Here is a 64497-nt window from a genome sequence, read left to right as displayed (position 1 = left end):
AGGCGATTCTCCAACAATCGCTGCAGAACCTGCCTGACATGCTGGACGTGGCTGGAAGGTTCCTTCGAGAAGATAAGAATGTCATCCAGGTAAACAAACACAAAGAGACCGATCATATCTCTCAGGACGTCATTCACCATACTCTGGAACACTGCTGGAGCATTGGTCAGTCCAAACGGCATCACCTGATACTCAAGTGACCCATCGGTGTATTGAAACCCGTCAACCACTCGTCCCCCCTCTCTGATCCGGACCAGGTGATACGCATTGCGTAGGTCTAGCTTAGTGAACACAGTAGCACCCTGTAAGGAGTCGAAGGCAGAGCTCATCAAGGGCAGGGGATACTTGTTCTTGACCGTGATATCATTCAACCCCCGATAATCAATACACGGTCGAAGAGAGCCATCCTTCTTACCCACAAAGAAGAATCCTGCCCCCCAGGGGTGATGATGAGGGACGAATGAGACCAGCCGCTAGGGACTCCTTGATGTAGGTCTCCAAAGCCTCACGTTCAGGTCGGGAGATGCTGTATAACCGTCCCTTGGGATAGACAGCTCCAGGGAACAGGTTTATGGCACAGTCATATGGTCGGTGGGGAGGGAGTGACAGAGCCCTCTGCTTACTGAACACTTCCCCCAAATCGTGATATGTCTCGGGAACCAGGGACAAATCTGGGGGTCTAGCCTCAATCACCTGACTGGGAACAGAATGGGAACAGGCAGTCTTGAGGCAGTTAGCATGACACTCAAGGCTCCAACTAGTTACCTTGCCAGTCACCCAATCGAACGTGGGATTGTGTTCCTTCAGCCAGGGGTATCCAAGGACCAGAGGAACATGGGAAGAAGGCAGAATGAAGAATGAGATCACCTCAGAATGATTCCCTGACAACAGCATCTTAACCGGTTCAGTCCTCATCGTGATACGTGCCAGACTACTGCCGTTCAGAGTGGTAGCTTCAATGGCTTCCGGTAATCGCTCCTTGGAAAGCCCCAGCTGTTCCACCACTCGGCATCAATAAAGCTTCCATCGGCACCTGAATCGACGAAAGCGTTAATCGCTAGACTCTGATTCCTGTTCATGAGGGTAGCCGGGAAAGCGGGGGTCTGACAGAGGTATTGAGAGGTTGAAACTGGCTCGCTAAAAGTCCTCCCAACTTTAGCGAGCCGAGCAGTTTAACGACCGCCGGGAACAAGTGGACCGGGCCCCATTGCTTCTCCCCTCCTTCTCTCTCGAACTCGGTTATCCACCCGAATAGACAAGGCTACCAAGCTGTCCAGGTCACTAGGCTCCGGATAGGAGATCAACTCATCCTTGAGCTGCTCCGACAGCCCCTGGTAAAAGGCCGCTTGCAGAGACTCCTCATTCCACCCACTCTCCACAGCCAAAGTCCTGAACTCGATCACGAAGTCGGCAACGCTGCAAGTTCCTTGGCGAAGCGAAAACAGGCGCCTAGCTGCGTCCATACCTCGGACGGAATGGTCAAATAGCTTCCTCATCTCGGCCGTGAACTCCTGGTATGAGGCCATGCAGGTGTCCTGTTGTTCCCAAACGGCTGAAGCCCACTCCAGAGCTCGACCACGCAGCAACTCAATGACAAAGGCTATCCTAGCCTTGTCTGTGGCATAAGAGTGGGGCTGTAGATCGAACACTAATCCACACTGCATAAGGAAAGAACGGCATCTTCCCAACTCCCCCTCATATTTATCAGGCGTCGGAACCTTGGGCTCACGGAAGGGCACAGCTCCAGAAGCGGCAGGCGAGATGGGTGAAACCGGTCGTGGATTCTCCACCGGCAAACTGAGCTGAGCCTGGATCTTCGTCAGACTGGTAGAAAAGTTCAGAACGGACAAAGCTATCTCCTGTAGCGCCGTGCTATGTTGTCCCAACATCTTCTCCTGATGGGTAATGGCATGGCGAACAGAGTCCAGGTCCGCTGGTTTCATTTCTGGCCGGATCGTTCTGTCACGGTTTACTAAGCCAGAACCCAGAAGCAGACCAGGACAAGGTGAGTTGAAACGAAGGTGAGTATTTATTTAACCGATTCAAAAAACGATGTAGAATAATCCAGGGGACAGAGCGGACGGCGGAGATGAGTTGGTGGAGGTGCAGTGGTAGATCCAAGAATGGCTCGGCAGCCACCGACAACCAGGCAGGGGTTGGGTGAAGGTTCCGGGAGATTGATGTTCATGGCTAACGATCCGGCAGGGAATGGATGTCAGGTCAGGGCTTAAGAAGGGTGATGATCAGGACCAGGTGTGCAGACCGCTGATGAGATGCAGGTGCGGTTAATCAGGAGATCTCCCGCCTAGCAACGTCGCCCGGCAACCAGGCCGGGAGCGTTCACGAACCCTCAGGAAACTGGAGATTCCGAGCAGAAAAATGGCAACACAGGCAGGAACCGACTCAGGATGCAGGGTTCATGACAAGTAGTATCTAACAATTCACAACGATACACAAATCTAAAAGTAAAAGAATGGAATTAAGAAATATATAAATATTAGGACGAGCAATGTCGGAGTGGCATTGACTAAAATACAGTAGAATAGAATACAGTATATACATATGAGATGAGTAAAGCAGTGTGTAAACATTATTAAAGTGACTAGTGTTTCATTATTAAAGTGGCCAGTGACTCCATGTCTATGTATATAGGGCAGCAGCCTCTAAGGTGCAGGGTTCAGCCTTCTGAGGTTGAAGAGGCGCTGTTGCTGGCAGCTATTGTGAGGGTTAACACGCTTCAATGTCTTACTCATTTTGGCCACGGAGAACGAGAGCCCACAGTCCTTGGGAGTGGGCCGCGTCGGTGGCACTGTGTTATCCTCAAAACGGGCGAAGGTGTTTAGCTTATCTGGGAGCAAGACATCGGTGTCCGCAACGTGGCTGGTTTTCCCTTTGTAATCCGTGATTGTCTGCCATTGAATTGCGACTCCACTTTGTCTCTGTACTGACGTTTTGCCTGTTTGATTGCCTTACAGAGGGAATAGCTACACTGTTTGTATTCAAACATATTCCCAGTCACCTTGCCATGGTTAAATACGGTGGTTTGCACTTTCAGTTTTTTGCGAATGCTGCCATCTATCCACGGTTTCTGGTTTGGGTAGGTTTTAATAGTCAACATGGGAACAACATCCCCTATACACTTCCTGATTAACTCAGTCACCGTGTCGGTGTAAACGTCAATATTATTCTCAGAGGCTACCCGGAACATATCCCAGTCCGCGTGATCAAAACAATTTTCAAGCATGGATTCCGATTGGTGAGACCAGTGTTGAATAGACCTAAACACGGGTACTTCCTGTTTGAGTTTCTGCCTATAGGAAGGGAGGAGCAAAATGGAGTCGTGATTTGATTTGCCGAAGGGAGGGCGGGGGAGGGCCTTGTAGGCATCTTGAAAAGGCGAGTAGCAGTGGTCTCGTGTTTTTCCTAAGCGAGTACTACAGTCAAGTGGGTTCGATCCCCGGGACCACCCATACGTAAAAATGTATGCACACATGACTGTAAGTCGCTTTGGATAAAAGCGTCTGCTAAATGGCATAATATCATAATATTAATGTGTTGATAGAACTTTGCCAAGCGTCACGTCTGGAGGAAACCTGGCACCATCCCTACGGTGAAGCATGGTGGTGGCAGCATCATGCTGTGGGGATGTTTTTCAGCGGCAGGGACTGGGAGACTAGTCAGGATCGAGGGAAAGATGATTGGAGCAAAGTACAGAGAGATCCTTGATGAAAACCTGCTCCAGAGTGCTCAGGACCTCAGAATGGGGTGAAGGTTCACCTTCCAACAGGACAACGACCCTAAGCACACAGCCAAGACAACGCAGGAGTGGCTTTGGGACAAGTCTCTGAATGTCCTTGAGTGGCCCAGCCAGAGCCCGGACTTGAACCCAATCTAAAATAGCTTTGTAGCGACGCTCCCCATCCAACCTGACAGAGCTTGAGAGGATCTGCAGAGAAGAATGGGAGAAACTCCCCAAATACAGATGTGCCAAGCTTGTAGCATCATACCCAAGAAGACTTGAGGCTGTAATCGCTGCCAAAGTTGTTTCAACAAAGTACAGAGTAAATGGTCTGAATATTTATGTAAATTTCATATTTCCATTTGTTATTTTTAATACATTTTCAAAAATGTCTAAAAACCTGTTTTTGCTTTGTCATTATGGGGTATTGTGTTTAGATTGATTAGGAAAAAAACAATTTAATCCATTTTAGAATAAGGCTGTAACATAAAAAAAATTGTAAAAAGCCAAGGGGTCTGAATACTTTCCGAATGCACTGTATACTGTATTATACACTCGGTGAGTCGAGTCCTAATGCCAATTGCAAAAACATTTATTTGTCTAATTACGTTGGTAACCAGTTTATAATAGCAATAAGGCACCTCTGGGATTTGTGGTATATGACCAATATACCACGGCTAAGGGCTGTTCTTATGCGTCGTGCATAAGAACAGCCCTTAGCCATGGTATATTGGCATAAACCACACCCCCTCGGGCCTTATTACTTAATTGTATTCTAGTCAAGGCCCATCCTATATAACTACTGCTGTACACACCTTTCTATTCATATACTGTCTACACACACCATCATATACATATATATTTATATTCCGGACTCTGACTAAGCTTGTTCTGATATTTCGTTATTTCTTTATTTTTAGGGATTTGTGTGTATTGTTTTGTATAGTTCGGTATTACTGCACTGTTGGAGCTAGAAACATAAGCATTTAGCTTCACCTGCGATAACATCTGCAAAATATGTGTACGCGACCAATAGAATGTGATTTGATGTTGGCACATTTACTATTGTTATTACAGTAAATAAGGGGCAGATGAGTTTTAACTGTTTGAGTTAACATAATCAGCAAGATTCTCCCACCCTTTGGGACAACGTGCTTGGCCCATGACGTTTGTCAGTGAGCTAATGCCGTGTTTCCCAACTCCAGTGCTCGAGTAGCCACAACAGTACACATTCAAATTTTAGCCCTGGACAAGCATACCTGATTCAACTCGTCAACTAATCATCAAGCCTTCGATTAGTTAAATCAGGTGTGTTTGTTGAGGGCTACAACAAAAATGTGTGCTGTTTGGGGTACTCGAGGACTGGAGTTGGGAAACGCTGAGCTAATGCATGGAGGCCTATGAAATGTTTGCTTCATTGGAACATAATAACCCAGCTCGCATTAGATTTATGCCTGATTACCTCACTCACCCCTTTACCCTATCATGGGCTGCCATCAATCCAACCCCATTTCCAGCAGAGAGGAAAGATAACTCTGGGATAATTGGTTTATGCACTGGGGTAATTTCTCTCTCTGACTGAAACTCAATTGGAGAATGCGATAACTCAGTGAGACAAATGCTCATGGCCGTATTTAATAAATCATGTCCGAGTAGGAGTGCTATACAGACAGCTGGGTACCTGATCCTAGATCAGCACTCCTACTCCGAGCGACATGGGGGAGGGGGAGGGGGAGGGGGAGGGGGAGAGAGAGATATGTCACAGACCCAGAACAACAAAGAGTCATTGTGCTGCTAGTGCATGATTCCACTGCCTGTCTTGAAGGGACTGAAAATTGTAAATTATACAGTGGAATTTTGGCCCACTCTTGCATGCAGAACTGCTTTAACTCAGCAACATTTGTGGGTTTTCAAGCATGAACTGCTGGTTTCAAGTCTCAATCTAAAACATGAGACTTTAAGTTTTATTGACTTTGGCCTGCACAATTTGATTTACTGAGATGATATTTTATAACATGAAAGTCTATCTCTAAATACACATGAAAAACATACATATAATGGATTGTAAATATTAATTTACAGTGAATTTGATGTTGGTTGTTGAATACTCTGTTCTGATGCAATATTTAATATTATGATGCCTATGTACCCGTTGCTTCTAGTGGTCAACTAGGAACAGTAACTTTTTTGTCCATTACCTTTTTGTGCAACTTTGTTTCTTTCAAGTGGAGCGGTCTGTCCACTCTCCATACACCACATCCGCGAGGAGACTGGTTTCCGCTAGTTACCACAGCCACAAAGTCAAATAAAAAAATTGCTTTATGGTTTTAATTTACGGTTAGGCATAAGGTTAGCAGTGTGGTTAATGTTAGGTTTAAAATCACGTTTTAAGAAGATACATTGTACAAATGGGCGGGGTTTATGACTTTGCGGCTGTCGTAACTAGCGACCACCGGGTAAATAAATTACTTTATAGAGCTCAATATATCTTGCACTGTTCATATAACGATTAGAATGAAGAAGATTTACTTTAACGCGAAATTTCTAAATATTTGAAAGTGGGGAGGGCATGTAGTTTCGATTTTGCTTTTATCGCATGGGGGATTGGCTGTTGTGTTGCATTGTATCTCTCACCCTTTGCTCTCCATATTGTGCAACATTTTGCTGAATTCAGAGGACTCGACCCATAAATTCGCAGTGAAGGTCTGAAGAGCCATGGAAATATCTTTCGCAGGCAAGCGGGCCATAGTCACCGGGGCAGGAAAAGGTAAGAAAACTACCACCATATTTAAAGAAACAGTGACAACGTCTGGTTTGCTGCAAAAATACAACCAAATGCACTTAGGATAAGTAAACCAAACTTGTACATGTTGTTTTGAGCTCAAACGAAGCAACATCCAATGTGTCCTGAAAGAACCACTGTCATGTTTGTGGGTGACCGAATAACCTAAACACGATCGAAATGTGTGTGTCAGGTTGGCCGTCACACTGAGCTCTCCAGTGAGTAATGGTCATTGTGTTTATGGATATTTTCACACAGGCATCGGCCGGGCCACAGCGCTTGCTCTGGCGCGCTGCGGGGCAGAGGTCGTGGCTGTCACACGCACGCGGGCTGACCTGGATAGCCTTCTTCTGGAGGTAACCCCCCCTGCACCACTCATAAACACCCCCCATACCCCTACAACAGTGGTGGTCGGTGCTGTTTAAGATTGGGGAGGAAGTGGTTTTTTTAATGAGCATGGCCTTATTTCTATTACAGCATACTGGATGTCTGTCATTCATATTTCATTCATCTAGCTAAATGTGATACTCAAATGTTCCCTATACCCATGATGAGGTTGCTACAACCTAGCCTAAGAATGAAAGTTTATAATGTAGGTGCACATGTCAAGAGACAAATTGGAGTAATCAAGGTAACAGACAGTGACACGTTCAATAACGCCTTCAATAACGCACACTCTTGCCTGCATCTAGCTGATCTTGACTTGGAAGAGTTCCAGTGTTGGATAGCCTTAGCCAGCTAGCTAACATAAATAGCATTCCTCTCTGTTTGAGCCGGGTGTTTGAGTAGACTAAATTAGCTAGCTGCATTAGCTAGCTAAGTAAGTGAAAGTGAAAAAAATATAACAAAATATAGCTAGCTCTCTCTCTGTTGCTTCTCCTTAATTTTTAAAGAAATGAATTTGTTCAAAACTTGTTCAACTATTGTCTTTCTCTCTCTTTGAGTCAACTACTCACCACATGTTATGCACTGCAGTGCTAGCTAGCTGTAGCTTATGCTTTCTGTACTAGATTCATCCTCTGATCCTTTGATTGGATGGACAACATGTCAGTTCATGCTGCAAGAGCTCTGATAGGTTGGAGGACATTACACAGTCGTCATAATTACCGTGTAAGTCTATGGAAGGAGGTGAGAACCATGAGCATCCTAGGTTTTGTATTTAAGATGGATCTTCCTCCTCTGAGGAGCCTCCAGTGCATTACGACCCTCATATCTCCCAAGCCCAGCCCCCCTCCACTGCTCAGGGTCCTGACCCCCCGTTGTTTGCTCTTTTGTCCCCTTATAGGACCTCTCCTCTCCACTAGCCATATACGCATATCATTAGAGGCTAGCTAGTTTTCCCCGCTGCTCTTTTCACCTCCATGTCCCATTGTTTCCGCTCCGTGACGAGAGATGATGGGAGATTCTTTGCGGTGATTCGTTGAGGTGCTTCTCTCTGTTGTCTTTTCTCTCTATGTGATTGGTTCTGGTGCTGGTTGTTCCCTGCAGTGTCCGTCCATCAGGCCAGTGTGTGTGGACCTTGGGGACTGGGGGGCCACAGAGGAGGCGCTACGTGAGGCCGGCGGTAATGTGGATCTGCTGGTGAATAACGCAGCCTATGCCATGCTGCAGCCCTTCCTAGAGGTCACCCCCGACCAGTTTGACATGTAAAGACGCACTCATCGCTGTTCTCTAAATCAGCAATTCTCAACTGGCGGGGGGGGGGTTTCGAATGAAAAAACAACAACACATTTTTATAATTTTTTTGGGGAAATGAAAAATACTCCAGTCTGAACTTAAACTACTAAAGCCAGGTAGAAAGTGTGTAGAAATGATAATGAATCTACATTTTAAAAACAATTTGTCCGAATTTTTGTATTTTCAATAGAGCTTTTAGCAGCGCTATTTAGCGTATTTGGTTGATTTTGTGGTCTCAAACCAGTAAACTTACTAACATTCTTCATCAAGAATATGGGCAAAATTGATTATTGACAATGGAAATGGTTGGAATGTTGATCCCTTGTCATATAAATTGCTACATTACTATCAATATTGCATTAAAAATAGCTTTTTGATGATTTTGTATCGCAATGTGAATATTGGGTTGCAACTGAGACAACCTGGGCCAATTTGGGTCCCGAGGCAAAACCAGTTGAGAACCACTACTTTAAATCATGTTGTGATTGTAATTCATATTTATAGAAGTGAAACACAAGTCACTCAAGACTCAGTATAAGGACTTTGTATTAGACCTACATATTAGACCTGTTCATTTAAACATGGTTTAAAAATAGCTTTCCAGATAACATGGTTTAAATAAACAAGGTATGTCTGTGTTACCTCCAGGTGGCTAGTTACACAGCAGAAATATTCCAAACATAGCTTTATATCTGGACATTAATAGGAATATCTCATAAATCCCATTAAGATGTATTGATTCCTTCCTATTACCAGATCCTTTAACATCAACGTGAAGGCTGCCCTCCATGTCTCTCAGGTAAGAAAAGGCTGTCAGAAATGGAATTGGCTCCCTGTAAGATAGTTATATGTTATACTTAACAGTTTCTCCATACTCACTGTGCGTTCTCTGTCTCTCTCTCTTTCTCTCTCTCTCTGTGTGTGTGTGTGTAGATCGTGGCCCGGGGTATGAAGGCCAGAGGAACAGGAGGCTCCATAGTGAACATCTCCAGCCAGGCGTCTCAGTGTGCCCTCCGAGACCACACTGTCTACTGTAAGTCACTGACACAGAGAGGGACCAGACAGCGTAACACATACAGTGGGGAGAACAAGTATTTTGCAGGTTTTCCTACTTACAAAGCATGTAGAGGTCTGTAATTTTTTATCATAGGTACACTTCAACTGTGAGAGACGGAATCTAAAACAAAAATCCAGAAAATCACATTGTATGATTTTTAAGTAATTAATTTGCATTTTATTGCATGACATAAGTATTTGATACATCAGAAAAGCAGAACTTAATATTTGGTACAGAAACCTTTGTTTGCAATTACAGAGATCATACGTTTCCTGTAGGTCTTGACCAGGTTTGCACACACAGCAGCAGGGATTTTGGCCCACTCCTCCATACAGACCTTCTCCAGGTCCTTCAGGTTTCGGGGCTGTCGCTGGGCAATACAGACTTTCAGCTCCCTCCAAAGATTTTCTATTGGGTTCAGGTCTGGAGACTGGCTAGGCCACTCCAGGACCTTGAGATGCTTCTTATGGAGCCACTCCTTAGTTGCCCTGGCTGTGTGTTTCGGGTCGTTGTCATGCTGGAAGAACCAGCCACGACCCATCTTCAATGCTCTTACTGAGGGAAGGAGGTTGTTGGCCAAGATCTTGCGATACATGGCCCCATCCATCCTCCCCTCAATACGGTGCAGTCGTCCTGTCCCCTTTGCAGAAAAGCATCCCCAAAGAATGATGTTTCCACCTCCATGCTTCACGGTTGGAATGGTGTTCTTGGGGTTGTACTCATCCTTCTTCTTCCTCCAAACACGGCGAGTGGAGTTTAGACCAAAAAGCTCTATTTTTGTCTCATCAGACCACAAGACCTTCTCCCATTCCTCCTCTGGATCATCCAGATGGTCATTGGCAAACTTCAGACGGGCCTGGACATGCGCTGGCTTGAGCAGGGGGACCTTGCGTGCGCTGCAGGATTTTAATCCGTGACGGCGTAGTGTGTTACTAATGGTTTTCTTTGAGACTGTGGTCCCAGCTCTCTTCAGGTCATTGACCAGGTCCTGCCGTGTAGTTCTGGGCTGATCCCTCACCTTCCTCATGATCATTGATGCCCCACGAGGTGAGATCTTGCATGGAGCCCCAGACGGAGGGTGATTGACCGTCATCTTGAACTTCTTCCATTTTCTAATAATTGTGCCAACAGTTGTTGCCTTCTCACCAAGCTGCTTGCCTATTGTCCTGTAGCCCATCCCAGCCTTGTGCAGGTCTACAATTTTATCCCTGATGTCCTTACACAGCTCTCTGGTCTTGGCCATTGTGGAGAGGTTGGAGTCTGTTTGATTGAGTGTGTGGACAGGTGTCTTTTATACAGGTAACGAGTTCAAACAGGTGCAGTTAATACTGGTAATGAGTGGAGAACAGGAGGGCTTCTTAAAGAAAAACTAACAGGTCTGTGAGAGCTGGAATTCTTACTGGTTGGTAGGTGATCAAATACTTACAGTGGGGAAAAAAAGTATTTAGTCAGCCACCAATTGTGCAAGTTCTCCCACTTAAAAAGATTTGAGAGGCCTGTAATTTTCATCATAGGTACACGTCAACTATGACAGACAAATTGAGGAAAAAAAATCCAGAAAATCACATTGTAGGATTTTTAATGAATTTATTTGCAAATTATGGTGGAAAATAAGTATTTGGTCACCTACAAACAAGCAAGATTTCTGGCTCTCACAGACCTGTAACAACTTCTTTAAGAGGCTCCTCTGTCCTCCACTCGTTACCTGTATTAATGGCACCTGTTTGAACTTGTTATCAGTATAAAAGACACCTGTCCACAACCTCAAACAGTCACACTCCAAACTCCACTATGGCCAAGACCAAAGAGCTGTCAAAGGACACCAGAAACAAAATTGTAGACCTGCACCAGGCTGGGAAGACTGAATCTGCAATAGGTAAGCAGCTTGGTTTGAAGAAATCAACTGTGGGAGCAATTATTAGGAAATGGAAGACATACAAGACCACTGATAATCTCCCTCGATCTGGGGCTCCACGCAAGATCTCACCCCGTGGGGTCAAAATGATCACAAGAACGGTGAGCAAAAATCCCAGAACCACACGGGGGGACCTAGTGAATGACCTGCAGAGAGCTGGGACCAAAGTAACAAAGCCTACCATCAGTAACACACTACGCCGCCAGGGACTCAAATCCTGCAGTGCCAGACGTGTCCCCCTGCTTAAGCCAGTACATGTCCAGGCCCGTCTGAAGTTTGCTAGAGTGCATTTGGATGATCCAGAAGAGCATTGGGAGAATGTCATATGGTCAGATGAAACCAAAATAGAACTTTTGGTAAAAACTCAACTCGTCGTGTTTGGAGGACAAAGAATGCTGAGTTGCATCCAAAGAACACCATACCTACTGTGAAGCATGGGGGTGGAAACATCATGCTTTGGGGCTGTTTTTCTGCAAAGGGACCAGGACGACTGATCCGTGTAAAGGAAAGAATGAATGGGGCCATGTATCGTGAGATTTTGAGTGAAAACCTCCTTCCATCAGCAAGGGCATTGAAGATGAAACGTGGCTGGGTCTTTCAGCATGACAATGATCCCAAACACACCGCCCGGGCAACGAACGAGTGGCTTCGTAAGAAGCATTTCAAGGTCCTGGAGTGGCCTAGCCAGTCTCCAGATCTCAACCCCATAGAAAATCTTTGGAGGGAGTTGAAAGTCCGTGTTGCCCAGCGACAGCCCCAAAACATCACTGCTCTAGAGGAGATCTGCATGGAGGAATGGGCCAAAATACCAGCAACAGTGTGTGAAAACCTTGTGAAGACTTACAGAAAACGTTTGACCTGTGTCATTGCCAACAAAGGGTATATAACAAAGTATTGAGAAACTTTTGTTATTGACCAAATACTTATTTTCCACCATAATTTGCAAATAAATAAATTAAAAATCCTACAATGTGATTTTCTGGATTTTATTTTCTCATTTTGTCTGTCATAGTTGACGTGTACCTATGATGAAAATTACAGGCCTCTCTCATCTTTTTAAGTGGGAGAACTTGCACAATTGGTGGCTGACTAAATACTTTTTTTCCCCACTGTATGTCATGCAATAAAATGCAAATTAATTACTTAAAAATCATACAATGTGATTTTCTGGATTTTTGTTTTAGATTCCGTCACTCACAGTTGAAGTGTACCTATGATAAAAATTACAGACCTCTACATGCTTTGTAAGTAGGAAAACCTGCAAAATCGGCAGTGTACCAAATACTTGTTCTCCCCACTGTACATCCCATCAAAACACACAGCAGCTATAGTGCCATTATATCAGTGAACTCATTAAATCTTGATATAGTTGATATTTGAATGGATACGGTCTTTCTGTGTGTGCAGGTTCCACTAAAGGAGCTCTGGACATGCTGACTAAGGTTATGGCCCTGGAGCTTGGACCCTATCAGGTAACTACAGGAGGACTGACCCAATAGCAGAGAGCACACATCAAGACACACATGGTTCTTCTGATGTCAAACCAGTACATTACATCTCTGTCTGCAACAGTTGTATTGTATTGTGGTGGCAGCATCATGTTATGGGTATTCTTGTCACCGGCAGGGACTGGGAAGTTTGTCAGGATCAAAAGAAACATGAAAGGAGCAAAGCCCCAATAAAAAGTTAGAGGAAACCCTGCCTCAGTCTTCTTTATACCTAACCCTGGGATAGTTTTATTTTTCATGCAGGACAATTACAAATGTTTTTATGCCAAAGATACCAGAATGGCTTTCCAATGGGTGTTGAGTGTTCCTGAATTGTCTAATCTCTATCCTGACTTAAATCTGTTTGAAAATCAGAGACAAGGTTTGAATATTACTGCCCATCAACCAAATTTACTGAGCTTGAGAAATTTTGACAAAAAACGATGGATATATGTTGCCCTAAGAGCAGTGGTGTGTCCAGGGGTGTCCCAGTGTGGCCACGGCCTCCCCTGAAATCTGATTGGCAACTCCACTCCCCCCCCCCAGAAATTCTGAGATCTGATAGGTCGTCTCTGAATATATTGATAATTCTGACCAAGACGCGCACCAACAGCAAGCCTCATCAATCTCACCGGAGAAAGCATCCAAGTGAGCAAAACTGTGCCCCTGAAGCTAGGACAGCAGAGTCCCCCCCCATCTTCAGAAAACATCGGAAGCCCTACCTCTTCAGAGTATCCCCCTTTCGTGAACTAACACTCACACTTGACTTTTCCCCCTACTAGCACTGACTTTGCTGATAGCTACTTTATTGAGGAAAAATGTACTTACTATGACTGAGATACACTGAGTGTACAAAACATTAGGAACACCTTCCTAATATTGAGTTGCACCCTCGTTTGCCCTCAGAAAAAGGTGTCGAAAGCATTCCACAGGGATGCTGGCCCATGTTGACTCCAAAGTTTCCCACGGTTGTGTCAAGTTGGCTGGATGTCTTTTGGGTGGTGGAGCATTCTTGATACACACAGGAAACTGTTGAGCGTGGAAAAACCCAACAGCGTTGCAGTTCTTGACACATGCAAACCGGTATGCCTGGCACCTACTACCATACCCCGTTCAAAGGCACTTAAATATTTTGTCTTGCCCATTCACCCCCTGAATGGCACACATACACAATCCATGTCTCAATTGTCTCAATACTTAAAAATCCTTCTTGAACCTGTCTCCTCCCCTTCATCAATAACATCAATAAGGGATCATAGCTTTCCCCTGGATTCACCTGGTCAGTCTATGTCATGGAAAGTGTTCCTAATGTTTTGTACACTCAGTGTATGTGGTTGTCCCACCTAGCTACCTTAAGATGAATGCACTAACTGTAAGTCGCTCTGGATAAGAGCGTCTGCTAAATGACTAAAATGTAAATGTAAAAATATATGTGTAGCCCATGTATCTGAGTCTGTATGGCCAAAAGGAGTATGACATGTCATATTATTTTGGCCAGACGGCACCAGATACATGGGCTACACATACTAAGAGAGAGGGGCGCTGTTTGCCTTGCTCTGATGCTTTCTCTGGTGAAATAGATTCAGCCTCTTGCTAATTGAAGGAAAATTATGAAACACGGATAGACACGAATGAGAAATAATTGTATACCTTTTGTTTCTTTTTTTATTGTAACATTTGTTGGGTACCATGAATACACTACACTTTGTAGGCTGAATGTCATCAGACTTATGGTGTTTGTAAAATATCTCTGTTTCAATTCAAATGGCGGGTGCACAGTGCACTGTTCGGATGCTGGACTTATTTTGGAGTAGATGAACATGCGCAGGTCACCTACTTAACCTACTTTTTGAAGTGTTGGTAGAATCTTATTCAAAATGTTTCACAGCTGTAATGGCTGCCAAAGGTGCTTCCACCAAGTATTAACTCTGGGGTGTGAAGACATACACAATCAAGACGTCTTCATTTTAATTGTTTTAATAATTCAGAAATGTTCTATACTTTTCCTTTCACTGGAAAGCTGGCAAAAAATATCAAATGTAATATTTTTTTTATTGAATTTTAAGGCAGCAAAAATGTGAAGACCTTCACTAGGCATGTATTGATTATCTAGAGTGACTAGGGTTAAGTGTCTTGCTCAAGGGCACATTGACAGAGTTATCACGTAGTCAGCTTGGGGATTTGAACCAGCGACCTTTTGGTTACTGGCCCAACACTCTTAACCGCTAGGTTACCTGCCTTATTGACTGATAAGTATTGATTGATGTGGTGTACTTGTTTCTTGCTAGATCCGTGTGAACAGTGTGAACCCCACAGTCGTAATGACTGAGATGGGGAGACTGGGATGGAGCGACCCTGACAAGGCCAAGACCATGACCTCACGCATCCCTCTTGGACGATTTGCAGGTCACATACATGTTGTTTTGTTACTAATATGTTATTTATATACTGTATATTAGATGTACTCGTCTTTGTTAACACAGCTAACCATGGACATCTGATCACCCATATACTGCCCAACCACACTCTTAATCATGTGATAGCGGCACATGGTGATGTGGGTGTTTGTTACTTTATGGTTGTGTGAGTGTGTATTATTATATGGTGACGTGTGTGTGTGTGTGTGTGTGTGTGCATGCGTGTGTTCCTCCCTGCAGAGGTGGAGGATGTGGTGAACTCTATCCTGTTCCTGCTCAGCGATAAGAGTTCTATGACCAACGGGGTCACTCTGCCTGTGGACGGAGGCTTCCTGGCCTGCTAACCTCTCACCTTCTCATTCTACCTCTTGATTGGCAGGCGTAGTCATATCCCATGTTTCCATGGTGTCCACTAGTACCTTTTTCATTCCTCTTCAATCACTGATTATATTCAGACTTGATTTTGTTTTATTTTACTGATTACATGTATCACCCAGAACAATAAAACCTTAATGAATCTTTGAGCTGCCCTGTTTGTTGTAATCTTAAAAAATTGAATTTATTTTGCAAATTGTGGTTGCAGATTGTGGGTGTGTGTTCGCTTATAGACAAAACTGCTGGATGAGACTAGTGTAATGCAGTATGATGACACAAACAAAAATGTGTTTACAAAACACAATACAGTACAACATTTGGTATTTATTATTAAACATATAAATATTTTGTACCACTGAAATGTGAAGTCATAAAATAAGATAAACAATCTTACAGTACATTACCAGTGCATTAAAGCGTTCTTCTTCATCAATAACGGACTAGAAGCACTTATTCAGTAGTACAGTATCAATATTTTTTTCAGAATTCAAATGTGGAACAGTCAGTTTCTTAAGATATCTCATTTTAATATTATAACATGGATACTTTAAGCATGTCATATAACATGTTTGTATTAATGTCAAGGTTCATCAAAGTATTGGTGTCAGTATCTTCACAGATCCATTAACATTGAACCCAGCATAGAGGGGCTGAGTGAATGTGGTCTGGACTATGTGGCTGAGGGTCATAAGGTCAGAGATGCTGCCCAGTAGTCCAGGTACACGCCTAGTCTGGAAGAGCAGAGAACACATGACAGTCTTTTTTTATTGTGGCGAAAGCTGCAGCCAGAGGGATGACACCTCAAATGCCAGGACTGATCATTCTCTCCAAAACAACACTCTTTACCCCATCCTCTCCTGCTGATGCCTTTATATAAACCCAGTCCCCGCTCCACTTTACCTCCCAGTAGCAGGATCCAGACAGACCCTTTCTACACAACACCTGGGGGTAGTAGGTAAATCTGTCTGGATGGTCAGGATACCACTGGACTCTTCCTAGAGCTGGCCGCCCGGCCAAACTGAGCAATCGGGGGGAGAAGGGCCTTGGTCAGGGAGGTGACCAAGAACCCGATGGTCACTCTTACAGAGCTCCTCTGTGGAGATGGGAGAACCTTCCAGAAGGACAACCATCTCTGCAGCACTCCACCAATCAGGCCTTTATGGTCGAATGGCCAGACGGAAGTCACGCCTCAGTAAAAGGCACATGACAGCCCGCTTGGAGTTTGCCAAAAGGCACCTAAAGGACTCAGACAAGATTCTTTGGTCTGATGAAACCAAGATTGAACTCTTTGGCCTGAATGCCAAGCGTCACGTCTGGAGGAAACCAGGCACCGCTCATCACCTGGCCAATACCATCACTACGGTGAAGCATGGTGGTGGCAGCATCATGCTGTGGGGATGTTTTTCAGCGGCAGGGACTGGGAGGCTAGTCAGGATCGAGGGAAAGATGAACGGAGCAAAATACAGAGATTATATGGGATAATGCAGATTTTTTGTAATATCAGATAGACTGTAAACCCCACACTATAAAACATATTTTTTTACTCAAATACTTCTAGTAAGTTGAACTTAAAGTCAATTAAAAGTCATTATTACTTACAATTATTGTGGTACTGACTCAAAACTAAATGAGAAGTCACATCAACACATTTCTTTTGGTTATGATAACGAATTAACTTTTTTCCCAGCATGCTCTACTGCAGGTAGATTTTTGGGAATTGTTTTTAATATCTGTATTTTTGCATGTACATTGAGTGATTGATTGATTCATATTATGCTACACAAAAGGCGCTTTCACATATCTCTGTATGATCCAGGTCCTAGAGCGTTTGGTACCCTGATCCGCGCTATAAGGCATGTGTTAAACGCAAACAAACCCTGGCTTAAACCATTGGTCCAAGATCCAGGACCATGGTACCAGGTATTGTGACACAGCAGGGCGATTCGCGTGGAACTTTTTGCCCATTGTAAATAAGCTAGCTTGCTAATGTCATGTAGAATGTGTGTCTCACAAAATCGCATCCATAAACAGTTATTTTCAGATCTTGTGAAAGCAAAACGCTGCAGGAACCGAACTAGCGAAAAATTATTTCATATGTGAAAACGCCCAATGACGAATAACATATTTTTCCAAACTAATCCAATCATTTGGTTACATTTTTTGCACGCGTTACTGAAATGGTTGTTCCAGATTAAATGGTTTAGGTAGTCTCCTCACACTGTTCCTAACCCTGGCAGTCATTATGAATGTAGGTTGCAGGTGAATAAAAATGTCAACTTTTGGATATCCTAACTCTGGCTGGATTCCAATCAGAATTACACTTTGCAAGCGAGCATAATGTGACTTACAGGTAGGGTTGCACAATTCTGGTAACTTTCCCAGGTTTTCCAGAAATCCCTGTTGGAAGATTCCTGGAAATCCTTCAACCAGTATTTAAAAAAAAATATTTGTGTAGCATAAGATTAATCAATCAATCACTCAATGTACATGCAAAAACACAGATATTAAAATCTATTCCAAAAAAATCCACCTGCAGTAGAGCATGCTGGGAAATAAGTTAATTTGTTATCATAACTTATTTGTTTTTGGTTGATGTGACTTCTCATTTAGTTTTGATTCAGTACCACATAAACATTTTAAGTAATAATGACTTTTCATTAACTTTGAGTTCAACTTACTATAAGTATTTTAGTTAAAAATGCCTTGGGATTTACAGTGTATCTTGGAAATATCCCTACTTTGTAAAGATATCTTGGCAATTTCCACAGATCAGATATCTTCCAGTTGTTTTTTCAGCTCAGAGACGGATTTCTTTACATCCTCAAAGGAGATGTGTTGGTTGACAGTGATGCTGGGTAAGGCAGATACAGGAAGGACACAGAGAGACTGGAGACTCTACAGAGACAGATCAGGGAAAAGAGGATGGTTGAGAAATTTTTTTTTCACTTTCATTATTGACACCTGCTGCTGTGGACAGAGAGCCAGTGATGTTACCTGGAGGAAGTGGATGTGATCCTCTGTGTGTGAGCTGCTCCAGCTCAGCGTCTCTCCTCCTCAGCTCAGCCACCTCCTGCTCCAGTTGCTTCAGGAGTCCTTCAGCCCGACTCACTTCAGCCTTTTGCTGGGCTCTGATCAGCCCCTTCACCTCAGAGTGCCTTCTGTCAATGGAACGGATCAGCTCAGTGGCCCTGATGGCCTTTTCCCACAGTGGGGCTCAGTGGGATTGGAAAGTGGTCATGGGCTCCTCACTGGCTCAGGTTTTGCTGCACTTCATTTTAGGAGTAAGCCCTTTTACATATGACTATCTGTTAAGTGGACACGTAATGGTCAACAACAGTCACCTTGAGAGACTTCACAGCCTGTTTCATCTCCTGTATCTTTTTCTCCCTCATCTGGATTCTCTGTTTGGAATTCTGCTTTGTATCCCCCAGCTGCCTGTGTAGAGAAACACATCATTTTAGTTCATTTGTAGAACTGTTTTTATTGAAATTACTTCATGACTTTATGCTGTAATTTTCATGTATGTGGTATATCTTCACATGTACATGTATGTGGTACATTTTCACATGTACATGTATGTGATATATCTTCACAACTCTAAGCACAAAAATCTAAACAGAACATCAAAATTGCTCATGTTTCCAACCTCTAAGCACATTTTAAATTGATTGAGTACAACAAACAAATTCACAAAGTCACTTGTTCAATGGACCAAATCACTCTTTAATTTGGATGCATATTCAATCTAAGTATCTGCTTTTCAAAATTCACTTTACTTTTGATATGATTTTCTTGTCATTTGTTAACAATACAATTAATTAACTATCACCTAATCAAACTGTTCAAAACTGATAACCACTGAACCAAAATATCTAGTGTCTAGTTAACGTATATTGTTTGATAACTGCTGAACACTGTAGCATTCTACATTTTTTATGTATCAATTTGACAGAAATTTATTTTGGAAGGTAAAACCAAATCCTATATGGATGTGGCTGTAAATACTGCATCATCATTCTCCATCAGCCAGTGTGCTTCAATAGGACGAAGTGGAAAGACTCACTCTATGTGCTACACAGCAAATATTCCAGTGTTACATAGTGTAGATTTTTCAGTGTAACATTTCTAGTGTGGATTCAGATGTTAAATTACATGGAAAACCATACTTTAGTAGCTCAGAACGTGAAACTGAGGAGAGTGACATGGAGTTGAAGAGAGAGGATGACGGAGCTGCAAGGTGTGGAGGTTTATGTGCCTGTGAAGAGTGGGAAGAAAGGAAAGGATGACAAATATGATTCTGGCCCAGTGGGAGTGAGATTTTTGGAGAGAATGGATCCTTGCCTTCTGGCTGATCCATATGTCATGTCAGGTTGGGTGGAGAAGAGTTTGGGGACTGTTGAGTAGGTGAAAGTAACTTCAAGTGGACTCGTGATGATTTTTTTGTGTTTCTTCCATCCAGAGGGAGTGGGCTGTCCGCACCAAAGGAATGTGTAGTATCGGTGGAAAAAGTTGTGTGTTTTAACTGTAGGGGTACCCATGATGCTGGAGATCAGAAGTGTCCGGTGAGAGAAAGGCAGGTTGAGGTTGCCAGGATCAGAGTAGTACAGAAGGTGTTGAATGCTGAGGCAGTGAAGAGAGTAGTAGAGGAAGATCGGTCCAGTCCTGTGGCCTTCACCAAGTGAGATCCCTTGCGAATATGTTATCATAATAATGTTATTATTTAACACAATACAACACGTATTTCATAAGGCTTTATTTTGAGGCCCTAGTTTTACCCTTATACAGTGGCCTGAAACTCACGGTTTACAGGCCACATCAGGCCTGCAAGTCACATAATTCTTATTGAAATCCAGCCAGAGTCAGATTGACAGCGGGGTTTGGAAGACTAAGCTTCTTCTTATTATTATTATTACATTTATATTGGCGGATCGCAATCCGATAGGAATAACATGTGCTTCAGTAAGGTGGGTTTCTTAGTGTTCATAGCCATGGTTATCAACTGTACTGCAGAAATGGAACGTAAATCACAGAAAATAGATTTTGCGGTGGCTTTGGTGTACGAGATTTTACTGCAGAAGAGTTCCAAGGTGTGTTGAACGATAGTGCCCCATCCTCCCAGGCTGCCAGCCTGGTGTAGGATCATATAGGGCCAGGTAGTGGAATAGTGGTGAGGTTTTAATGGTTGTAGGGTTATAGTTGGTAGGGGCATTTTTCTTCTCTTTTCCCCGTCCTTTTTCCTGTCCCTTTTTCTGTCCTGCTATGAATAGAAAATGTAACGAGTACTTTTGGGTGTTAGCGAAAATGTATGAGTAAAAAGTACATTATTTTCTTTAGGAATGTAGTGAAGTAAACGTATAAGTTGTCAAATATAAATAGTAAAGTACAGAAACCCCAAAAAACTACTTAAGGAGTACTTAAGTATTTTTACTTAAGTACTTTAGACCACTGCTTTTTAGTCCAGGACGAGGCTTAATCTGTTTCCTGGAAACCGCCCCTTTCAGTGCAACATAAAGCAGAGGAGGCTTTGCAACACCAGGGTTGTGGGTTCGTTTCCCACAGGGGACCAGTATGAAAAAATAAAAATAAAAATAATAATTATGCACTCACTAACTGTAAGTCGCTCTGGATAAGAGCGTCTGCTAAATGACTCAAATGTAAAATGTAAAAATGAGGCTGGTGGGAGGAGCTATAGAAGGACAGGCTCATTGTAATGGCTGGAACGGAATTAATGGAACGGTATCAAACACATCAAACATATGGAAACCACGTGTTTGACTCCATTCCATTAATTCCATTACAACCATTACAATGAGCCTGTCCTCCTATAGCTCCTCCCACCAGCCTCCACTATCATACAGTAATGCTGCATTCAACCGCACCAGTGATCCATGCAGCCACATTTAAAAAAAAACATGTTTTAAGTTTAAATGTTACAACAACCTAGCTATGTTTTTTTATTTTGAGTTATTAAATACTTTTTGATTAGGTTCACAGCATAATATGCACATCTGCAAGCATAGCAGCTAAGGCTGGACAAATATTAATTATCTCTTCTTTTGTTTTAATAATTTATGTTAAAAATGCTATATACAGCATCCTATGTACATAAAGGGACATATTTTTTTTAAATAAAACAATGGCCAGTTTGCGTCTCAGTTGTATGCACGCTTTTTAAAAACAAACATAATAGGCTATGTCTGGCCAACGAATTCTTTGTTTTTTCAATATGGTCCTTGCCTGATTGAGTTTGACACCCCTGCTTTACACCATACAGTGTTAAAACAAAACCCCAAAATTATTTACTGTAACACTACAGGTGTTCATTTCTTACACTGAGAAAGTGTAACAGCGTCAGCACTAAGTAACGGGAGTCCAGTTTACTCTAAATCAAGTGTTATGTTTGACACTGTAGGTGTTGCGTATTACTCTACAGTAGAGCTATGGAAACAAACACCACAATTTGAACACTTTAATAGTAAAATGGGGAACCCTGCAACAGAGTTAAATCTTTAACACTTTCAAAAGTGTTATTTATCACCAGCATAGTGGGACTCATATGTTCACTGAAAATAGTGTATATTTTACACTTTCAGAGTTAAATGACAAGTCACATAGAAAAGGTGATCTTTTACAATGTTGCATTGGGCAGAAATGGCATACAACACCGTGCAACATTTTTACAGTAGCCAACAGCTTTACAATACCCTATTTCTGATGGTTTGTCCGACATATGTTCTGCATAAGGATAATTAAATTGTAAGACTGACATATTTCTCAACATGCTCACAACCTGCCAATGGATACAAATTATTTAAAAAACGTTTAAATCAAATACTGTATGGAAAATTATATCTACCCTCTACTATTATTTCTAACCATCACTTTTAAAAAACTGTTTTGAAATTTATATCTTGTATTTTTTGGTATCGGATTAAATGGTTAAAATGACTAAATGGGGAGCCTATGATTATCTGTTGTATTGGTGATTAAACTAAACGTTCTTATGGTATTTTACGGAAAAAGTAGATTTTGCATGAATGACTCAAGGGTGAAAGATGTGTGAAACCCCAATTAATGCAAAATCAAAGGTTCTGAACATAAGATAGGGGGCATTATAAATGTTATCAGTTTAGTGTTTTGAAAATATACCACTTACATTGGGAAAATGTGCCAAAGTTATTGAAAAAACCCGTAACTGAAAGCACTTCAGTAACAATGTGATGATTCACCTCTTTCTTATCTCTCTACCGCCAGAATAGATGTCATTATCTTAATTATCTTATCCATTGTTCTTTTTTTTGCCATACAGAAAGTGACTACTAGTTTCAAAATGTTCACAGTAATAATCTGAATAAGCAGCAACAGTAATAATTAGTTCTGTCCTTACCTGTCTCTCAGTCCTTTCTGATTCAGCTGAGACAGTATCATGACCTTTATGTTCACCCATCGTACACAGATAACAGATAAACTGCTGATCGTTGCGGCAGTAAATATCCAGCAGTTCGTCATGACGAGAGCAGATCTTCTGTAGTTGCTTGGACCAGCTTGTGCTTCTTAAAGGCAAGAGATTCATAGTGAGGCTGGAGGTGAGTCTCACAGAAAGAAGCCAGACACACCAGACAAGACTTGACAGCTTTGAGTTTTATCCGACTACAGTTGTCACATGCCGCATCTCCAGGTCCAGCGAAATAGTGAGCAGGAGGAGCAGCTTGGACTCCTGTCTTCTTCAGATTCTCCACCAATTCAGCCAGTAGTGTTTCTGTTCAGAACAGGCCTAGGGATTAAGGTCTGTCTGCACTGGGGGCAGCTGTAGACACCCTTATGATCGTCCTGGTCAAAGCAGTCCTTAATTTCGGCCCATACAGTAGCTGTGTCCACAAGGAATAGCCACCTGATCCTTCAGCAGATCGGACAACTAATGGAATCCACAGATGTTGCCATGTTGGAGCTGACACTAACAGACTGAGCTGCAGAGTATAAGAGATCTGTATTGTTTCTCTAGAAGTATTGATGATTCTAAGTGGGAAAATGTACTGGTTGAGTATGTTTACTCTGTACCTTTACAAGGTGTGGTGTTGGACCAAGGCCAGGAGGAGAGCCGCTGTGATTGTGATTGGACAACCAATGGATGTGATAGGGGAAGAGTTTAGTATTTGGACTGGAGTCCTTCCTCCATTAATCAGAATCAGAAAATTGTAAGAATGCAAAAGAACCAGACTTGAACTTCATCTTGACAGAAAGCAATCCCATTGGTCTGGGACCAGGAGATGGGATTTCTTACAGAAGATGAAAACCCACACACACATTGCAAAGAATGATAAAATCATTTAGACACACACTAGTACACTTCAGGACATTTGACATAAAAACTTGTTACATATACATTTGTATTTATTATACAAAATTGAAAGATTTCACGACATTGACATGTGAAGTCATAAAAAATAAGACAAACAATTAAACCATTATACAAGTCATCTTACAGTACATTGCCAGTGCATTAAAAAAAAGCTTTCTTTTTAATAACAACGGGCTCGAATCACCAGTTCATATCCATGCAGTAGTAGTTTTAGTAGCTTTTCAGAATTCTGATCTACAGTATTAAGGAATAGGATGAAGTTACCCCTAGACACTGATCTAAGACCAGTTTTGCATTGAGGAATGGTAAACTGATCCTAGATCTGTGCCTGAGGAAAACTTCTACCCAAAGCCAGTATTGACACCTTGGACAGGCTCAGAGACACATTATTCAACCACACAGTTGCTATGCCAACCAAAAACGTCATGATGGAGAAGACTGCAGTTCTGTATCTCACCACCAGAGTGGGACATACAGTTATACTGCAGGTCTACAACAACCACAGAAATGCACTGGTTAATTAATTATATTTTTTTGCAATATGATACCTCTAGATTCAAAGTGAGTTACTATTATCCTTTTATTTTGAATTGTCTGGAATTAAAAAGAAAAATATTCAGGTACATAATAAATAGATATATCGATAATGCATTCCTCCTCAAAGTTTTTTTTTAATGATTATTTTTGACATTACTAGACTTAGTTTGGGTAACACATAAAACAGACCACGCTTGTGATCATCCATTTCCCTTTTCTTTTTTGAGTCGACAGTTTGTTGCAGAGTCTTGTGTATCACTACAATACAATATGAAATAGTACCAAAAACTTGACAATGCTTGAAACTTGACTCTCTCACACATACAGTGACATGCATGCAAGCACACACACACACACACACACACACACCAATGCAAATTAACATATACAAAGGACGTTGGGAAAATGAAGACAGATTGTTTAGACCCATGCAAGCACCTCCATCAGAGGCATTACTCAGGCAATACAGGCTGTTTTGAGTCCTGTATCAATTCAAGCAAACAAGACTGAGAGGGAGGAGGGTGAGAGTAGACACTTTAACTGACCACAGAGGAGTGCTTTCCTCTGTGTAAAACAAACAAATGGCAACTTGACAACGCATATCTTTACACCTGATCAAATCATTTTCCTACTGTAAAAAAAAAAAAGTCCAGTAATTCTCTTTCCATTAGGGCCGAATCCTAACTTAAGATCAAATATTCCATAGACATGAATGTGTTATTTACACAAACATCAGTTAAATTGCCATTACGTGGTGTCTCAAGTCAGGATTCGTCCCGAAGAGAAGTAGTGGTCATTATGGTGATGTTTTAGTAGTACCAGACGTATCGTCATGTCGATGGCCGCCATGTTGGCTGTTTCTCCTGGACCAATGAGAGCCCTCAGAACACGGTGCACCTCTTGCCCCTCTTCTTGACGGGCGGGGGGCAGAGCACGGCGCGGATGGCCTCGTCAAACACAGTCTTCAACCCTCGCTGGGTCAGGGCCGAGCACTCCAGGTACTTCACAGCACCTAACCACCACACACACACAAACAACAACAACACCTTTATTACACATCTATAAACAATAGAAGAAGAAAAAACATCTGACTCTGGGTAAGTAGATAAAGGGCTTAATTGAAAAACTCGCTTTATCCCAGACTCCGCAATATGACATCATCTCACACAGCGGGTCACTTCCTGCTTAGAATAAAACCCTGTGAAAGTAACCGCGCCTTGCGCTTTACTTCTGTATCATTACATTTACATTTTACATTTACATTTTAGTCATTTAGCAGACGCTCTTATCCAGAGCGACTTACAGTTAGTGAATATATTTTTTTTTATACTGGCCCCCCGTGGGAACCAGGATCTCTAGTGGCACAGTTAGCACTGCGATGCAGTGCCTTAGACCACTGCGCCACTCAGGAGTACGGAAATAGCATACCGTATAATATAGACATTTTACATTTACGTCATTTGGCAGACACTCTTATCCAGAGCGATTTACAGTTAGTGAGTGCATTCATTTTTTTATTCTTCTTCATACTGGCCCCCCGTGGGAATCGAACCCACAACCCTGGGGTGGCAAGCGCCATGCTCTACCAACTGAGCTACACGGGGCTACTGAGAAGATATATCATGTCCCCTAATCTTTTGAATGGGCTTCACAATTATATCATCAAATTCGTGAAAACACGGTCATTTAAGATATATACATAAAATTATATTTGTGTTTGTTGATTAATTTACTTCTACTATTATGTTTTTGCCCTGAAGACCATTCAAAAATCCTACAAAAGTTCAAAAACTACAAGGCTCCTTCCTGGAAAACTACAACAGAATCCAAATTTGCCAAGACCACCACCATTGGCTCTTCCCAATGTGGGGATGGGCAGACACCCACACCCACACAGACTGACCTATCTCCCTTGCCATGGCCAGGCCCTGGGGGTAGGTGATGGGGGACAGCTTCTTGTCCCTCAGCCTCTCGATGGTGTCCTTGTCATCTCTCAGATCCAGCTTGGTGCCCACCAGGATAATAGGGGTGTTGGGGCAGTGGTGTCTCACTTCAGGGTACCACTGAGACACAGAGGGTAAAGGTCATTAGGTCAAAGATGGAGAGCAAGGCTGGGTGGAACAGAGCTATTGAAATAAAACCTCTAATCTAGTCTGTAGGGCCATATATGGATTATAGGACTATTATGGCTAGAGTAGAGCAGAATATTAGAATAAAATAGAACACAATTAGACACTGCTGAAAAAACCTCACCCATCCTTTAAAAACACAAAATCCCATTTAGTGAATCTTCATTTTGAACCAGAGTCATATAGAGAGAGAGAGTTTGACACACAGAAAGGTGTGTGATGTCATCTAAGAGCATTGTAATGCTTTTGGGTTGAAACCACAATGGCCAAACTCTCTCTCTCTATACAGGACTGTAGCTATAGAACATGAACCAGGGAGAGCTATAGATGTGCTTCTTTAGGTCAGGCTCGGCAGGTCCCCTGTTCCTGTGTCTGTGAGCAGGAAGGTTCAGTACTGACCTTAGCTCGGACGTTCTCAAAGGAGGCCGGGCTGACCAGGGAGAAGCATATCAAGAACACATCCTGGGGAGAACCATAGAGAGACAGACCTTAGGGTGAAACCATTGAGATCAACCAACCACGGAATCACCTGACTCCACATGGGACAGACTGGAAGAAAAGCTCTGCTGCGGAATAGTAGATTGCAAATCAATCCTTCACAGAAAGGTAATGGGTTGGTGTTGTGTGTGTGTGTGTGTGTGTGTGTGTGTGTTACCGTCTGTGGATAGGACAGTGGTCTCAGTCTGTCGTAGTCTTCCTGTCCTGCTGTATCCCATAGACCCAGATTCACTGGTTTCCCATCTACCATCACATTGGCAGAGTAGTTATCAAAGCTGCATAGAGAGATAGGGAAAATGTCTTTATATCTGGATGCAAGCTCTATGTAAAGTATACTTGTCAGAAATACAAACACTACATAGAGGCAAGCAGACTTAGTCTCACTCACATCCATGTGTGTGTGTGTGTTTGTGTGTACTCACACAGTGGGTATGTACTCTCCGGGGAAGGCATTGGTGGTGTAGCTGATCAGCAGACAGGTCTTACCCACGGCCCTGAGAGAGAGAGAGAGAGAGAGAGAGAGAGAGAGAGAGAGAGAGAGAGAGAGAGAGAGAGAGAGAGAGAGAGAGAGAGAGAGAGAGAGAGAGAGAGAGAGAGAGAGAGAGAGAGAGAGAGAGAGAGAGAGAGAGAGAGAGAGAGAGAGAGAGAGAGAGAGAGAGAGAGAGAGAGAGAGAGAGAGAGAGTGACACACACACTCGGTTCTTACTCACTGCTATAGAAAAACACAAGCCTAATAACGAGACACAAAAAAAAAGCTGCTGAGGTAGGTAGGCTGATACTCAGTGTGTGTGGTTCTGCCTTTCTCTCTCTTTCAGTTTAAGTGTCACAGACACTGGCCTACATTTACTTTGCCTGGGGGACTATCGACCACCCTCATGCTCTACTGCCCCCATCCCTGTTATCGACAAACACACAATACAGGAAGGGTTGGTGACAGTGGTGTGTGTGTCTATGATTCTGTGTATCCCGTATGTCAAAATGATATGAACAGATTGATGGTGGCATGGCAGGGTAGGGGGTGAATGGTGTGCGTTAGAATGTGTGTGTGTGTGAGAACTGGGAAAGAGGGGAAAAGGAGGGAGGGGTAATGAAAAATAGTTTTTTTGTGAGCGCAGGCCACTAAAAGTCTCTTGGTTGCTCTGGGAATGACAGATTAGCAGATGCAATATTAACACATTATGCTAATGCACTGATGTAATTAATTGATTAATGACCCCTAGTCATCAGAAATCCTCCAAAAGGGATTTGGCATTAGTAGGGCACTGTAGATATCAACATTTAGCCTAGGCTTAGGGGAGTACAGGCAAACTCAGATAGATATAGGATCAATTATTTCTATAGTAAAATAACTACATTGGTCTACTATACAATTTGCTGTTTTTCATACCAACCCCCAAATACTGTAAATGCATTTATTATGCGTGGTAGTTAATTATGGATCGTGCATGAAGGCACGTCAAAACTATAACTGTATAGATTCCTTATATTATCACACATGGGGGAAAAAACTGTTGTAAATTCAGATTCTTATAAAACAACGCCTAGAGATTCCTTAGCCCGCATCGTCACGGATGAAGCATAATTCCGACGGCCTACGAGGCGAGTAGGTGTTTCCCATAGCATCGCTACAGCCTGGGCGTTTTCTCAGCGTAAAAATACACAACTCTACATTTTACACATCCCACACCCCGACGTCCTGCATGATATTACAAACATTCCAGAAATGAACGGAATTAAAATCGTTGTTTTTTTTATAACCTAGCCGTGCATTTCCAAGCGAATGCTTAGAAAGAAGACTTCCCATATAACGGAGAGCCCCAGCCCCTTTTCCTACACACTGCATCTCCCATCCATGATCGCATCACTGATCACACACACAGAAAGGATAAGAAAATTATCTCTACGTTTCTCAATGAGATTCTTACCCGTCGCCGACCACCACGCATTTAATTGCTTGCATTTGCGAAGGAGCAGGCGGTGTCACAAAGCAGAAGTGTTTTTTATATTTCACAATGAAAGCTAGCTGTGATTTGGATGAGAAGCGGGCCAGTCCGCTCAGCTTTCGAGCCGCAGTGAAAGGGGTCGATGAAGAGTGGCGCCAGAAAACAACGGAAAAGGCCGAGCGTATTTAAAGGGCCAGTGAGCATCCGAACTGTATTTACCCTTTCTCTTACTATTTTTTTGTATCCCCAATTAGCCGCTGCCTTCCTGGGGTCCAACAGGAAACAAAACACAACAAATAAAATACATAATACACATAACACTACATAATACAATACATAATGCAAAGCAAAATGCAGTACAAAATATATTACAATGTCTGTGTTTTTATCTGGTTTTTGAATCTGATTTTATTGCTAGCTTGAGTTACCTGCGGTGGCATCGAGTTTCATGTACTCATGGCTCTATTTAATACTGTGCGTTTCCCAGCCTCTGTTCTGGACCTGGGGACTGTGAAGAGACCTCTGGCTGCATGTCTTGTGTAGTACCGATGAGTGTCCGAACTGTGTGCCAACTGCTTGAATAGACAGTTCGGAACCTTTAACCTATCAACACCTAGCACAAAGACCAATAGTGATGCAGTCAATCTCTCCTCAACTTTGAGCAAGGAGAGATTGACATGCATACAAATGACATTCACCCTCTGTATACATCTAAGTGCAATATGTGCTGCTCTGTTCTAGACGAACTGGAATTTTCCTATGTCCTTCTTTGTCGCACAGGACCACACAACTGGGCAGTAGTCCAGGTGCGACAAAACTAGGTTCTGTAGGACCTGCCTGATTGATTTAGATGTTTTTCAGCAATAGGTTATGATCAATGATATATGTGGCACCGTGAGGCATGGGCATAGGTGTGGCTGAAGGATTCCCAGTGCAGCACCATGGAAAGAGCCACCCACCTCAGTACAGGAGACAGGTGCGCTCACTTCAGCACCATGGACAGCGGCACTGGCTGCAGCACAGTTGTAAGCATTACATTTACATTTTAGTCATTTTAGCAGACGCTCTTATCCAGTTAGTGAGTGCATACATTATTATTTTTTATTTATTTCATACTGCAGCACTCAGTTCAGCACTGTGGAAGGCTGCACTAACTTCAGCACCAGGCCAGCCGAAGACAGCACCACAGCTCTGCTCACTCAACACACCTGTGCAGGATTACTATAATCAGCACACCTGTAAGGCATTCCCTAATCAACTGACTGGCACAAGAGTACAGGCTGGACCTCACTCAAGTGGAGCAGTTAGGAAGACACAGAGTGCCTACTCTCCCACTTACACTGTGTTTCTCGCTCCTTCAGAATGAGAGTTACGAACTCTGCCAGTGAGGCCACACCGCCCCAAGAGACTACATATGGCCGCCATCTTTAACCACCCTCTTGCCTGAATGGCTTGTAGACTAGAATGCCAGAGACACTAAAAGCTGAAGTAAAAGCATCTGAAACATGAACTATTTTGTCGTGCGTTTACGCATTGCCCGCTTGTGTAGTCAGGCACACCCAACTCTTCCTGACAATATCAAAAGCTGCACTTTTAAGTAGTTTGTCTTTTCTCCAATGTTCGACAACAACCATTGGTTAAAAATAGGGAATCTTGTTGATTTATGACTTAACAATTTAGCCTAAACTTAACTAAAACCAACTTTTTATTGATTAAAAAAACACAGTATCAATCCCAAAACTGCAGTGCAAAAACCATAAAAACACACATTGAAAAATATACATCACACATAGGGCTGTTGTGGTGACCATATTACTGCCACACCTGCAGTCACGAGTCATGACCGCAGTAAAATCCCATGTGACCGTTTAGACATGGTAATCTCCTTTTATGCACTCTGGACATGCTTTGGTAGTACTCAATTTGCTAACGACCATCAGGTCCTAATGACCTGGTACTCAGGGCTCTATTTTCCCTCTAACCACTCTGACATCAATGCAAATGCAGGCGAAAAACACATCAAACACAAACAGTAGGCCTATAGTACTTTTAAAACTCACCTCACTGTGATGATCAATTTGAAGAAAGAAGTTCAACAGCTGGTTGAAACAGTGTAAGTGGTTGTTGTGGAGGTTGTTTCAAAGCCTAACACAACGAAATGGACAGTGCTTTCTAAGGTGATGATTCATTCAACACCCATACACATTTTAGAGCTTATGCATATGCATAGGCTTATGAGCCTAAGCCCGAGAAAAGAAACCCGAATTAAAATTAGGAGTGTGCCATTATACAATACATAGCCTACCGCATTTTACGCATGGCAGAAAAACATAAAACAAAACTGATTTAAGGTGTTTTTGGTACATAATTAGTCTAGCCTATACTCCAAAATTAAACAAATTCGAGTAATCGCATTTGAGTGTGGACTGTATTATTATGCATACTGGATGGACTGGTTGCCTTATGCTACGTTCCCAAATGTCTATCCATGAGTCTCGGAGAGAATTTATATCCTAGGCGATGCTGTTGGATCATTGATTGTGCATGGCGGCTTAGTGTTATCCTACAATTAGTGAATTTGTATTTGACTTTGAATAACCTAGCAATAGGGCACTTTTAATATTTTCATAATTAATTGGGTGACACATAACCTTTAGCTATACAGAATATCTCACCACCATGCTCCTCTGTCCTTTACTCCTTTCTCGAGCACGCAGACGGACTATCAACAGTTTAGTGAAATATGTTTCGTTGCGAAAACATGTTATTATCGATGTTCCAGAACAGATTTCACTTGGTTTCCCAAATTAAGCACTGGGTAGATGCAGGAACCAAGTTGCAGAGCCCATGACATACATCGTTTGGGCAGAATATCACCAAACGGGGCACCGAGAGCTTGCTTCTCAAACAGTGGTTGATGCATGGAGTGAAATAAGTGTTCTTAAATTTATTTCTCAGCTGCTCATATTAAGCATATTCTCTGCTATAAAACCGAAGTAGCCTACAAAACGGGAAAGCACGTGGCCCCTATTCGCTATTCGAGTGCATAAAGATAACGTCTTTTCCCCCCTGCTCCTGCCCATTTGATATTGGGCCATTCTAAATCAATTCAAATTTTACATATTAGTAAAGACATGTTTCAAAATATCACTTTTACGCTCAACATAGCCACTTCATATGCGCAGTCGCTCTGTAATGGGAAAAATATCCTTTCTATTTTATTCTGCTAAATTCAATTATATTCTTCTTACTATAAAATCATATAAAATAATGGCACAGGACTTATAAGCATATCTTGTTAGCTAAATGAACAAGCCTACAGTCTATGGCATGGAGCATAGCCAGATAACATAGCCTACAGTAGGCCAACTCATATTCTGTTCTTCTGAAATACATTTTCTTCATATCATGTTTCTTTAGACCTGACTAAAATAAATTATGGATTTATTCTGATGGTGTATATTAAATGGACTTATTATACTTTTTTTTAAATGTAGATGTTCCAAAGGCGTGCGCATCAGCGACTTGTAGGCTGAGTGTAGGCCTGGAGATGCTAAATGTGTTTATGTTAATTATGGTCAATTACCGGTGGGACCGGCAGGCTTTTACATTTTAGTAATTTAGCAGACGCTCTTACAGGAGCAATTAGGGTTAAGTGCCTTGCTCAAGGGCACATCGACAGATTTTTCACCTATTCGGCTCGGGGATCAGAACCAGCTACCTTTTGGTTACTGGCACAACGCTCTTAACCACTAAGCTACCTGCCGCCCCAGCTACCTGCATGACAATAACCGTCTGACAAAATGTTATGACTGCCCCAGCCCATTCAATTTCACTTGATTTGCACAATCATAAAAGCTTCAAAGATTGTGATACAGTGAGGGGAAAAAAGTATTTGATCCCCTGCTGATTTTGCAGGTTTGCCCACTGACAAAGAAATGATCAGTCTATAATTTTAATGGTAGGTTTATTTGAACAGTGAGAGACAAAACAACAACAACAAAAATCCAGAAAAACACATGTCAAAAATGTTATAAATTGATTTGCATTTTAATGAGGGAAATAAGTATTTGACCCCCTCTCAATCAGAAAGATTTCTGGTTACCAGGTGTCTTTTTTACAGGTAACGAGCTGAGATTGGGAGCACACTCTTAAAGGGAGTGCTCCTAATCTCAGTTTCTTACCTGTATAAAAGACACCTGTCCACAGAAGCAATCAATCAATCAGATTCCAAACTCTCCACCATGGCCAAGACCAAAGAGCTCTCCAAGGATGTCAGGGACAAGATTGTAGACCTACACAAGGCTGGAATGGGCTACAAGACCATCGCCAAGCAGCTTGGTGAGAAGGTGACAACAGTTGGTGCGATTATTCGCAAATGGAAGAAACACAAAATAACTGCCAATCTTCCTCGGCCTGGGGCTCCATGCAAGATCTCACCTCGTGGAGTTGGAATGATCATGAGAACGGTGAGGAATCAGCCCAGAACTACACGGGAGGATCTTGTCAATGATCTCAAGGCAGCTGGGACCATAGTCACCAAGAAAACAATTGGTAACACACTACGCCGTGAAGGACTGAAATTCTGCAGCGCCCGCAAGGTCCCCCTGCTCAAGAAAGCACATATACAGGGCTGTTTGAAGTTTGCCAATGAACATCTGAATGATTCAGAGGAGAACTGGGTGAAAGTGTTGTGGTCAGATGAGACCAAAATCGAGCTCTTTGGCATCAACTCAACTCGCCGTGTTTGGAGGAGGAGGAATGCTGCCTATGACCCCAAGAACACCATCCCCACCGTCAAACATGGAGGTGGAAACATTATGCTTTGGGGTGTTTTTCTGCTAAGGGGACAGGACAACTTCACCGCATCAAAGGGACGATGGATGGGGCCATGTACCGTCAAATCTTGGGTGAGAACCTCCTTCCCTCAGCCAGGGCATTGAAAATGGGTCGTGGATGGGTATTCCAGCATGACAATGACCCAAAACACACGGCCAAGGCAACAAAGGAGTGGCTCAAGAAGAAGCACATTAAGGTCCTGGAGTGGCCTAGCCAGTCTCCAGACCTTAATCACATAGAAAATCTGTGGAGGGAGCTGAAGGTTCGAGTTGCCAAACGTCAGCCTCGAATCCTTAATGACTTGGAGAAGATCTGCAAAGAGGAGTGGAACAAAATCCCTCCTGAGATGTGTGCAAACCTGGTGGCCAACTACAAGAAACGTCTGACCTCTGTGATTGCCAACAAGGGTTTTGCCACCAAGTACTAAGTCATGTTTTGCAGAGGGGTCAAATACTTATTTCCCTCATTAAAATGCAAATCAATTGATAACATTTTTGACATGCATTTTTCTGGATTTTTGTTTTGTTATTCTGTCTCTCACTGTTCAAATAAACCTACCATTGAAATTATAGACTGATCATGTCTTTGTCAGTGGGCAAACATACAAAATCAGCAGGGGATCAAATACTTTTTTCCCTCACTGTATGTACTCACTGTCAGTCATTGATATCGTTGAGTACATCTTAAAACCTGGTGTAAGTAGCTTGTGAACACAACAGTTTATTACTATCCCTGACTGGGACTGAGTCTGAGAGAAACTACACCCAAAGCTGCAGATGTCTAGAGGTGAATATCTGTGCTGTTGACATTTTGTGATGGAGTGGTTTGGAAGGACCGAAGGGGAGAGGGGGAAAGACAGGAGAGGAACACATGGAACATGGGTGGGATAGAAAGGTTTTGCTCACTTTAGTGTCCCACGTTTGTGAGGGTGTATGGGCACAAGGTTGTAGGGGTAAATGGGACAGGGGTCAGAGGTTATTTATTGGGACTGCAGAACCCCAGTGTTGACCCCTGTACTTAGTCCCTACATGAGGATGGGAAGGGTCAAAGGTTAGATGTCAGAGGTCATTTCTTAGGACTGTAGTGCAGCGGTGACCCCTGTACGTATGCAAGTATAGCGTTCTGGAGGAAGCTAGCTCTCTGGGCCTCGTCTTCTCTCATCCTCTGGATCTCTGCCTCTCTCAGTCTCAGCTTCTCAAACAGAGATGAGATCTCACTCTCCTTGTCCAGGATGGCCTCTCTGTGGTTACTGGCCAGCACTGTGGTAGACAACACACAAAGACAGAACAAATACTGGTTGTTTCAAGTCTGTCAACAAATTATGTCAACTGAGTCAAACCCTATTGAGAAATCAAATGTGTGGTATTGTAAAACAGAGAGGGAGGAGAGGTGAGAGGCGAGGGAGAAAGGGTGAGATGGGGCTTATGTAGAGAAGAGGACAGAGGTAGGATGAAGAGAACAAACGGGAGGGAGAGAGAGTCTGACAGGGCGAGAGGGAAAGGAGGAGAGTGTGCGTACCTTTCATCTCTCTCTCCAGAGCAGCTATCTTCTCTTTCAGTCCTCCCTGTGCGGTCCTCTCAGCCTGCAGGTGTCCTATCTGCTCCTGTAGCTCCACCCTGACCCGACTCACCTCCGCAACCTTCTCCTGGTCTTTACCAGACAACTCCTGGAGGGGGGAGAGGACAAATTCTCTATATTAATTACACCAAAGAGCAAATATTCCCATCCTAGTAAACACACAACCACCACACAACGTTGTCTCTGCTCTTACTCATATGAACATCATTCAGTGCTGAGAATTCACCAACCTGATTATGTCAATCAGTAAAAATCAGTTATTAGCATCAAATTGTCCCAGACAAATGTAACACAACTACACTGTACTTGATCTAGGTGTTGTTTCAGTGTGTATAGTTGGTCATTTTGTGCCAGTGGTCTCTCTGACGCATTCACAATCTGACCTGTTGTAGCTCCTCTATCCTGCGTCGTAGTCCGTCTGTCTCCATGCTCTGCTGTCCACTGCGAGCCTGCAGCTCAGCTATGGTCTGTTTCTGCTGGGAGCAGTGGCTCTGGGACTCATCACGGGACTGACGCAACCCACGCAGCTTCTCCTCTAACCCACTCACACGCTGCTGCTGCTCAGACAGAGGAGTGGAGAGAGAAGAAAGAGTTGAATCATCACATTGTTACTGCAATACTCAGGCACACACTGATACACACAGACCCGGACAAACAAACACAGTTTCTAACCTATTACATACAGTAGTTCTAGAACAGGTGTATAACATACCTCCTCCAGGCGAACCTGTGCCCGCACTTTTCCCAGTTCCTCCTCTGCCTGGGCTCTCTCTGTAACACAGGCTGCCTTGGCCCTGCTCAGCTCCTACAAGACAAAACACACAGTAACACAGGCTGCCTTGGCCCTGCTCAGCTCCTACAAGACAAAACACACAGTAACACAGGCTGCCTTGGCCCTGCTCAACTCCTACAAGACGAAACACACAGTAACACAGGCTGCCTTGGCCCTGCTCAACTCCTACAAGACAAAACACACAGTAACACAGGCTGCCTTGGCCCTGCTCAACTCCTACAAGACGAAACACACAGTAACACAGGCTGCCTTGGCCCTGCTCAACTCCTACAAGACGAAACACACAGTAACACAGGCTGCCTTGGCCCTGCTCAACTCCTACAAGACGAAACACACAGTAACACAGGCTGCCTTGGCCCTGCTCAACTCCTACAAGACGAAACACACAGTAACACAGGCTGCCTTGGCCCTGCTCAACTCCTACAAGACGAAACACACAGTAACACAGGCTGCCTTGGCCCTGCTCAACTCCTACAAGACAGTTCAGGACAGGGAGACACAGTTACACCTCCATACTGTAATCTATAGGGATCTCATGTCCTATAATGATAATTGGAGTTTAGTTGTGATTTACTGAAGACAATACATTATCAAAAATATCCAATATAAAGAGCTGACCTCCTCCAGCTGTATCCGCTGTCCCTCCAGTTTGAGGATCCGGTCCTGTAGAGCCCTTTCACTCTCCTCAAGGTGACGATTCACATGGTCCACCTACATGCACACACACACACCCACAATGAACACTCACTAGAGGGAGAAAGATAGAGTCTGTTGTATAATTAGTGAGAGACATTGTCAGACAGCAGGTTGATGTCTTCTCTACCTCTTTCTGTCGAAGGTTATCCATGTCCTCCAGAGACTGTTTAGATCTCTTCTTCTCTATCTCCAAACGCTCTGAGGGGGAGAGAAGAGGTTGAGTATACTCCTGTGTGTGTGTGTGTGTGTGTGTGTTTGTGTGTGTACCTTCTGCCTGTGCTAGCCGTAGCTTTAGCTCTGCTGTGCTGTTGGTGAGATCCTGCTTCAGCTCAAAGATCTGGTCCTGTTGAGACTTACACCTGCTCTCCATCTTCTCCAACTAAGACACACACAGGTAAAGAGAAACTGACTCAGTAAACAGCTTAGGTACTGCATCAAAAACACTAACATTATATTCATGCGCGCACACACACACACTCACACTCACACTCACACTCACACTCACACTCACACTCACACTCACACTCACACTCACACTCACACTCACACACACACTCACACTCACACTCACACTCACACACACTCACACTCACACTCACACTCACACTCACACTCACACACACTCACACACTCACACACACTCACACACACTCACACACACTCACACACACACACACACACACACACACACACCTTATTCTTGAGCTGTATGTTGGTCTCTGACATACTGTTAATCTCTCTGAGGAGCTTCCCCTCCCTCAGAACACTGTCCTGCAGAACCAAACACACACACCACAATGTTAAGCTCACATTCATCTTAACCAGACCATCTGTACATCCGTCTTGCCGTCCCCTCCCTCCCCCCCTGCCTCACTCCCTAGTACCTCCCCTCCATTCATACCTCTTGTTCTTTCTTCCTCTCCCTGCTCTGTCGTTCTCTCTGCTCATCTTTCTCAGTCTTCACTCTGGTCAGCTGCTCTCCCAGGTTGTGGTTCTTCTGTTCCGACATGGCCAGTGCTGCCTCCGTCATCTGGAGTCTAGACACACAGAGAATGGTCAGGTGTGTGTCTGTGAGAGTGCGTGTGTGTGCGCGCGTGTGTGTCTATGTGCCTGAAACATCTGTTATGACAGTGTTATGTAGGCCTTATTACAGACGGCTCAAGTGAACTGTTACCATACGTTCCATTTATACAATATCTACAGTTGATGTCGGAAGTTTACATACACCTTAGCCAAATACATTTCAACTCAGTTTTTCACAATTCCTGACATATAATCCTAGTAAAAATTCCCTGTCTTAGGTCAGTTAGGATCACCACTTTATTTTAAGAATTTGAAATGTCAGAATAATAGTAGAGATAATTATTTATTTCAGCTTTTATTTCTTTCATCACATTACACTCAATTAGTATTTGGTAGCATTGCATTTAAATTGTTTAACTTGGGTCAAACGTTTCAGGTAGCCTTCTACAAGCTTCCCACAATAAGATGGGTGAATTCCTCCTGACAGAGCTGGTGTAACTGAGTCAGGTTTGTAGGCCTCCTTGCTCACACACACCTTTTCAGTTCTGCCCACAAATGTTCTATAGGATTGAGGTCAGGGCTTTGTGATGGCCACTCCAATACCTTGACTTTGTTGTCCTTAAGCCATTTTGCCACAACTTTGGAAGTATGCTTGGGGTCATTGTCCATTTGGAAGACCCATTTGCGACCAAGCTTTAACTTCCTGACTGATGTCTTGAGATGTTGCTTCAATATATCCACATAATTTTCCTTCGTGCAGCAAAGCACCCCCACAGCATGATGCTGCCGCCCCCATGCTTCACGGTTGGGATGGTGTTCTTCGGCTTGCAAGCGACCCCCTTTTTCCTCCAAACATAACGATGGACATAATGGTCAAACAGTTATTTTTTTGTTTCATCAGACCAGAGGACATTTCTCCAAAAAGTACAATCTTTGTCCCCATGTGTAGTTGCAAACCGTAGTCTGGCTTTTTTATGGCAGTTTTGGAGCATTGGCTTCTTCCTTGCTGAGTGGCCTTTCAGGTTATGTCGATATACCGGTTTCCTCCAGCATCTTCACAATGTCCTTTGCTGTTGTTCTGGGATTGATTTGCACTTTCCGCACCAAAGTACGTTAATCTCTAGGAGACAGAACGCGTCTCCTTCCTGAGTGGTATGACGACTGTGTGGTCCCATGGTGTTTATACTTGCGTACAATTGTTTGTACAGATGAACGTGGCAGCTTCAGGCGTTTGGAAATTGCTCCCAAGGATGAACCAGACTTGTGGAGGTCTACAATTTTCTGAGGTCTTAGCTGATTTATTTTGATTTTCCCATGATGTCAAGCAAAGAGGCACTGAGTTTGAAGGTAGGCCTTGAAATACATCCACAGGTACACCTCCAATTGACTCAAATGATGTCAATTAGCCTATCAGAAGCTTCTAAAGCCATGACATCATTTTCTGGAATTTTCCAAGCTGTTTAAAGGCACAGTCAACTTAGTGTATGTAAACTTCTGACCCACTGGAATTGTGATACCGTGAATTATAAAGTGAAATAATCTGTCTGTAAACAATTGTTGGAAAAATTACTTGTGTCATGCACAAAGTAGATGTCCTAACCGACTTGCCAAAACTATAGTTTGTTAACAAGAAATTTGTGGAGTGGTTGAAAAACAAGTTTTAATGACTCCAACCTAAGTGTATGTAAACTTCCGACTTCAACTGTATACAGTGGGGAAAAAAAGTATTTAGTCAGCCACCAATTGTGCAAGTTCTCCCACTTAAAAAGATGAGAGAGGCCTGTAATTTTCATCATAGGTACACGTCAACTATGACAGACAAATTGAGAAAAGAAAATCCAGAAAATCACATTGTAGGATTTTTAATGAATTTATTTGCAAATTATGGTGGAAAATAAGTATTTGGTCACCTACAAACAAGCAAGATTTCTGGCTCTCACAGACCTGTAACTTCTTCTTTAAGAGGCTCCTCTGTCCTCCACTCGTTACCTGTATTAATGGCACCTGTTTGAACTTGTTATCAGTATAAAAGACACCTGTCCACAACCTCAAACAGTCACACTCCAAACTCCACTATGGCCAAGACCAAAGAGCTGTCAAAGGACACCAGAAACAAAATTGTAGACCTGCACCAGGCTGGGAAGACTGAATCTGCAATAGGTAAGCAGCTTGGTTTGAAGAAATCAACTGTGGGAGCAATTATTAGGAAATGGAAGACATACAAGACCACTGATAATCTCCCTCGATCTGGGGCTCCACGCAAGATCTCACCCCGTGGGGTCAAAATGATCACAAGAACGGTGAGCAAAAATCCCAGAACCACACGGGGGGGGCCTAGTGAATGACCTGCAGAGAGCTGGGACCAAAGTAACAAAGCCTACCATCAGTAACACACTACGCCGCCAGGGACTCAAATCCTGCAGTGCCAGACGTGTCCCCCTGCTTAAGCCAGTACATGTCCAGGCCCGTCTGAAGTTTGCTAGAGTGCATTTGGATGATCCAGAAGAGGATTGGGAGAATGTCATATGGTCAGATGAAACCAAAATAGAACTTTTTGGTAAAAACTCAACTCGTCGTGTTTGGAGGACAAAGAATGCTGAGTTGCATCCAAAGAACACCATACCTACTGTGAAGCATGGGGGTGGAAACATCATGCTTTGGGGCTGTTTTTCTGCAAAGGGACCAGGACGACTGATCCGTGTAAAGGAAAGAATGAATGGGGCCATGTATCGTGAGATTTTGAGTGAAAACCTCCTTCCATCAGCAAGGGCATTGAAGATGAAACGTGTCTGGGTCTTTCAGCATGACAATGATCCCAAACACACCGCCCGGGCAACGAAGGAGTGGCTTCGTAAGAAGCATTTCAAGGTCCTGGAGTGGCCTAGCCAGTCTCCAGATCTCAACCCCATAGAAAATCTTTGGAGGGAGTTGAAAGTCCGTGTTGCCCAGCGACAGCCCCAAAACATCACTGCTCTAGAGGAGATCTGCATGAAGGAATGGGCCAAAATACCAGCAACAGTGTGTGAAAACCTTGTGAAGACTTACAGAAAACGTTTGACCTGTGTCATTGCCAACAAAGGGTATATAACAAAGTATGGAGAAACTTTTGTTATTGACCAAATACTTATTTTCCACCATAATTTGCAAATAAATTCATAAAAAATCCTACAATGTGATTTTCTGGATTTTTTTTCTCATTTTGTCTGTAATAGTTGTTGTGTACCTATGATGAAAATTACAGGCCTCTCTCATCTTTTTAAGTGGGAGAACTTGCACAATTGGTGGCTGACTAAATACTTTTTTCCCCCACTGTATATACACACACACACACACACACACACACACACACACTACCGGTCAAAAGTTTTAGAACACCTACTCATTCAAGGGTTTTTCTTTATTTAAAAAATGTTCTACATTGTAGAATAATAGTGAAGACATTAAAATTATGAAATAACTAGGGCTGTCAAAAATAGCGCGTTAACGACGTTAATTAGTTGTTTGCTGTTAATTACGTCAATTTTTTTAACGCATTTCACGCATGCGCAGTGTGACAAATTATTCAGGTCAGGAAAGTGGTTGGGAGCTAGAGGCGAGATGGAGCAAGGTGAGCAAAGTGGGCCTATTGACGGATTCAAATATAAAAAGAATGATGATGGTACAGTTAACAAGTACAAGGTTATTTGCAAGATTTGTAAGAAGGAGTTTCAATTTCACCGGAGTTGTTCAAGCTTGAAGTACCATGTCAACGCCAAACATGCGTTTGCTGGGCCGTCAGATTCAGCAAGTGGTTTGCGCCAGACCACGCTGAATGTTTGCAGGCAATTAACAAAATCAACCTCAGATAATTTGATATCTAGCCACTCCTGCAACCACTGTTCCCTGTGAACGACTTTTCTCAGTTGCAGGTCACATTGTGAACAAGAAAAGGTCAGCTTTACTTTCAGAAAATGTGAACAAGTTAGTTTGCCTCAGCAACTGGCTGAAAGATGATGAAGCTCAGTAGATTTGAAAGGTGATGTTCAAACAAAAGACCAGTTTCAGTGCAACATGTTATAGTAGTTAGCAACTGGATTTTTGAGCAACTGGATTAAAGAATGGAGGAAAAGGTAAAAGATTGTTCTTTGGTTTGATTTAAAAGTTTTATTGAAAATGTTTTTTTCCACAGATGACTCAAATTGTGCAAAAATGTGGTAGGTCACTGTTATGATTTGACTACATTTATTGCTTTCTGTTCAATTGAATACTGTAAATTGTACATCCTGGTTAAGAGGAATGCCAAAGAGGAAGTGATGGAACATTACAAAGACAAATATTATGGTGTGTAGTATGTTTCAGCTTGATTTAAAACACCATTATTTGGCTGTGTTAATAAACAGACATAATATGAAAATTATGTATCTGTGTCCTGTTATTTATCTTTTGGTATGCATTTCAGAAAAAAAATGGTTAGGATTCAGGTGTAATTGCAAATAGTGATTAATCATGATTAATCCACTGAAAATTCTGATTAATTTGATTAAAAATTTTAATCATTTGACAGCCCTAGAAATAACACATATGGAATCATGTAGTAACCAAAAAAAGTGTTAAACAAATCAAAATATATTTTATATTTGAGATTCTTCAAATAGCTACCCTTTGCCTTGATGACAGCTTTGCACACTTATAATCACAGCATCAGTAGTGGAGTCTCTCATTAAGATCAAGGAGATGTGGTGATGAGATTTAAAACAAAATATGGAGGGTGAGGAACTTCCACCTAAGACTCATATTAGTCAAATTCTCATTTCTTTACTTGGGGCTCAAATGTATTTTAATTATTGTAGATCTGAACATAGACAGTAGGAAGTACCAGTAACACACTCAATATGGAAGTGGTCCGATGAAGTGGATGCTAAGCTACAGGACTGTTTCGCTAGCACATACTGGAATATGTTCAGAGATTCATCCGATGGCATTGAGGAGTTTACCACATCAGTCACCGGCTTCATTAATAAGTGCATCGACGACGTGGTCCCCACAGTGACCGTGCGTTCATACCCCAACCAGAAGCCATGGATTACAGGCAACATCCGCACTGAGCTAAAGGCTAGAGCTGTTTCTTTCAAGGAGTGGAACATTAATCTGGACGCTTATAAGAAATCCCGCTACGCCCCCCAACAAACAATCAAACAAATAACGCAAAGCGTCAATACAGGACAAAGATGGAAATCCTGCTACACCTGCTCTGATGCTCGTTGGATGTGGCAGGGCATGCAAACCATCACAGTTTACAAAGGAAAGTTCAGCCGCAAGCTGCCCAGTGACGCAAGCCTACCAGACAAGCTAAATTCCTTCTGTGCTCACTTCGAGGCAAGCATCACTGAACCATGCATGAGAGCAACAGCTGTTCCGGACGACTGTGTGCGTAAGACCTTTAAACAGGTTAACATTCACAAAGCCGCAGGGCCAGACGGATTACCAAGTCTCTTCACTGACATTTTCAACCTCTCTCTGACCCAGTCTGTAATACCTTCATGTTTCAAACAGGCCACCACAGTCCCTGTGCTCAAGATTGCCAAGTTAACCTGTCTAAATGACTATTGCACTGTAGCACTCACATCTGTAGCCATGAAATGCTTTGAAAGGCTGGACATGGCTCACATCAACACCATCATCCTAAACACCCTGGACCCACTCCAATTCGCATACCGCCCCAACAGATCCACAGATGACGCAATCTCTTATTGCATTCAACACTGCCCTTTCCCACCTGGACAAAAAGAAAACCTACGTGAGAATACTGTTCAATGACTTCAGTTCAGCGTTCAACACCATAGTGCCCTCCAAGCTCATCACTAAGCTAAGGACACTGGGACTGAACACCTCCCTCTGCAACTGGATCCTGGACTTCCTGACGGGCCACCCCCAGGTGGTGAGGGTAGGCAACAACACATCCACCACACTGATCCTCAACATGGGGGCGCCTCAGGGGTGAGTGCTTAGTCTCCTCCTGTACTCCCTGTTCACCCTCGACTGCATGGCCACGCACGATTCCAACACCATCATTAAGCTTGCCAACGACACGATGGTGGTAGGCCCAATCACAGACGATGATGAAACAGCCTATAGGGACGAGGTTAGAGACAACAACCTCTCCCTCAACGCCAGCAAGACAAAGGAGCTGATCGTGGACTACAGGAAACAGAGGGCCGAGCACGCCCCCATTCACATCAACAGGGCTGTAGTGGAGCGGGTCGAGAGCTTAAAGTTCCTCGCTGTGCACATCACTAAGGACCTATCATGGTCCAAATACACCAACACAGTCGTGAAGAGGGGGTGAAAAGATTTGGCATGGATCCTCAGACCCTCAAAAAGTTCTACAGCTGCACCACTGAGAGCATCTTGGCTGCATCACCGCTTGGTATGGCAACTGCTTGGCATCCGACCATAACATGCAGACTACACCGGGCGCGCGCACGCATGCGTCTGCGTGTGCCATCACGCGCATGTTGATTTTGTCCACCCACACCAGACGCGATCAGGAAACACAGGTTGAAATATCAAAACGAACTCTGAACCAATTATAATAATTTTGGGACAGGTCAAAAAGCATTAAAATATTTATGCCAATTTAGCTAGCTAGCTAATTTGTCCTGGGATATAAACATTGGGTTGTTATTTTACCTGAAATGCACAAGGTGCTCTACGACAATTAATCCACAGATAAAAGGGTTGTTTGTTTCTAGCAATCTCTCCTCCTTCAGGCTTCTTCTTCTTCTTTGGACTTTAAATGGCGGTTGGCAACCAACTTTACGGTGCATTACCACCCCCAACTGGACTGGAGTGTGGACCTCAGTTAATCTTTCAATCACCCACGTGGGTATATGCTCCTACAAACCAATGAGGAGATGGGAGGGGCGGGACTTGCAGCGCGTTGAGCATCACAAAAATAACCAAATTCTATTTTAGAGCCTGGCTACGCAGACGCTTGTTGACGCGCGCGAGCAGTGTGAATGCAATGATTGAATAACATGTGTCAATTTATTTTGTAACGCTCGCGCACATAACGCGAGCGGTGTGGTCAGCATGTAAGGCGTAACAGAGGGTAGTGTGTACAGCCCAGTACATCAGTGGGGCCGAGCACCCTGCCATTCAGGACCTATATATCAGGTGGTCAGAGGAAAACCCTAAAAATTGCCAAAATCTCCAGACACCCAAGTCATAGACTGTTCTCTCTGCTACCGCAAGGCACGTGGTCCCGGAGAGCCAAGTCTGGGACCAAAAGGCTCCTGAACAGCTTCTACCCCCAAGCCATAAGACTGCTAAATAGGTAATCAAATGTCTACCCGGATTATTTGCATTAAACCCTGTTTTTTTGCACTAACTCTCTTGCAATGGCTCTATGCACTCAAAGGACTCTACCCACACGTACTACACTGACACTCCAACACACACATAAACTACATACACTCACACACACACACGCATGCATATTGACGCAGACACACTTTCACACTCTTCACATACGCTGCTGCTACTCTGTTTATTATCTATCCTGATTGCCTAGTCACTTTTACCCCTACCTACATGTGCATATTACCTCAATTACCTCGTACCCCTGCACATTGACTTGGTACCGGTTCTCCTTGTATATAGTCTTGTTTTGTTATTTTATTGTGTTTCTATTTCTTTTTTTTATTTAGCATATGTTTCTTCCTTTTTAACTGTGCATTGTTGGGAAAGGGCTCGTAAGTAAGCATTTCACTGTAAAGTCTACACCTGTTGATGTGACTTGAGGATGAATGTGGGGTTTAAACATAGACTGATGAGGCCTGCTTACTTGGCAGTGAGAGAGTTGACGACAGACTTCCTCTCGTTCAGGGCCTCCTGTAGCTGACCCACATGGATAGATGTGGTCCTGGAGGAGAAGGAAACACAGGGTCATTAATATGTACAGTGCCTTCAGAAAGTATTCATACCCCTTGACTTATTCCACATTTTGTTGTGTTACAGCCTGAATTCAAAATGGATTAAATATATCTACACACAATACCCCATAATGACAAAGTGAAAACACGTTTTTAGAAATGTTTGCAAATGTATTGCAAATAAAATAAAGAACTCTCTCATTTACATAAGTATTCAACCCATGAGTCAATATATGTTAGAATCACATTTGGCATTGATTACAGCTGTGAGTCTTTCTGGGTAAGTCTCTAAGAGCTTTGCACACCTGGATTGTACAATATGAACATTATTATTATTTTAATTATTCAAGCTCTGTCAAGTTGGTTGTTGATCATTGCTAGACAGCCATTTTCAAGTCTTGCAATTGATTTTCAAGCCGATTTAAGTCAAAACTGTAACTAGGCCACTCAGGAATATTCAATGTCATCTTGGTAAGCAACTACAGTGTATATTTGGCTTTGTATTTTAGGTTATTGTCCTGCTGAAAGGTGAATGTCTCCCAGTGTCTGTTGGAAAGCAAACTGAACCAGGTTTTCCTCTACGGTTTTGCCTGTGCTTAGCTCTATTCCATTTATTTTTTATCCAAAAAACTCCCTAGTCCTTGCCAATGACAATCATTCCCATAACATGATGCACCCACCACCATGCTTGAAAATATGAAGAGTGGTACTCAATGATGTGTTGTGTTTGCCCCAAACATAACTCTTTGCATTCATGATATACATTTCATTTCTTTGCCAAGTTTTTTGCAGTTTTACTTTAGTGCCTTATTGCAAACAGGATGCATGTTTTGGAATATTTGTATTCTGTACAGGCTTCTTTCTTTTTACTCTGTCATTTAGGTTAGTATTGTGGAGTAACTACAATGTTGTATCTTTGTAGTGACTGGGTTTATTGATACACCATCCAAAGTGTAATTAATAACTTCCACATGCTCAAAGGGATATTTAATGTCTGCTTTAAAAAAGATATACACTACCGTTCAAAAGTTTGGGGTCAATTAGAAATGTCCTTGTTTTCGAAAGAAAAGCACATTTTTTGTCCATTAAAATAACATCAAATTGATCAGAAATACAGTTTAGACATTGTTAATGTTGTAAATGGCTATTGTAGCTGGAAACGGCTGATTTGTTATGGAATATCTACATAGGCGTACAGAGGCCCATTATCAGCAACCAGTCTCATCATCAACAGTGAAGAGGCGACTCCGGAATGCTGACCTTCTAGGCAGAGTTGCAAAGAAAAAGTCCAGTGTCTGTGTTCTTTTGCCCATCTTAATATTTTATTTTGATTGGCCAGTCTGAGATATGGCTTTTTCTTTGCAACTCTGCCTAGAAGGTCAGCATCCCGGAGTCGCCTCATCACTGTTGACGTTGAGACTGGTGTTTTGCGGGTACTATTTAATGAAGCTGCCAGTTGAGGACCTGTGAGGCGTCTGTTTCTCAAACTAGACACTCTAATGTATTTTGCACAGTTGTGCACCGGGGCCTCCCACTCCTCTTTCTATTCTGGTTAGAGCCAGTTTGCGCTGTTCTGTGAAGGGAGAAGTATACAGCGTTGTACGAGATCTTCAGTTTCTTGGAAATTTCTCGCATGGAATAGCCTTCATTTCTCAGAACAAGAATAGACTGACGAGTTTCAGAAGAAAGTTCTTTGTTCTGGCCATTTTGAGCCTGTAATCGAACCCACAATTGCTGATGCTCCAGATATTCAACTAGTCTCAAGAAGGTTTGATTGCTTCTTTAAATCAGCACAACAGTTTTCAGCTGTGCTAACATAATTGCAAAAGGGTTTTCTAATGATCAATTAGCCTTTTATAATGATAAACTTGGATTAGTAAACACAACGTGCCATTGGAACACAGGACTGATGGTTGCTGATAATGGGCCTCTGTACGCCTATGTAGATATTCCATTAAAAATCTGTCGTTTCCAGCTACAATATCCATTTACAATATTAACAATGTCTACACTGTATTTCTGATCAATTTGATGTTATTTTAATGGACAAAAAATGTGCTTTTCTTTCGAAAACAAGGACATTTCTAAGTGACCCCAAACTTTTGAACGGTAGTGTACAGTGAAGGAAAAAAGTATTTGATCCCCTGCTGATTTTGTATGTTTGCCCACTGACAAAGAAATTATCAGTCTATAATTTTAATGGTAGGTTTATTTGAACAGTGAGAGACAGAATAATAACAAACAAATCCAGAAAAACGCATGTCAAAAATGTTATAAATTGATTTGCATTTTAATGAGGGAAATAAGTATTTGACACCCTCTCAATCAGAAAGATTTCTGGCTACCAGGTGTCTTTTATACAGGTAACGAGCTGAGATTAGGAGCACACTCTTAAAGGGAGTGCTCCTAATCTCAGCTTGTTACCTGTATAAAAGACACCTGTCCACAGAAGCAATCAATCAATCAGATTCCAAACTCTCCACCATGGCCAAGACCAAAGAGCTCTCCAAGGATGTCAGGGACAAGATTGTAGACCTACACAAGGCTGGAATGGGCTACAAGACCATCGCCAAGCAGCGTGGTGAGAAGGTGACAACAGTTGGTGCGATTATTCGCAAATGGAAGAAACACAAAATAACTGTCAATCTCCCTCGGCCTGGGGCTCCATGCAATATCTCACCTCGTGGAGTTGCAATGATCATGAGAACGGTGAGGAATCAGCCCAGAAATACACGGGAGGAACTTGTCAATGATCTCAAGGCAGCTGGGACCATAGTCACCAAGAAAACAATTGGTAACACACTACGCCGTGAAACTCTGAAATCCTGCAGCGCCCGCAAGGTCCCCCTGCTCAAGAAAGCACCTATATAGGCCCGTCTGAGGTTTGCCAATGAACATCTGAATGATTCAGAGGAGAACTGGGTGAAAGTGTTGTTGTCAGATGAGACCAAAATCGAGCTCTTTGGCATCAATTCAACTCGCCGTGTTTGGAGGAGGAGGAATGCTGCCTATGACCCCAAGAACACCATCCCCACCGTCAAACATGGAGGTGGAAACATTATGCTTTGGGGATGTTTTTCTGCTAAGGGGACAGGACAACTTCACCGCATCAAAAGGGACAATGGACGGGGCCATGTACCGTCAAATCTTGGGTGAGAACCTCCTTCCCTCAGCCAGGGCATTGAAAATGGGTCGTGGATGGGTATTCCAGCATGACAATGACCCAAAACACACAGCCAAGGCAACAAAGGAGTGGTTCAAGAAGAAGCACATTAAGGTCCTGGAGTGGCCTAGCCAGTCTCCAGACCTTAATCCCATAGAAAATCAAGAAACGTCTGACCTCTGTGATTGCCAACAAGGGTTTTGCCACCAAGTACTAAGTCATGTTTTGCAGAGGGGTCAAATACTTATTTCCCTCATTAAAATGCAAATCAATTTATAACATTTTTGACATGCGTTTTTCTGGATTTTTTTGTTGTTATTCTGTCTCTCACTGTTCAAATAAACCTACCATTAAAATTATAGACTGATCATGTCTTTGTCAGTGGGCAAACGTACAAAATCAGCAGGGGATCAAATACTTTTTTCCCTCACTGTATATACACCAATTGGTGCCCTTCTTTGCGAGGCATTGGAAAACATTCCTGGTCTTTGTGGTTGAATTTGTGTTTGAAATTCACTGCTCGACAGAGAGACCTTACAGATAATTGTATGTGTGGGGTACAGAGATAAGGCTGTCATTCAAAAATCATGTTAAACACTATTATTGCAAAGTCCATGCAACTTATTATGTGACTTGTTAAGTACATTTTTACTCCTGAACTTATTTAGAGTTGCCATAACAAATGGGTTGAATACTTATTGACTCAAGACATTTCAACTTTTCATGTTCAATTAATTGGTAACATTTCTAAAAACATAATAATGAGGTATTGTGTGTAGGCCAGTGACACAAAATCTCAATTTAATCCATTTCAAATTCTGTCTGTAACACAACAAAATGTGGAAAAATTAAAGAGGTGTGAATACTTTCTGAAGGCACTATATGTCTATATATTTTATGTATAAAGTCCATATCAATATACAGTGCATTCGGAAAGTATTCACACCCCTTACCTTTTTCCACATTTTGTTACGTTACAGCCTTATTCTAAAATGGATAAAATAAAATAAAATCCTCATCAATCTACACACAATACCCCATAATGACAAAGCGAAAACAGGTTATTAGAAATGTTGGCAAATGTATTACAAATAAAAAACAGAAATACGTTACTTACATAAGTACTCAGACCCTTTGCTATGAGACTCGAAATTGAACTCAGGTGCATCCTGTTTCCTGTGGCCCCCATCATTCTTAAATGGAAGAAGTTTGGAACCACCAAGACGCTTCCTAGAGCTGGCCGCCCGGCCAAACTGAGCAATCGGGGGAGAAGGGCCTTGGTCAGGGAGGTGACCAAGAACCCGATGGTCACTCTGACAGAGCTCCAGATTTCCTCTGTGGAGATGGGAGGACCTTCCAGAAGGACAACCATCTCTGCAGCACTCCACCAATCAGGCCTTTATGGTAGTGTGGCCAGACGGAAGCCCCTCCTCAGTAAAAGGCACATGACAGCCCGCTTGGAGTTTGCCAAAAGGCACCTAAAGGACTCTCACACCATGAGAAACAAGATTCTCTGGTCTAATGAAACCAAAATTGAACTCTTTGGCCTGCATGCCAAGCGTCACATCTGGAGGAAACCTGGCACCATCCCTACGGTGAAGCATGGTGGTGGCAGCATCATGCTGTGAGGATGTTTTTCAGTGGCAGGGAGACTAGTCAGGACCGAGGGAAAGATGAACGGAACAATGTACAAGAGATCCTTGATGAAAACCTGCTCCAGAGCGCTCAGGACCTCAGACTGGGGCGAAGGTTCACCTACCAACAGGACAACGACCCTAAGAACACAGCCAAGACAACGCAGGAGTGGCTTCAAGACAAGTCTCTGAATGTCCTTGAGTGGCCCAGCCAGAGCCCGGACTTGAACCCGATCGAACATCTCTAGAGAGACCTGAAAATAGCTGTGCAGCGACGCTCCCCATCCAACCTGACAGAGCTTGAGAGGATTTGCAAAGAAGAATGGGAGAAACTGACCAAATACAGGTATGCCAAGCTTGTAGCGTCATACCTAAGAAGACCCAAGGCTGTAATCGCTGCCAAAGGTGCTTCAACAAAGTACTGAGTAAAGGGTCTGAATACTTATGTAAACGTAATATTTAAGTTTAATTTTTTTATACATTTTCAAAAATGTTTTTGCTTCGTCATTATGCGGTATTGTGTGTAGATTGATGAGAAACATGTATAATTTAATCAATTTTAGAATAAGGATGTAACGTAACAAAATGTGGAAAAATGTTAAGCATCTAAATACTTTCCGAATGCACTGTAGCTACATGACTTATGTTAGCCTGGGTGCCAATCTGTTTATGCTTTTAAGCCAAGTTGTCATTGTCTAGCCAGACAAGTCCTGTTGGCAACACAATAATGTTGCTATTGTTTTGTTATTATTGTTGATGCAGAAACAGTCAAGGCTAGTCTTCTGTCATCCAGATTCTTATATTGTACCACTCACGCTGACCTGGTGCTTCGGCCCATCTCGTCTCTCTGTTTATCTATGGTCTCCATCAGATTCAGGAACTAAAGGGTGAGAGAAGGGAAAGGCAACATAAATAGCTTACATACAGGGCTTCTTGTTCATCTGCACACACATTTCTAAACATAAAAAAGTAAATAATAAACCAAGATACAGTATATTATGTGCAGTGCTATTCCCTTGTCTTGTCTATTCACTTGTCCCTCCCCTTCTTTTCTACTAGGAGGAGAACTCCATTTCCCAGCAGCCCCCATACCTGGCGTCCCTTCTCCTCCTTGAGGATCTGGATCTCCTTGCTGAGGACTTGGGTTCTGCTGCGGCTCTCTCTCATAGTGGACTGCCTGTCCGAGTTATGATCCATTGCCTGCTCTGGAGGGGGGAGACCATAGGTGGGAGGTGGTTACTTTAATCAAAAACATTACAATAACAGACGTTCAGCAGCACACAAGCTTAGACAGACTGACTGACACTGAGACAGACAAACACACACACACACACACACACACACACACACACACACACACACAGCTTACCGAGGGCTTTTAGTGTGTCGCTGGGGATGTTGTTTCCAGCCATCTCCAGGTGTGTCAGGGTCCTGTTCTGCTGTAGAGCCTCTAGGAAGGACCGGCCACCCAGCAGACCAATGTTGTTCCACCTCACATCTATACAACCTCAACACAGACACCAGACCAGAGAGAGAACCATGACACCTTTGCTGTCTAGGCTTCAAATGGTACATTATTCATGGACCCAGTCCCCCCAAAAAATCTAGCTCCAGCCTGTATCCTAGCCCCAAAGATGTGATATTTTTGGTTCTGAAGGTATTGGATCGGTGTAAGTAATATGGTGATGACCTTGCTTTCTCATGGGCTCTGGAGAGCATATTGCTTAAACCTATCTGGTTCTTTCAGTTGTGAAGACAGTGACACCGAAGGTGTAGGGGCTAGGAGAAGAGCTTCTGGGTTGTTCTCAGACAAGGCTTTGGTCTACTCTACAGGGATGTAACGATTCACAATACCATCCGTCCCGGTTTAAACGTTTAAGATGAGTGCATCGGTCCGCTGGACCCCAAACTGATCGAAATGTAGCATGCATCGGTCAGGAAATCGATTCAAACATTACGAATCGCCAGTTCACTCATTTTCTTTGCTCTAATTACTTTCTTTCTACCTTCCGAAAATGCCTTTAATCTTTTATGACAACTGCATCCTCTTTTTCAGTGTCGAACTAAGCATGTCATTGTTAACAGTCTTTGATCTACAAGTCATTTTGCATGCCGAACAACCCCAGGCTATATCAGTAGCCGAGTCAAACTACGCGCTCATTTCAGTTGATGTGACAAAACAAGCAGTCATTGTGTAGAGAATCATTGACCATATAAACCGCTGTGTTTCCATAACCAAAAATATTGTATTTTCAGCTGGTGTACAAAACCAAAAGACGCAAAAATGAAACTTAAGAACGGGAAGCATAGAAATAGTGCACGTAGAACAGATCTACGGCTTCTTAGACTTGCTTTCAACGAGAATGACAGATCTGAGTATACAAAACATTAAGAACACCTGCTCTTTCCATGACATAGACTGACCAGGTGAATCCAGGTGAAAGCTATGATCCCTTATTGATGTCACTTGCTAAATCCACGTAAATGTGTAGATGAAGGGGAGGAGACAGGTTAAAGAAGGATTTTTAAGCCTTTAGACAATTGAGATATGGATTGTGTATGTGTGTCATTCAGACAGTGAACGGGCAAGACAAAACATTTAAGTGCCTTTGAACGGGGTATGGTAGTAGATGCCAGGCGCACTGGTTTGTGTCAAGAACTGCAATGATGTGTGTGTGTGTGTGTGTGTGTGGGGGGGGTTTGATGCCCAGTTTCCCTTACGGCTCAGTTCTGTTTCCTACATACACCATAGACATATACAGTACATCATTTACACACACACACACAGAAGCCAGCTAAGGCAGATCCAGCTCAGAGGCTCAGCTTATGAGCTCCATCAGCAGCTGATTTTAATGTAGAATGGAAAATGAATGTGTTTATGCAAATGTTAGTACATCGAATCGTATCCCATTGAACCGAATCGCATCGATTCGTTCCTCTAATCAAATTGCATCGCTTCAAACTAAAACGTATCGTTCCTGTATCGGTGCCCATGTATATAGATACATAATGAATAGTCTTGAAAGGGAAAGATGCACACCCCTACTACTCTAGTTGAATCTTGAATCTAGTGATCTTGGCTGTATTGAGTCATTTCCCATGCGAGGCGCTCCTTTGTGAAGTTTTCCCTAGGTACAGATCTAGGATCAGCTTCCCTCCCCCAATCCTAAACGTAACCATTTGTGGGGGAAATGCAAAACTGACCCAAGATCAGCATCTAAAGGTAACTTCACCCTAAACATGCAAACCCACTGACCCAATTGCTGCAGGGTGCTGTTCCGCTTGAGGGCCAGGCAGAGCTCTGAGGCCCCCTGGTGGTTGATCTGGTTGTTCCGCAGGTCCAGCTGGGTTAGACAGGCGTTGGAGGCCAAACCCTCACAGAACACTGAGAACGCCTCGTCCCACATCCCCAACGCATTCCACTCCAACACCAGCCTGTGTCCAACACAACAACATTAACTTGGGTTATGGTTCCCTTTGCAATGCAGTATCGTTGTGTATGCACAACTCATGCTGCTCACAGAAGAAAATATAGGGATTATAATTTAAATAATCTTAACATACCTGAATGCTTAACTACATTTCATCCTAAAAGTTTTCATTGAATGATCTAGCTTGCTACTAGCTCACTGACCAACTCACCTGCACAGTGTCTTGTTTCTCACCAACAGCTTCCCTAAAGCCTCAGCTCCTGTTGATCTCAAGTTATTTCCCTGAGAACAAATACAAAACATATGATCGACATCAAATTTAAATGTGTCAAGTCAGGCTGGCCACCCCAACTCAGACTGGTCAAGTGGTCTGCAGTGTGTAGAGGCCTCTGATAGTCCTTACCTTCAGATCCAGGACTTTAACAGTAGTGTTGGCACACAGCCCATTCAGTAGCAGCTTGGCACCTGGACATGACAAAGACAAGTGGCAGTCAGGAGCATGTGTTATCAAAGAGTTGCTATAAAAGAGTTGCTATAAAATAGTGATCTAAGCATTATAACAATGTAACTAAACAGCAGCAACAAAGCAAACAGTTATAGCTATATCATCTCTGTACAGCAGTAGCAAAAGCCCTACAGGATTCATAGTACATTCATGGCTCCAATATATACAGTATCACACAGTCAGCACAGTAACAAAAATACAGAAAGATTACCTCCAACAAACACATACCTTCCTCGGTGAGCATGCAGTCACTGAGGGCCAGCTCGGTGAAGAGTGTGTCTTTGTGGAAGACCCTCCCCAGCACGGCACAGGTGTCTACAGACAGGCTGTGTCCCCGCAGGTCCAGCCTGGATCCTGCTGCGGCTCCCCTGGTCTCCTGGAGCTGAGCTAGCACTGACTCCTGGGGCTCCACGCCCCCCTCCTTACACAGACGCAGGTAGGTCCGTCTGAAATCCTCCATACTGGGCCTTACACTGTCTCAGAGCTGTTTGGATTCCTTTTGAGCTCCTCTGTCGTTTGTTACTAGTAATCTTCTTCTCCCTTTCAGTCCCGCTCCAGGTGTGCTGTGCTGCTTCAATCCCTCATCTGCCCACTCACTCCTTCTTTTCCTCTTCAGTTTTTCTTTGTTCCTTCCCGGACCCTCTGATCCTCCCCTGCACTGTGCTGTCGCCCTGGCCTGATGGAGCTGTGGGGTGAATTGGGAGACGTGAGGAAACACAGCTCAGCCTATGTCTGTCTGAAATACAAATTAATTACACCTCAACCTTCTTAGGCTCTTTACTTGCTCTCTCTCTCTCTCTGGGGTTTGTATCTCTAAAGAAAATCAGCTCAAGAGCTTTGTAAGATGGCCATTTACTACATTTATGAGTAACTGGAGCTGAATGCAGGGAAACCCCATCATGGCTACAATAATCAACATTGCATAAATTACAGCAAGAACTATGATTAACAAGCTAGCAGCTGGTGCAGAATTGTTAAAGCCTACTTTTGACCACTACATCAATTAGGCTGCATTCAGAGCTAAAAGTGACATCAGGCAGGCAGAAATCATCTCTTTCAGTGATTTTGGCAGACAATGCATGGCTGAAGAAGATGAAGCATGCCAGTCCACTTCCCAATTAGTGATGATGGCCCTTGAGCAACTGCCACTGACACCATTGCTGATTTCTCTAGCTATCTAGCTATTTCCCTAACTACATAGCTTTTTAAATAGTAAAACTAAGGTTGCAGCACACAGTGGTTCACTGTCTAGTTGGTTAACCAAACCATAGTTGATTAAAAAAAACAAATTGTTGGATAAGCGGTAACCCACCTTATTGTTGTTGTTGACAAATTAGTTTATCCATGACTGACAGGCTAGCTGTTACAGTAGTACAGTAACGTTAGCTAATCTGTTAACATGAGTAGTGGCTAATAGACTACGTTAACTGACACTGTTTCTATTAGTAAACAATGAGATTAACGTTAGCTAGCTAGCTACACTACTGTAGCTACTGTCAGCTTGTTTAGCTAGCTAGCTAACGTTACCTGCTTACTTTCCTGCAATATCTTTCTTCCTAGCTTTAAAAAAACAAAAGTCTAGAGAAGAAAAGAGAGGAATTTACACTACAAAAGTCGAGAGAAGAAAATAGAGGAGTTTACACTGTAGATCACATCGCTATAAGGTTTTTGCAACGATCAAACCTTGTTAGTTGTTGTTGACTGGTGCAAGTTTTCAAGTGACAGTTGAGTTAGCACGAAGGTAACCAGGAAGTGGGATTCACGTCGGACTGATATGTACGTCAGCGCAGTGCATGTTGCTAAGTGTAGTTGTGAGGAGCGCGCGAGGGACGAGTCTTGGCGCTGCGTTTTGAACATTAAAACCCTGTCTGTGCTTGCCTTTCAACATGTTTTCTAACGCCATGACTCGTTTTGTTCAACATCTGTAAACTGAAAGTAATGTTAATGGCGGCAGGTAGCCTAGCAGTTAGTGCAGAGAGACAGCAACCGGAGGGTTGCCAGTTGGAGGGAAGTTAGCTGGCAACCGGAGAGCTGCTGGTATCAAAATCCTAAATGCCGTTGCCTGCTGTTGTGAGCAAGGCACTTAACACCCACAACAACAGCGCCTCTCCAAAAATAATGAATGGGTGATTTTGCAAATACAATACTTTTTGTGTCTCAGGGTTAAGATAAAATGTTTATTTAGATTTTTCCCCACCACATCCATTAAGTAGAGACCAAAATAACCTTAAACTTTTTGTTCAGTTTTCAATATATTTTTTTATTTTACTTTCTAAAGCATTTCATGTCTGGATTTCACTGTTTTGCACTGTTTTTGTTCTGTCTCACACCCAGACTTTTGACCTTCTGCAATGTATTATACTTACAAAAGTCAGGAAAATTTGAAAATATTTAATGCACCTGTTTTAAAAAGAGTCAAATAAATGGAAACTATATACATATTAGATGTGCATAAGCCATTTGTAACTTTTTGTTACACCAAATACAGTCGTCTCTAAGTATTGTGTCATTACCACCATGACAAGCAAATTACATGATAATAATGTTTTTTCAAAAGTTTGTGTACTTGGTTACCATGGATATGAATAGTGACAGTGGAGAACATGGATCTCATGGAGGGACATTCAAATTTTGAAGCCGGGAAATGATAGAAAAATAAAGGTAAATATGACTTGAGAATATTTTTTTATTATGTTAGATTTTTTAAAATTTGTTTTCATTATGTGTATTTAGGATACATTGTATGCTAGCAGTTCAACTGGAGTTAGCATGCTAGAATCCCTGCTATTTATCACCAAATATTGTAAAAATGTCATTCCCACCACACGTCATTACCACCACATAATGAACTGTGATGGTAAGGACAGTATTGTGGTGGTAATGACAAAATGTATTAGTTCATACATTTTTACTTACCTTAAGACCAGAAAAGACACACAAATTATATATTTGATCAAGGTTAAGTTGAAATTGAACACTTATTTGCTAAATAAGACCATTACATTTTGTATTATGTTAAGATGATTGAGTGATTTTGATGTCTATTTATGTGACTTACTATGGTTACTGACTTAAATTATAAATGTTTTATTTTTCTATAAGATGCCCCCTAAATCAACCAAGGAGAGGACAAGGACATACACTATGTATGCAAAAGTATGTGGACACCCCTTCAAATTAGTGGATTCGGCTATTTCAGCAACACCCGTTGCTGAAAGGAGCATAAAATCGAGCACACAGCCATGCAATCTCCATATTCAAACATTGGCAGTAGAATGGCCCGTACTGAAGAGCTCAGTGACTTTCAACTGGCACCGTCATAGGATGCTAGTCAAATTTCTGCCCTGCTAGAGCTGCCCTGGTCAACTGTAAGTGTTGTTGTTATGAAGTGGAAACGTCTAGGAGCAACAACGGCTCTGCTGCCAAGTGGTAGGCCACACAAGCTCACAGAACGGGACCACCGAGTGGTGAAGCGCGTAAAAATCGTCTGTCTTCGGTTGCAACACTCACTACCGAGTTCCAAACTGCCTCTGGAAGCAACGTCAGCACAATAACTGTTAGTTGGGAGCTTCATGAAATGGATTTCCATGGCCGAGCAGCAGTATAAGATCACCATGCGCAATGCCAAGTGTCTGCTGGAGTAGTGTAAAGCTAGCTGCCATTGGACTCTGGAACGTTCTCCGGAGTGATGAATTACGCTTCACCATCTGGCAGTCCGGCGGACGAATCTGGGTTTGGCGGATGCCATGAGAACGCTACCTGCCTGAATGCATAGTGCCAACTGTAAAGTTTGATGGAGGAGGAATAATGGTCTGGAGCTGTTTTTCATGGCCCCTTAGTTCCAGTGAAGGGAAACCTTAACGCTACAGCAGACAATGACAATGATTCTTTGCTTCCAACTTTGTGGCAACAGTTTGGGGAAGGCCCTTTCCTGTTTCAGCACAAAGCGAGGTCCATACAGAAATGGTTTGTCGAGATCGGTGTGGAAGAACTTGACTGGCCTGCACAGAGCCCTGACGTCAACCCCATCGAACACCTTTGGGATTAATTGGATCGCAGACTGCGAGCCAGGCCTAATCGCCCAACATCAGTGCCCGACATCACTAATGCTCTTGTGGCTGAATGGAGGCAAGTCCCAGCAGCAATGTTCCAACATCCAGTGAAAGCCTTCCCAGAAGAGTGGAGGCTGTTATAACAGCAAAGGGGGAACCAACTCCATATTAATTGCCATGATTTTGGAATGATATGTTCGACGAGCAGGTGTCCACATACTTTTGGTCATGTAGTGTATATAAACAAAATCAAACAAGATCCTATAAGATACCAGGAGTATCTTAAGAAACAAAAAGGAAGATACCTCGAGAGAAAATAAAGTGGTGAACTGAAATCCAGCTCACAACTTTCCCAGTGAGAAAAAAAGAAAAAAAAGGAGGACATAGACAATAAACCAAAGAAACAGAAGATCAACTTTCCAGAAAATAGGGGTTATGGAGTCATACCTGTCAAGGAACACACCACCACACTCACCTGAAGTCTTACAGCTACAGAATGATAACCTAACTGCCCCTCAAATGACCACACATATATGTGATTGTTTTGGCCCACAGACCGTGATAATTCAACAAACAGAGGCAGACAAAGCACAACCTTCCACTTCCACCTACACAGCACCACATTCATCTCCTAGCACAATACAGCCCATTGCAGACACACATGAAGGACTGATTGGAAAGTGGTGTGTTGTGAAATATGATGAAGACCCTTACCTTGGTATTATACAAGGTGTTAATGCAAAGAGCTGCACTCTAGTCAAGATGATGAGTTGTGTGGGAGCCAACCGATTATTTTGGCCAATGAGAGAGGACATTGTATGGTACCAACCAGAGAATGTGCTTGGGCTTGTCCCTGAGTCTCATCCAGTGACAAAACGGCATATGATGCTTGATGGCGCAGTCTGGGAGGAAATTTGCTCTCTCGTTCAGCAATAGAGTGCATTAAGGGCAAAACCTAATCTTGAGTGAGCACACACCTGTCTCATGAGTATGAATCAATAGACTGCAGCCAGTGAACAATAATTTGTTTAATGTCAACCAGTTTTTCCAACATTTACATTTACATTTTAGTCATTTAGCACGCTCTTATCCAACCTTGTATTTCTGCCTAATGCACTGAATCCCAAAATTGTTCTAAAAGCTGCTTAAGTTATTGAGGCATGTATCTCTGTTTTTTCAGGTTTTGAATGGTGTGTTCTATATCTTCAATCAAATTAAACATGTACAACTGTGACATTCAAATGTTTAATGGTATTTTTCATCAGTTGTTTTATATTAAATGTCATTTCCACCACACTCTGTCATTACCATAACGCTAAGTCATTACCATCACGGTACATATTTTTGAGGAAAAGTTGTATTAAAATACAATTGATATTGATGATTTTTCCCATATGTGAACCTTATATGCTTGTTATTAAGATCATTCCTAAAATAATGTAAAATATTGAGATTTTGATGTGGTAAATACATGTTTCTGAGTATCATCAAGGCATATATGGACATTTAGACATGACAATGATGAATACATATAATTAAGAAAACTTCAAAATAGTAAAAGAAACATGATAATTTTTTTAAATGGTGAAATGTTATATAAAATACCTTAGGCACAATTTCCTTTTCAACTAAAATAGCAAATTTTATAATGTGGTGGTAATGACATTTCCCCTCGGGAATTTGGGGAAACTGATAAAAATATTTATATTCTTAAATAGTATGGTCTCAGCCACTATTAGCTCTTGTTTCCAGACAGAGTGAAGAAAATATTCAGATATATAAAAAGCAGTTTCAAGAGGTTTCATTTTCAATATCCAAAAGTGCCTGTATTTGCAAAATCAACCATATATGTATGTGTGTCTTTCGGAGGGGTTGGGTTAAAAGCGGAAGTCACATTTCGGTTGGACCTTGTGTGCAATTGACCTATAAAGTGATCTTAATCTTAATCTCTTAATCTTCAAACTAGCTAGCTACAGTATCAGCCAGCTGCAGACTGTTGGGCAAAAGCTAGCTAGCTAGCTCGCTGTGCCTGCTTGAATCACAAACATCTCGAAAGATCCGACTTTTGTCATCTCTTCTGATTAAGTGCTTCAGTTGTTCATCAGTCGATCAAAATCCTGAAAATAATAACACAGTGGCCTGTACTTTGATTTCAATTCAACCTTTAAAAGCTGAAGTGACGTTACAACCTTGTAAACAAATGCGGCAGCATGTTGGTGGAAGTTGTGTGTTACAGATTTATGCCCTCACTTCCCTGTGTTCCCTTGCTCAGTTTTCTCTGCTAGTTTCTTGATGTCAAGCAGTACGAGACAAAAGCACAGGTACTTGAGAAGTGTTCTCCCTGTTTCATTCTTGTTTTCAGTCATAGTTAGTATTTCATATTTTTGCTGTCAGCCTGTTTGTGGAGACCAATTTGCTCCTCCATTATTTTTCGTGATAAGTCCATTATTTTTTATCCTGGCTTTGGGACCACCAGTAAAGATCCTTGTTTCACGATCTTTGCCTTCTGCCTACTGTCTATCCTGCACCGCACCTGGGTCACACCTCACACCAACCCTTACACCAGAGTCTGTCCTGACCCCCTCTGTTTGAATCACACTCTCAGACAGAAACCTCTGCACACGCATGCACTCTTTCAGATTCTTTGAGCCAGTGATGTCAATAGGCGGCAGCAGCCTCTAATGTGCTAGTGATGGCTATTTAACAGTCTGATGGCCTTGAGATAGAAGCTGTTTTTCATTCTCTCTGTCCCAGCTTTGATGCACCTGTACTAACCTCGCCTTCTGGATGATAGCGGGGTGAACAGGCAGTGGCTCGGGTGGTTGATAGCATAGGGAGGGCATCTCAGCCTATGCTACCCTCCAGTCACTCGACTTCTTAGCGCTGACGGAAACATGGATTACCACTGAAAACACTGCTACTCCTGCTGCTCTCTCCTCGTCTGACCATGTGTTCTCGCATACCCCGAGAGCATCTGGTCATCGGGGTGGTGGCACAGGAATCCTCATCTCTCCCAAGTGGACATTCTCAATTTTTCCCCTGACCCATCTCTCTATCTCCTCATTTGAATTCCATGCTGTCACAGTCACTAGCCCATTTAAGCTTAATATCCTTGTCATCTATCGCCCTCCAGGTTCCCTTGGAGAGTTCATCAATGAGCTTGACGCCTTGATAAGTTCCTTTCCTGAGGATGGCTCACCCCTCACAGTTCTGGGGGATTTCAACCTCCCTACGTCTACATTTGACTCATTTCTCTCTGCCTCCTTCTTTCCACTCCTCTCCTCTTTTGACCTCACCCTCTCACCGTCCCCCCTACTCACAAGGCAGGCAATACGCTTGACCTCATCTTTACTAGATGCTGTTCTTCTACTAATCTCACTGCAACTCCCCTCCAAGTCTCCGACCACTACTTTGTATCCTTTTCTCTCTCCCTCTCCTCCAACACTACTCACTCTGCCCCTATACAGATGGTAATGCGCCGTCGCAACCTTCGCTCTCTCTCTCCCGCTACTCTCTCCTCTTCCATCCTATCATCTCTTCCCTCTGCTCAATCCTTCTCCCTCCAATCTCCTGATTCTGCCTCCTCAACCCTCCTCTCCTCCCTTTCTGCATCCTTTGACTCTCTATGTCCCCTATCCTCCCGGCCGGCTCGGTCCTCCCCTCCAGCTCCGTGGCTTGATGACTCATTGCGAGCTCACAGAACAGAGCTCCGGGCAGCTGAGCGAAAATGGAAGAAAACTAGACTCCCTGCGGACCTGGCATCTTTTCACTCCCTCCTCTCTACATTTTCTTCATCTGTTTCTGCTGCTAAGGCCACTTTCTACCACTCTAAATTCCAAGCATCTGCCTCTAACCCTAGGAAGCTCTTTGCCACATTCTCCTCCCTGCTGAATCCTCCTCCCCCCCCTCCTCCCTCTCTGTGGATGACTTCGTCAACCATTTTGAAAAGAAGGTTGACGACATCCGATCCTCGTTTGTTAAGTCAAATGACACTGCTGGTCCTGCTCACACTGCCCTACCCTATGCTTTGACTTCTTTCTCCCCTCTCTCTCCAGATAAAATCTTGCGACTTGTGACGGCAGGCCGCCCAACAACCTGCCCGCTTGACCCTATCCCCTCCTCTCTTCTCCAGACCATCTCCGGTGACCTTCTCCCTTACCTCACCTCGCTGATCAACTCATCCTTGACCGCTGGCTATGTCCCTTCCGTCTTCAAGAGAGCGAGAGTTGCACCCCTTCTCAAAAACCAACACTCGATCCCTCTGATGTCAACAACTACAGACCAGTATCCCTTCTTTCTTTTCTCTCCAAAACTATTGAGCGTGCCGTCTTTAGCCAACTCTCTTGCTATCTCTCTCAGAATGACCTTCTTGATCCAAACCAGTCAGGTTTCAAGACTGGTCATTCAACTGAGACTGCTCTTCTCTGTGTCACGGAGGCTCTCCGCACTGCTAAAGCTAACTCTCTCTCCTCTGCTCTTGTCCTTCTAGACCTGTCTGCTGCCTTTGATACTGTGAACCATCAGATCCTCCTCTCCACCCTCTCCGAGCTGGGCATCTCCGGCGCGGCTCACTCTTGGATTGCGTCCTACCTGACCGGTCGCTCCTACCAAGTGGCGTGGCGAGAAGCTGTCTCCGCACCACGTGCTCTCACCACTGGTGTCCCCCAGGGCTCAGTTCTAGGCCCTCTCCTATTCTCGCTATACACCAAGTCACTTGGCTCTGTCATATCCTCACATGGCCTCTCCTATCATTGCTACGCTGACGACACACAACTAATCTTCTCCTTTCCCCCCTTCTGATAACCAGGTGGCGAATCGCATCTCTGCATGTCTGGCAGACATATCAGTATGGATGACGGATCACCACCTCAAGCTGAACCTTGGCAAGATGGAGCTGCTCTTCCTCCCGGGGAAGGACTGCCCGTTCCATGATCTCGCCATCACGGTTGACAACTCCGTTGTGTCCTCCTCCCAGAGTGCGAAGAGCCTTGGCGTGACCCTGGACAACACCCTGTCGTTCTCCGCTAACATCAAGGCGGTGACCCGATCCTGTAGGTTCATGCTCTACAACATTCTGAGAGTACGACCCTGCCTTACACAGGAAGCGGCACAGGTCCTAATCCAGGCACTTGTCATCTCCCGTCTGGATTACTGCAACTCGCTGTTGGCTGGGCTCCCTGCCTGTGCCATTAAACCCCTACAACTCATCCAGAATGCCGCAGCCCGTCTGGTGTTCAACCTTCCCAAGTTCTCTCACGTCACCCTGCTCCTCTGCACACTCCACTGGCTTCCAGTTGAAGCTCGCATCTGCTACAAGCCATGGTGCTTGCCACGGAGCTGTGAGGGGAACGGCACCTCCGTACCTTCAGGCTCTGATCAGTCCCTACACCCAAACGAGGGCACTGCGTTCATCCACCTCTGGCCTGCTGGCTCCCCTACCTCTGCGGAAGCATAGTTCCCGCTCAGCCCAGTCAAAACTGTTCGCTGCTCTGGCACCCCAATGGTGGAACAAGCTCCCTCACGACGCCAGGACAGCGGAGTCACTCACCACCTTCCGGAGACATTTGAAACCCCACCTCTTTAAGGAATACCTGGGATAGGATAAAGTAATCCTTCTACCCCCCTTACTCCAACCCACCCCCCCCCAAAAAAAAAAATAATAATAATTAAAAAAAAAAATTACAATTTTTAAAACGGTAAAGTGGTTATCCCACTGGCTATAAGGTGAATGCACCTATTTGTAAGTCGCTCTGGATAAGAGCGTCTGCTAAATGACGTAAATGTAATGTAAATGTTGATGTCCTTGATGATCTTTTTGGCCTTCCTGTGACATCGGGTGCTGTATGTGTCTTGGAGGGCAGGTAGTTTGCCCCCGGTAATGCGTTCGGCAGACCGCACCACCCTCTGGAGAGCCCTGCGGTTGCGGGCGGTGAAGTTGCCGTACCAGGCGGTGAT

At 43.2% G+C, this 64497-nt stretch overlaps 3 protein-coding genes and 1 pseudogene across 9 annotated transcripts; 1 reads left to right on the top strand and 3 right to left on the bottom strand.

The window, feature by feature from the left end:
- Positions 1-6042: 6042 nt before the first annotated feature.
- On the top strand, positions 6043-15596 carry dcxr (dicarbonyl/L-xylulose reductase). 2 transcript variants are annotated; one of them, XM_041858882.2, is made up of 9 exons: positions 6043-6195; positions 6414-6506; positions 6780-6877; positions 8010-8167; positions 8955-8997; positions 9132-9231; positions 12578-12642; positions 14946-15063; positions 15315-15596. In XM_041858882.2, the coding sequence occupies exons 2-9, from the start codon at positions 6455-6457 to the stop codon at positions 15416-15418; spliced, it is 738 nt and encodes a 245-aa protein (XP_041714816.1). In that variant the 5' UTR covers positions 6043-6195; positions 6414-6454; the 3' UTR covers positions 15419-15596. The 2 variants fall into 2 exon arrangements, with proteins under 2 accessions (XP_041714816.1, XP_041714815.1); XM_041858881.2 differs by lacking the exon at positions 6043-6195 and having other exon boundaries at positions 6207-6506.
- Positions 15597-16039: 443 nt separating this feature from the next.
- Positions 16040-25194, bottom strand: LOC123482388 (annotated as a pseudogene).
- rac3b (Rac family small GTPase 3b) lies at positions 23823-29071 on the bottom strand. Of its 3 annotated transcripts, none has more exons than XM_041858886.2 (6): positions 28898-29071; positions 27395-27466; positions 27130-27247; positions 26874-26936; positions 26245-26408; positions 23823-25357 (listed from the first exon to the last, which is right to left on the bottom strand). In XM_041858886.2, the coding sequence occupies exons 1-6, from the start codon at positions 28930-28932 to the stop codon at positions 25297-25299; spliced, it is 513 nt and encodes a 170-aa protein (XP_041714820.1). In that variant the 5' UTR covers positions 28933-29071; the 3' UTR covers positions 23823-25296. The 3 variants fall into 3 exon arrangements, with proteins under 3 accessions (XP_041714820.1, XP_041714818.1, XP_041714819.1); XM_041858884.2 differs by having other exon boundaries at positions 26249-26408; positions 28898-29069; XM_041858885.2 differs by lacking the exon at positions 26874-26936 and having other exon boundaries at positions 26249-26408; positions 28898-29070.
- A 5387-nt stretch (positions 29072-34458) lies between these two features.
- On the bottom strand, positions 34459-56419 carry lrrc45 (leucine rich repeat containing 45). Of its 4 annotated transcripts, none has more exons than XM_041858864.2 (18): positions 55803-56419; positions 54719-55175; positions 54389-54450; positions 54197-54267; positions 53811-53989; positions 51924-52052; positions 51647-51759; positions 51376-51434; positions 45670-45747; positions 37723-37858; positions 37515-37592; positions 37089-37200; positions 36949-37019; positions 36744-36836; positions 36045-36137; positions 35716-35889; positions 35273-35420; positions 34459-35013 (listed from the first exon to the last, which is right to left on the bottom strand). In XM_041858864.2, the coding sequence occupies exons 2-18, from the start codon at positions 54948-54950 to the stop codon at positions 34820-34822; spliced, it is 2022 nt and encodes a 673-aa protein (XP_041714798.1). In that variant the 5' UTR covers positions 54951-55175; positions 55803-56419; the 3' UTR covers positions 34459-34819. The 4 variants fall into 4 exon arrangements, with proteins under 4 accessions (XP_041714798.1, XP_041714795.1, XP_041714797.1 ...); XM_041858861.2 differs by having other exon boundaries at positions 51370-51434; positions 55803-56418; XM_041858863.2 differs by having other exon boundaries at positions 51370-51434; positions 56132-56418.
- Between the last annotated feature and the right edge of the window lie 8078 nt (positions 56420-64497).

Source organism: Coregonus clupeaformis, chromosome 31, assembly GCF_020615455.1.
Source record: "Coregonus clupeaformis isolate EN_2021a chromosome 31, ASM2061545v1, whole genome shotgun sequence".
Lineage (NCBI taxonomy): Eukaryota > Metazoa > Chordata > Actinopteri > Salmoniformes > Salmonidae > Coregonus > Coregonus clupeaformis.
The sequence above is the reverse complement of the archived record's forward strand: the minus strand, read 5'-3'. Positions and strand labels throughout refer to the sequence as shown.

Bases quoted from the DNA above. Each gene is read 5' to 3' on its own strand.
- dcxr (XM_041858882.2), top strand. From the start codon at position 6,455: ATGGAAATATCTTTCGCAGGCAAGCGGGCCATAGTCACCGGGGCAGGA. The intron at 6,507-6,779 runs GTAAGAAAACTA...ATTTTCACACAG, and splicing joins AGTCACCGGGGCAGGAAAAG to GCATCGGCCGGGCCACAGCG. The intron at 15,064-15,314 runs GTCACATACATG...TCCTCCCTGCAG, and splicing joins CCCTCTTGGACGATTTGCAG to AGGTGGAGGATGTGGTGAAC.
- rac3b (XM_041858884.2), bottom strand. From the start codon at position 28,932: ATGCAAGCAATTAAATGCGTGGTGGTCGGCGACGG. The intron at 27,248-27,394 runs GTGAGTACACAC...CTCTCTATGCAG, and splicing joins GGAGAGTACATACCCACTGT to CTTTGATAACTACTCTGCCA. The intron at 26,409-26,873 runs GTCAGTACTGAA...TCTGTGTCTCAG, and splicing joins TTGAGAACGTCCGAGCTAAG to TGGTACCCTGAAGTGAGACA.
- lrrc45 (XM_041858861.2), bottom strand. From the start codon at position 54,950: ATGGAGGATTTCAGACGGACCTACCTGCGTCTGTGTAAGGAGGGGGGC. The intron at 37,593-37,722 runs GTATGAATGGAG...TTGGTTCTGCAG, and splicing joins AGAGGAAGAAAGAACAAGAG to GACAGTGTTCTGAGGGAGGG. The intron at 37,020-37,088 runs GTACACACACAA...TCTCCCCCTCAG, and splicing joins ACGGCTAGCACAGGCAGAAG to AGCGTTTGGAGATAGAGAAG.